The 72089-nt window shown below is 36.2% G+C and overlaps 1 protein-coding gene and 1 pseudogene across 2 annotated transcripts in view; one reads left to right on the top strand and one right to left on the bottom strand.

Moving 5' to 3' along the window:
- Positions 1-27615, bottom strand: part of VDAC1 (voltage dependent anion channel 1) — a 31747-nt gene extending 4132 nt beyond the window's left edge. The window contains exons 1-7 of one of the 2 annotated variants that reach the window (XM_003756463.3): positions 27510-27615; positions 12157-12226; positions 11084-11133; positions 7655-7807; positions 7505-7557; positions 5111-5338; positions 404-554 (exon numbers count right to left, since the gene is read on the bottom strand). In XM_003756463.3, the coding sequence (XP_003756511.1) occupies positions 404-554; positions 5111-5338; positions 7505-7557; positions 7655-7807; positions 11084-11133; positions 12157-12223 (702 nt within the window). In that variant the 5' untranslated portion in view covers positions 12224-12226; positions 27510-27615. Of the gene's footprint in view, positions 1-403; positions 555-5110; positions 5339-7504; positions 7558-7654; positions 7808-11083; positions 11134-12156; positions 12227-19726; positions 19750-27509 lie in introns of those variants that run through there. The other variant, XM_031953060.1, reaches the window with a different exon arrangement.
- A 19456-nt stretch (positions 27616-47071) lies between these two features.
- On the top strand, positions 47072-55855 carry LOC100930396 (annotated as a pseudogene).
- The last annotated feature ends 16234 nt before the right edge of the window (positions 55856-72089 follow it).

Below are 72089 nucleotides of genomic sequence, written 5' to 3'. Positions count from 1 at the left end.
TAATGGTATCATGAGACATTTCACTAATAGTGATAAATGGGCAACTAACTATAAGGCTATCCACCAGAGGGAGAGAGCTTTTTAAATATTTAATGAGGGCTGTCCACTTTATTGGCTGATTTTGCTTAATTCTTTTCTTTTGTTACTCGAGAAGGTTCATAGGAAATAGAGAAGGTAAATCAAAGAATGTGATCCAAAAATAATTAATGAAACTTCTTATTTTAAAAATAAAAGTGTATACATATAAAACCCAATGCATGCTGCAAGCTCATTAAGAGATAAATAAAGGACAAATTATTGAAACCAAAGCTTCCTGGAGTTCCTGAAGCCCACAATAACTAAATTTAAAAACAGCAAAAAGTTCTACATTTCCTTTCAAGTTTATGAAGACACATGTACTCACAGAGAAAGAGGCATCAGGGTCAATCTGATATTTGGCTGCTATTCCAAAACGAGTGTTGCTATTTCCAGCTGTCCAGGCTAGGTTGACAGCAGTTTCCAACTTCTTGTTCACCTTCTGATAAATAGAGCCCCCAAATTCTGTGCCATCATTTCTATAATTGAACACAGAAAACAAATAGTAAAATGGCACTGGAAGACAAATTTACAAAATGGAGAAGGCACTTTATAAAAATACATATGGAATTGTACTGAATTTAATTTACCAAAAAAACTTTTAAATAACACAGTCTTTATCATACTTTACTAAGAAGGTATGAAATGATATCCTGCCAAAAACTGGACAGAAAAGTGAGTCAGGGATGATCAGAGGTAAGAGAAATATTTCAGCCACTTGAAGACTGCTACATGATAGCTGAAATTTCTATAAGAAGCCAAATAGCCAAATAAACCAAAGCTACAGTCTAAAATGGTAAATATTATGGGAGATAATGCAGAGACACAAGAATCCTGTCTTGGCTATAGTTGACATTCTGAGGTATTACCTTCAGCTGTAGAGATTTCTGAATAGTTTTTAATGTTAGCTACATATCATGACCTCCAAAATGGACAGCTGCAATATGCTCTGAAGGATGGCAATGAAATTTATCCAAGGCTGCCACTGAAGCAGTAGCAGTGTCGGAAGAATCTAATTCTTACTCTAAGCTACTCAACACTTAAGCACATTGAAAACTAAAAGATGTGAATATCCAAACAGGACTTTCCATTTAAATAAGCTCCCAGTTTTGAGACTCCTGTATTTCAGGAATTTTTTGAACTATACTATTCTTTTGCTGTTTCTGGGTAAAACCCAAATGAAACTGGCTGCTGTTTTTAAAAGCCCTCTATAGCCTGGTTCAACCTATTATCACCTACTGCTTTCAGAACATCCCTCAAACTTCTTTCCTCATTTTGTCACACATTTTCCACATTTTTGTCACATTCATTTTGTTCTTTTTATTCACATTGCTAAAAATTCACATACAAAACCGCCTCACCCCCTCCTTCACTCAACTAATTTATAAGCATTGTTCTATAAATTTACAAAATTTCAAGAAGCTCATATTTTAAACCCCTACTGCATTTCTAATTTGTTCTATGACTCATTGCTATTGCCCTTCCTACAAAACATAGCCTCTACAGCTGTATGCCCACTGACAGGTCACCTAACATTTACATTTTAAAGAAGAGAAAACTAAGATGTTAAGTGACTGGCCAAAATCACACAACAGGTTGTAAAGTGTGCCACAGAGATCAAACCTAGATCCCCTGACTCCAAATCATTCTTTTCATTGCTGCCAACTGGGGATTGCAGGAGCCAGTTACTTGCCTGGTAAATTATCTAGCATTAGGCTTGTCCACATCTCACAGCCTGAAAAACCTGCTTTGAAAACCAAAGTGATTATTTCATTTCTCTTTCTAAGACACCCAAGAGATAAGAAAAAACGGGGGGGGGGGACCCTTCAAAGATAAAAAGAAAATACCCCCACATCCAAACCCCATAATGAATTTCTCAATGTGGGTCTTCTCTTTATTTTTCTATTCTTAGTGTCAAGGACCAAGCCAGTCCTTAATAGGTACCTGTGAGCTCCAATAGCTTCATCAAGGTACTTTTCATTGACAGTGTAGTCCATTCTGGAAGGTAAAGTATCATTGAGGATACTGTCAAAGGTCTGAGCTGGAGGGGCTCAAAATCCATTTAGTCTGGTTGGACTTGACCTCATTTTGTAAAAATGGAAATTGAAGCACAGTTAATGCTCAATAAATGCTTATTGATTGATTTATTTCTCTCTTTCAACTGTTGGGCAGCTAAGTGGCACAGTAGATAGAGCACCAGTCCTGAAGTCAGGAGGACCTAAATTCAAATATAACTCTGGACACTTAACACTTCCTATCTGTGTGACCTTGGGCATAATTACCTCAACAAAAAAATAAATAAATAAAAAGAACTATTCCCCCAAACTGGCTGTTAAATACTTCCATAAATTTAATTAGAAATAAACATCCCACTGTTCCAATTCATCAGTCTGACATTCTTTAAAAAAGATTAGATCTAGCTCCAAGTTTAGGCTGACCTGCTGTTTAAGCCATACTTGTCATCAGGAAGATCCGGGTTCAATCCTACTTCTAAAACTATGTGACTCTAACCAACCCACAACCTCTATGAATTTCAGTTTCCTCAGTTATACTATGATGTTAATAAAATCTGCAGTAACTACTTTAGGAAATTGTGATATCAAGAAGACAAATTAGAGAGCTTTGCAAACATTAAAATGCTATGCAAACATCAACTATTAAAAATTTATACCTTTACTACAAAATCCTAGCTGCCATCTCAAAAATTAAAAGCCCTCTATCAGTAAATGTCAAATCATCAATATGGCTGAAAGAAATTACATTTAGAATTCTAGTCTATGAAATTTGGTAAAACTGATATTTTGTCAGAGACAAAAACTGGATTTAATGAACTAGAAGCTAATTTATATCTTCCAAGCATTTACATGTTCCCAGGAACTTTTTTTTAATTTGAAAACTACAGACAAATCCAGAGCTACTATATTTAGAGAAAATTGGGTTGGAGAAATAGCAAGAGAAACTACCAATTGATGCACCTTTTTGAGGTCAAATGGGAAATGAGATTTTCTATAGCACAACTGGGAGAGTCTTGTCATATGTCACTGGAGAGTTTAAAATATTTCTCAAAGTCTGTTTCCAAATTTGTATTTTTGGTTTTTAAAAATCTCAGAAAGAATTGGAAAAACTCTCCCAACTAAATTTGAAGAGAGGTACCTATGGGTCTGAAACACATAAGCAAATAGATAGTCTCCAACTATAATAAAAAGCCTAACTTCTCAGAAATTAGCCATGGACCCACACTTAACACCGTATACCAAGATAAGATCAAAATGGGTCCATGATTTAGACATAAAGAGCTAGATTATAAACAAATTGGAGGAACATAGGATAGTTTATCTTTCAGACTTGTGGAGGAGGAAGAAATTTGTGACTAAAGACGAACTAGAGACCATTATTGATCACAAAACAAAAAATTTTGATTACATCAAATTAAAAAGCTTCTGTACAAACAAAACTAATGTAAACAAGATTAGAAGGAAAGCAACAAACTGGGAAAACATCTTCACAATTAAAGGTTCTGATAAAGGCCTCATTTCCAAAATATATAGAGAATTGACTCTAATTTATAAGAAACCAAGCCATTCTCCAATTGATAAATGGTCAAAGGATATGAACAGACAATTTTCAGGCAGTAGAATTGAAATTATTACCACTCATATGAAAGAGTGTTCCAAATCATTATTAATCAGAGAAATGCAAATTAAGACAACTCTGAGATACCACTACACACCTGTCAGATTGGCTAAGATGACAGGAAAAAATAATGATGATTGTTAGAGGGGATGCAGGAAAACTGGGACACTGATACATTGTTGGTGGAGCTGTGAACGAATCCAACCATTCTGGAGAGTAAGTAATCTGGAATTATGCCCAAAAAGTTATCAAAACTGTAACCCTTTATCCAGGTTGTGCAGGGCATACCCCAAGGAGATACTAAAGAAGGAAAAGGACCAATATGTGCCAAAATGTTTTAGCCCTTTTTATGTTTAAAAACTGGGCTGGGATCCCACAATTGAAATGGTTGGGTAAATTTGGTATAAGAATTTATGGAAATTATTGTTCTGTAAAAATACCACAGGATGAATACAGAGAAGCGGGAATTACATGAACTGATGCTAAGTAAATGAAGAGAACCAAGAGATCATTATATACATCCCGATACTGTATGAAGAAATCTGATGGAAGGGTTTCTTTGAAAAAAGACCTAATTCAGTTTCAATTGATCAATGATGGAAAAGCACACCCAAAGAAAAAACTGGAAATGAATGTAAATGTTTGATTTTGTTTTCTTCCTGGTTATTTTACCTTCTAATAATTCTCCCTTAACAAAAAAACTGTTTGGATCTGCCCGCATAATTGTATTAGGATATACTAGGACATATTCAAATATATGGGGACTGCTTGCCATCTGGGGGAAGGGGTGGAGGGTGGGAGGGAAAAAGCGGAAAAAGTGAGTGAAGGGATAATGTTTAAAAATTCGGAATGGATTCTTAATAAAAAAGTTACTTAAAATTTAAAAAAAAAAAAAAAAAGAATGCTTATCTGCCTCAAAAAAAAAAAAAGCCTAACTTCTGGTGACTTCTACTGGAAAAGAAAGAACAGTTTGTGCTTACCTCATGTTATCTTATCACCATGATTACCTTTGGTCAATTGAACTTCTGTAATAAGTTTCTCGGACACTTCATTCTTCCCTACATCAACTTCTTTCAAGGATAACTTCTATAATTTAGGTCCACTTTCTAATTTAAAATCTGTCTGGTGCTTTTGCAACCAATCTGTATTTACAAAGTGATATATTTGTTGTTCTTAGTTCATAAAAAAAGTGCCCCCTAGAAATTTTATTTATTTACTTACTTACACACACACACGGACTAATACAAATTAGAGACAAAATACAAATCTTTTGCCAATGTTAAATGAATCCTTCATTCTTCATTATTTCCAACACTCAGGTACCTTCTCTGCCACAAGTACTAGTGATGGGAAAGAAAGAGAGAAAGGACAGGACCAAAACTTCTTGTCTTTTCTGACTTACACATTGGTGTGCAGCTGGAATTCATCGGTCTTGTAGCCAACAGCAAAGTTGCTCTGAGTCACCCGAGATTTAGAAGTTTCAAAATTCATCTGATACCCTGCCAACCAGCCTTCATAGCCAAGTACCACAGCTCCTCGTATTGACGGTCCAGAAATATCAAAATCCATGTCACAGCCAAGATTGATATGTTCCCGCTTATATCCTGACTTAATCTTAGCACTTTTTTTCCTGAAGAGAAAGAAAATATGGTCATCATCTTCACTATCATCAGTTACACCAAATATACAGATTTTAGTGGATATAGTACTATATGAAATCCAGTAATAACTAAGCTTTAGCATTAGAGGAAAAAGTAACAGTGGAGAATAATGGACCCAGAAAAACATGGGTTCCAATCCAACCTCCACTACTCTACTATTATTAATAACTACTCAGGATTATTAGAAGGATAGTTAGTCACAGAAGTAGCTGGATAGCTCAGTGAATAGAAAGCTGAACCTGAGGTCAAGTATATTTGACTTCAAATGCAGCCTCAGAAAGCAGCTGTGCAACCCTAAGTAGGTAACTATTTAACTTGATCCCCAGGAGAAGGAAATGGCAAATTACTCTAATATCTTTGCCAAATGAAAAAAATTAATTTGAATACTATACCATTTGATTATTAATAATAATTTGTAAATTCCCTTCTGTCAAAAAGCTAACTTAAAGAGAAGCTCCTCTCAGGAGAAAGAATGTCTCAAGCATTTCAGATCCTCTTACTGCCCCTGGACTGATCCTACCCAAGTGGGAATCTGATTTCTCTCTTCAGCATAAACAAGATCCAGTTTGAGTTAGCTCCTTCTCTAGTGGGAAAGAGCTTCTGTCCTTGTTCCCCTTCATTAATTTAGGGCAAGCCAATTCATGAAAGGGAAACCAAAATAGAGAGAACCTAACCAGGTGCCCAGGTAATACTGAAGGAGGCTCATACTTTATAACTAGGCTGACTTCTATAAAAAAATGATTAGAAGGGGCCGAGGGCTCTTAGCCCACTTCCTCATTAAATGATTGAGCTTCACTCATCAGGAGATTTCACTATCAGAAGGAACATACCTGATTTAAAGAGTTTCAGAGTCTCCCTTGGCATTTTTGATTACCAAATCACTGACCATTAACTTGTTGATCATTCAGGGTATTTAATAAATTTTCTTTTTATTACTTAGAACTTTTGTCTCCCAGAATTTTTACTTGCAACACAAAAACTCATAAATAGTACTGAATGTCACAGGGTCTGTCATAACAATTATAAGTCTTAATGTGTTACATAAATGACTTCAGTTTCTTTTCATCTCTAAAACAGGGTAGTTTGTAGTAACAACTTCATGGGACTGGGGTTGTGTCGCTTAAATGACACATGAAAAATGTGCCAAAACACAATAAAATTATCATATGTTATTCACAAAGAACATATGTCAAGATGGTCCTTAAGATAACATCAATTAAAATGTATATATTAAGCAGTCAGCAACCTTTAAGGTTGCTGAAATTTGCCAATGGCTCAATCCCACTGAGGAGGATCACTCTCCTAACTTATGAAAATGGATGCATCTTAGTGATGTAAATTGATCTGATAAGCAGAAGAAACTAACAGACAAAAATATTGATACAATAGCATAATAACAACACTGTCTCCAACAATAATGTAACACTTATTACAATTCCCTGCACTTTATAGGGATTTTCTAACATGTTCATACTATGTACTCAACCTACTATGTACCCTATTGCTAAATAGTAACTAACGTAGGCACTTTGCTCTTGTGTTTACTCTGCTTGATCTAATGTGGGTCTGGGAAACTATATTTGGAGACAATTTATCATTGTCTTCAACAATCTTGACAAAATATTCTCTTCCCAGACTGAATATTCCCAGTTCCTTCAGCTAAGGAAATGAAGGTTTACAGAGACATGAGTTGCCCTTGATAATGCAAGTATTATAATCAATTTATAAATTTATAAAGTCCTGTTGTTTTCTCTTGCAAAGTAATTGCTGAGCTGCTTAATTCTTTGGAATTAACAAAGTATACAGCATGTGTCTTCATTTAATATACAGACGTTTAGATGTCAAGTTCATACAGATTTAGCTTATAGAGATCAAACATTATTCGGTGGTAAAATTAGTAATTTTCACAGATTATACTCCACACACATGCATGTGTGCATAGAGCTATAACATTAAAACAATTTATTATACATACCATTTCTTATATTGCACAATAGTTGAATACAAAACTGATCAATACATTGAAAGCCATTCAGAACAGAATCCTATACCCACCTTCTCCACTAGTATCTGCTCTTCTTCAGATATTATCACAAAACAACCTTGTTACCCAATTCAATTAACTTAATTCTTACCCAGTGTTAGGTGAGAAGGACGAATCAAAGGTTAGCTTCAGTCCTCGTGCAAGCTAAACAGAAAAGAAATTGACAAGTTGCATTTGTAGTTGCAAGGAAGGCCATGATACACAAAATGATAAAATGATGCCTCTTCAGGGTTATAGTTACCTGATCCTCAACAGTAATTTCAGTACCCAATGTATTGTCTGTGTTCCATTTTTCTATGAATGTCAAGCCATATTCAGACCATTTGTATTTTGTTTCCAAACTGCCTGAAACTTTGCTGGTCTCAGTGTTTGCTGAACCTGAACTTGTAAATTCCTTTAGAAAAGAAAAGAAAAGAACAGAACATCAGTTGAGGTGGGGAAAGAAGTACAAAATGATAAGCAAATGATAAAATGGAGAATAATGACTATTTGTTACCAAAAATGTTCAATACCTGGTGTTATACATTAAGTATCTGAAAGACTTCATGATGTAGTTGAAAGAATACTAGATTCTAAGAGAATGAGGTCAAGTTTTTGATTGATCTAACACTGATTGTGTGACTTCGAGCAAGTTACTTGACTTCTCAACGTTCAGTTTTCTCCCCTGTAGAATAGATGTTTTAACTAATGTTCTCCACAAATCAAAACATAAGCAGCTACTGTTATTATTTGTAAAACTTGTTAGCTCTGTTCAAATGATATTTTCATAAAATGGATCTATATTAAGGAAACTCACAATTCTAAGTAACTTACACAGAGACTTAGTTTCCAAAGCAAAGAATCACCTCTCTCTAATTTATTTAGTTTTTAACTTCCAATTTTCATAAGGGAAAAGTGGAAACAAATATTTGTTAAGCACCCAGTATATACTGTGCTTACCTACTTAAACTGCCTCCTTATTTTAGTCAGACCTGGCATGAAGCAAGGTCCTGCTTTGTGTAACCTGCCTAAAACTGGCTTTGAGATGAAGGCTTCAACTGAAGCTTGTTCTCTCAGTACTACAGCTTGAAAAAGTTCTATTTCAGCTCTGCAAATTGCAAGAATCAGACTTAGATTAAAAGGGGACCATACAGGCCATCTAGACCAATTCCTTTTCATAGATGAAATAACTGATACCCAGAAAAGTTAAGTAGCTTCCTAAGAAAAGGCAGGATTCAAACCTGGGTCCTTACTTTACTATGCTAATTCCTACATAAAAAAGGTAGTGATTTCTATTAATAGATCCATTAAGATTCATACAATTTCAATTACCACACATTAATTTTTTTTTTTTTTAAATAAAGTTCCTTGTTAGAATGTGGATAACCTGTTATCTCATCAAGGACAGAGTTAACTCATCCATGCCCTCCCAATTTCAGAATTCTTTTCTATACCCTGCCATAAATCCTTCACAGAAAAGTCTATCATAACAGCAATCTTTCTCCTGCTCTCCAGGCCCTACATGGATACTAGTTTAATAAGCAGGATATGCACTGAATATCCCTTACATCTCTTGGGAAGAAATAAAAAGGAAATGTCTAGGCTTTTGCAAACTATAAACTAGACCTTTACAATCTCACAATTGACAAAAAGAGTTGTTAGGTTTTAGCTATATGTAAAAAAATGACAAAAGACTGCTTGAGGGACATGAAAGCAATTTAGGTTAATAACCTCCTGGTTTTCAAAAGAAGTCATATGTCTAACAAAGGAACTGTTATCATCAATCAATCAACAAACATTTATTATGCCCCTAATTTGTACCAGAGTGCTAAACACTGGGGATACAAAAAAATATATAGCAAAAATATTGTCTCTGCCACAGTATAGATCAAAGATGGGGCTCCATGTTAGAATATGTAAAAAAAAAAAAAAAAAAAAAAAAAAACCAACTCATTTTTAAAATTTAAAAAAGCAAAGAAAAAGAAGCTATCACTTTTCTGGCTAAATATTTATTAGCATCTAATGTAAAACATACTGATTAGTACAGACCACAGTTGACGTTTCTTTCATCACAAGAGACACATGATATACAGGAAATGAAGCAGCAGTTATGACAAAAATAATTTTTATTTGGTTTTGGAATATATGATATGGGATATTAAGTCTGGTTTTTTTGTTTGATTTTTTTTTTGGGGGGAAGGCAGTTTGTTTTAGTGTTTTTACATGGTTTAAAACCTCTAAATTGTAAACTAATTGCATCATTGTTTTTGCTTTTCTTTTGTAATATGGCTAATATGGTAATGCTTTGCATGACTTCACATATGTAATGTGTGTAATATGCTTGCTTTCTCAAAGATTGAGAGAAGAAAATTTGAAACTAATTTTTTTAAACAAATGTTAAAAAGAAATAAAAGTAGATGAGAATTGATTCTTTTAGTACCTGTCCTCTCTCCTCCCCACTATGTCATGCAAACTAATCAAGAATTTCCAAAATGTTATTTCTTCCAGCCTATAACAAAAGTGATGTTTGAAACAAAATTCCAAAAATGAAATCACCACATCTAGTTCCCTACCAGACAAACCCATGTCTCTAGGTCACTTTTAGCAAAGGAACAAAGAACAAAAGAGAAGCGTTAGCCAACTTTCTGCTAGAGAGCTAGACAATGTTCTTTCCTATGCCTGGGCTAGAGCCTCATGAGGAGTAACCTAGAAGGCTGTGAAAAGAATACTTAGAGCATCTGGGTTCAAAACCCCCATCCATTACTTGTTATCTTTATGAGTCTCTTTTATGGGTCTTAGTTGCCTCATCTATATATTAAGGGCAGATTTATTGGTCTCTTGAAATTAGATTGCCAAATCTAGATCAAAAATTCTATGTTCAGGGGCAGCTAGGTGGCACAGTGAATAGAGCACCAGCCCTGAAGTCAGGAGGACCTGAGTTCAAATCAGATCTCAGACACTTAACACTTCCTAGCTATGTTACCCTGGGTAAGTCACTTAACCCCAATTGCAAGGGGGGTGGGGAGGAGGAAGAAAAGATTCTATGTTCTATATTTTTACCATGTATAAAATATAGTGGATTACTTGCAATCTAGGGGGAAGGGTTTTGCAAGGGTTAATATTGAAAAAATATCCATGCATATCTTTTGAAAAATTAAAAAGTTTTAAATAAAATATATATAATAAATTCAACATATAATTTTCAAAGTTCAAAAAAATTCTATGTTCTTATGATTATTATGGAATTTGTTGTTTTACACATGGTTTTCAGAGAAAGAAGGCGCTGAGACCTAGACCCCAGAGTTAGGCCTCCCTAAAAGTTTATTATAGAGAATCTAAACACCAAATCTGCTAAAATGTCTATTATTTCTCCTTATCGAAGTTGTCTTATTCACATAGAAGGCAAAATTCCTCAGTGTTTGACATCTGATAATATCTCTCAGCTCTAATGAATAAATGAACCACAGTCAAAAAAGTCCTTCCCATCTTCTTTTTAGTTCTATATTGCTGCTGCCCCCACCTCAATAGCTGTTTAAAATGAATGATCTTGATATAGTAAATCTTCAGCTAATTCACTAAGCATTTGTGGCGACATGAAAGAGACAACAACTGAAATTGCCCATTAGAATTTCAGACCCTTTCCAAAGTGCCATTTTTGATAACTGACGGCAATAGAGACTGAAAGACTTACCAGCCCATTCTCAGATTTTGTTTTTAGATCCAGTTTTATTAAGCCAAATCCTAAAGGAAAAAGAATGATATTAATAGGGAAGAAATACCTAGAATAAACAATTATTTAAGTGGCATTTTAGAGGTTCCTTTTAAAATAAGAGCCAGAAAATCTGCGTTTTTCAATGCTCTAAGCACTAGGCTTCTATTGTATGATAATTATTCAGGCCATCTCAGCTAATGGTTTGTTAAGAGAGAGTAATAGCCTAGGGACGTTCCCTTGCCCCACCTCTGCTTTTCCAAGTAGGTACAAGAAGAGGCTGGCACTACTGTGCAGCTATCATTGAGCCTAGTATTCATAGGTTTAATGACTAGCTAAATTTAGAAAAAGGAAAAAAAGCCTCCCTCTGGCAATGTTCATATAATGTCTTCAAGGTAAAGACAGAGCTTATTTTTTTCCTCCAACTGAGTTCTGGTGACTTCAAAAGCTTCAAAAGCTTAGCCATAGATGAGGCAAAGCTATGTGAATTAAGAAACGGTGGATATGTCAGAAACTTCCTATTTAAACAATAGGAGGAATACTTCTCACAGGTAAATAGAACAACTTCATTTTATTATCATCCATCTAATTCAATTCTTATTTTAATATTTGATATTAATCATTACTAATATGCCCAATATTCAGGGTGTTTACACACATTATTTTCAAAACAAAATGGTACAGGAAATAGAGAAGACATGGAGAACTAGGAAAAAAAGGAGTCAAGTAGGAAGAATGAGAGATGAGCCTCTATTGAGGAATTATGGAAAGACATAGCCAAGAAATGCTTTAGGAAAACATGGAAGGATTGCAATTTATAGAAGAACAAGAAGCTGTTTCTCAATGAAAACATGTACCCAAAGAAGCAAATTATTTTGGGTAGAATTTAGAAGCTTTATAATTTTCACTCAAGAAAAAAAGTGGATTAGGATAATAATTCTTAACTCTTTGAGCAGGAGAATGTCTTATATGCTAAAATAAATGAAAATTTACATAATAGCTTAAGCCTCAGAAAGCCAATGACAGAAATGGCTGGGTTTCCAGAGAGAACTCACCATAACCCTTAGTAAACACATCCCTGGCAGATTTTCCAAGGTCAGCATAAGTAGGTGGCACAGCCATTTTCTGCAGGAACAAAAACAACCAAGAGATGAGAATGTAAATGTTTTCTAGTTGAAGAAATCTATTTGGTTAATGGAAAATATAACAAAAATTAATAAAATGTAGTGTTCTATTAAATGCTTCATACTTATCTTTTCTAGTCCCATCATTAGCTAACTACACCAGCAAATATTTTCTCTCTATACCATATAGGATGAGAATATTATAGATTTAGAGCTGGAAGAGATTTCAGGAGGCCACTGAGTCCAATTCCTGCATATAAACTTGTATATGTATATGATGTATACTTGCATAAACTTTTGCTTAAGAAGAGAAGAAAAAGGAAATCAATTAATAATGAATAAAAGAATTTTCTTGCTGCAGCGAGGGTCTCTTAGCTGAATGACATGAACTTTTATTTTTCCCCAGACAGATGGCTCTGTAACTTCCAACACCTCTTTCTTATTTAGTAGCAAAGAATAGGAGCAGGGGAGGCGGATGGTGGGAGTAATCCAGGGATAAGTGATGAAAGGATAAGGGGGCAAAGAATCTGAGAGTAATCAACAAGGCAGCAACATCCTTCACAAAACTGACATGGATATCTTCCCTCTTGCTATGGCCTGAAAAACATGCTCCTTGAAGTTGTGATAGCTAGTTACAATTAGATATTCCTAGGTATAACTTTTTCCTGCCCTTCAAAGAAGCAGTTGGTGATACATTGGACAAAGCACTGGCCTGGAGCCAGGAAATCCTGACACAAATCTGGCCTCAGATATTCACTAACTCTGTGAACTTGGGCAAGTGACTTAACCTGTTTACCTTAGTTTTCTTTATTCAAAAACTGAGGAAAATAATAACAACCATCTTGCAGAATTGTTGTGAGTCCTAAACTAGATATTTATAAAACACTTTGTAAGTGTCTGACATATAGCAAGCAGGCATTATAAATGCTTATTCCCTCCTAAGTCCCACATTTGTGATGTGAGCTCTGATCCTGAAGAAGGGACCCCAAAACTCTTTCTCTTTCTCTCTCTCTGACTTTGGGAATGAGCCATGAGCACTTAAAGCTCCTTGAAGGAGAAAATCTCCTTCAATTCTGCCTCAGTGAGAGACCCCCCAGGGAATCAGATAAAGTGGTTCATCTGGGTGGGGTTTGTTCAGTCCTAAACTAAAGAATTCCAACCCTATTCAATTGAAGATTTTCCATTCAATTCTAACTCCACCCACCAGCCTCATCAGGAGGGGGGGAGCAGGCCTGGCTTCTATTATAAATTATTTAAAAAGCCAACTTGGGGCTCAATCCTTGCAGAGGTCCTAACATGCCATGCCATGTCATGCCATGGCAGGGAAACCTCTGCCCACTTGAATAATATTATCTTCCAGTGCTACCCTCTCTTTATCCTCACCCTATTTCCTTAAAGAGACCTTATGCTTCTGTCAGGATTTCTCTACTAGAAACTTTACTTCCCAATGCCTCTAATAAATCTCTAGGTTTTAGGGTTTGTAAATTCCTTTACAGAGAATCTCTGCACTGTCAGAAGGGAGTTCCCCAAAACTCCCTATCCTTACCCTGAATCCCAAGGGGGTGTAGGGGAACCAAACCTCTCCATTTGGTTCCCTGAACCTGCCATTAGACCTTATCATTTAACTCCCTGACCACCAGGAACCCTAATCTAATTTTGGTTCCCTAAATCTAGACCTCATCATTTAGTTGCTGACAAAAGGGAACCTCAAAACCTAAACCTCATCAATCCTATTAATGTTAGGTGGGAAGGAGGAGTTGATGAATCACATTAATACCCTTTCTTTACTGCCCTTGCCTCGCCCTCAGTGCTCCCTTGGGTGTCTCCAGTTAAGCAATGTGAATTGGCCATCTCTTAAATGCTCTCATCTCATTGGCTTGGATTAGTCTATTTCTTTTCCAGAATCTCTTTAATGCTAACAACAGACCCAAAACATCTCTAAGAACGGAGCAAAGGACTTCTTCAATGATGACTTGACTTGCTTTCCTTACTAATGTACAAACATTTGCTAACATACATGAGAAAGAGAAAGGATATATCAAGCATAATCAACAGCGGGAAGGCATTAATTTAATATTAGAAGGGGGATACTATTATTATTTTATATAATATTAGGATAATAATATTAGGGGGATGAGGAAAGCCTTCTTTTAGCAGGTGGGATTTTAGATGGGAATTGAAACCCAGGATAGTGAAAAGCAGAGATGAAGAAAAGCCGGTAAAAGGATTCTTTACACCTGAAGAAACTGGAGTTCCTGGAGTAATTTGCCCAGACAGATGTCTAAGGGCTTCACTGCCAGAAGTTTGAGTGAAATTCTGTCTTCTATAGTTCTCTGCACTGTACCTTCTCTCCTCTCTTTCCCCATCAAATGCCCCCAAAATACCACTTGTCCTCCCCTAAAATTCAGGGCATATTAAGCCCAACTTCAGCAAAAAAAAAGCCATGGTTAAATTAATGCTTAAGGAGATGATTATCCAAATTTCCAGAAATAACAAAAAAAAAAAAAAAAAAGAGAGAGAGAGAGAGAGAGAGAGAGAGAGAGAGAGAGAGAGAGAGAGAGAGAGAGAGAAAGAAATAGATAATAAAGACCATGCCAGATCCTGGATCTTCCAGCCTTGGATCCCCTAGCTATTTAAATTTAATTTTTTTTTTCTAGGAAGTATTATTAATGAAATACAAGGATTTCAGACATTTCAGGAAATGAGGTTTCTTATTTCTTATCTAACTGCGGCCCTTTGGACTTCTCCATCATGTTCCCAGACTGAGTATCCTACCCTTTCCTTCTCCCCCTCCTTTTATGTATTGTTTTCTCTTATTAGATTGTAAATTCTAAAAGCAGACTATCTTTTTTTCTATTTGTTTCCCTAGTGCTTAGCACAATGCCTGACAAATAGTAGGCACGTGCAAAAATTTTAACCACTAAAATGATTTTTATTTAAGCCTCTGGAATGGAAATGTTTTCAAAATGTATATTATTCCCCTGAATTTTAAAGTCAAGTCTACAGAATATCCAAACACCTTGAAGACTCAGAATCAATGTTGATATCTCTATTTTGGTCTTGTATTGCAACTCTGGAGTATACTGAACAACTAAGCTATTGGGGAGTGAGGATCATGACCTTTCCACTAATTGTTGTGCTTTTATCATTTACTTTATGCTTTGGCATCTGCCTTTCATAACAATCACTTCTCTGTTGTCAATCAATGTATGGCCATGATATTCCTTTAACTCAAAAACATCCAGCAGCTTCTTGATGTCTATGGAATAGAATTCATATATCTTAGTCTGGTAAGACCAGTCACAAACTGGTTCCCTCATAGCTTTTTAAAAATCAATTTATTTTTACTAGCATTTATTATCTCTTCTTCTTATTGCCCTCTTCAATTAAAGAAGGAAAAAAGAAAAAGAAAATATCACAAAATACACATAATTCATTCACCAAACCAAATTCCTACATTGGCCACTTTCAAAAATGCTTATGATATTCTGCATTTTAAATCCATCACCTCGATGAAAGTAGAGGAGAAGCAGATTTTTATCTCTAGTCCTCTGAATTCATAGTTTATCATTGCAATGATACAAGTTTTAAATCTTTCAAAGCTAATTTTCTTTATAATGCTGTTATTTTATAAATTGTTCTATTTTTCTTCACTTCATATTGCACCAATTCATAGAGATTGATCTTCTAGTTTCCTGTAAAATTGTACACTTTATAATTCCTTATGGCAAAATAATATTCCATTACATTTATATGCCATAATTTGTTCAGCTATTCCCCAATGGGATGTTCCCTCCCTCTATAGCTTATTAATTTTGGCTACTAAGAGCTGCTATAAATATTTGTATACATTTTTGTACAATGTACAACTTTTTGCACATTTGTACATTTTCATCGATTTCTTTGAGCTGTACCTTGAAACAGTATGTATAAATGAAAGTTTAATAAATTGAGAGGCATGGTTCCAGATTGTCTACCTGAATAGCTACACTAATTCAAAGTTTCACCAACAGTGCACCTGTTTTCCCCATCCCACCATTTCTCATTTTCCATTTTTGTTAATTTTTTCCAATCTGACAAGTTTGCAATGGAAACAGCTGCTTTAATTTGTATTTCTCAAGTTAATAATGATTTAGAACATTTCTTTATAAGTATTTCTTCCTTTGACTAAATATTTTATTTTCCCCAGTTACATATAAAACAATTTTTTACATTTGTTTCTAAAACTTTGAATTCCAGATTTTCTCTCTCTTTCCCTCTCTCAGTATCCTTCCAACCACCCATTGACAAAGCACGTGTGAAATTATGCAAAACATGGATTTCTTACTTTGAAAACTACCTGTTTTCTAAGGGGGATGGACTTAGTCTTATAAATTTGAATCAATTTCATAACCATTTTGGTAATAAGGCTTTAATCAGAAAAACTTGCTATAAAGAGGTCCCAGTTATCTTTTTTCTTTTTTAATTTTAATCCCATTGACTGCAAGATGAAGAACAGATTCAAAAGAAAACCAATTAGGTGGCAAATGAAATTGTCCAATAAAGAAATAAAGGGCTAAACTAGAATAATGTAGGCAGAGGATGGGACACTATTGCAAAGATAGAAATCAGTAATACCTAGTAATATATTGGAGGGATGTTATAATGTGAAGAGAGAAGAGTTAAATCCTTCAAGGACTAAGTCACAGGTTACCCCTTTCATGAAGTTTCCTTGGATTCATACCCTTGCAATTGACAGTATTCTCTACTTTCCTTTTATAATATTCTACTTTGTATCATACTTATTTAGATAACTCATAATCCCCCTAAAAGATTATAACCTCCTTAAAGGCAGTAGTTCACCTTTCATTATTATACATTTAGTGCTGAACACAATGTTTTGACAAGTGGGATTTAACAAATGTTTGTTCATAAAAATCTTATAAAAGTGAATGTTGAAAACTATCTTTAAATGAATTTTTAAAATACTATTAAGTGGAAAAAATAGATGTTCCATATTGAAAACTTTGAGAAAAACTAATTAAAATCTTAATGTTTAAGGAAAAAAAGTTCAAATGAAAAACCTAGGTGTAGAGTTATAAGAGTATAGTTCCCCCCCCCCTTCACTTTGAGGGGGGAACCAAGGCCCAGAAGTTAGAAGCTCAAGTCCAAAAAATAAACAGAGGCAGTATTCATTCTCTCACTCTAAGTCAGTGGTTCTCAAAGTCTGGTCCAGAGCATCCTGAGGAATCTCTGAAATCCTTTCAGAGAGTCTACAAATTCATAATTGGTTTTTATTTTTAATGTGACCAATATCCATAACTATAACCCACATAAACAAAAACTCTTTGGACAGATCCTCAATCATTTTTAATAGGATAAAGATATTGAGAACAAAAGTTTGAGCACCACTGCTCTAAATCCTATTTGCTATCTATCACACTATGCCTCATCAATATGTAAATGTGTATTAAACCTGCAGACTCCTGGCATGTTAGAGCTTTATTAGGGAGACTGTAGATCATCTGATCCAACCATCTCATTTTACCCAGAAATAAACTGAGACTCAGAGAATGACAAGTCATATCCAAGTCTTTTGACTCCAACTGCAAGGCTCTTCCTATTGAATCACTAATCTGCTCTCCTTGAACATCTCCTATAATAGCACAAAAATACCTATACTCATGTTTAATCTATATGAAACTGCTTGCTGTTGTGGGGAAGAGGGAGTAGGGAAGAAAAATTTAGAATAAAAAGTTTTGCAAAGGTGAATGTTGAAAACCATCTTTGCATGTATTTTGAAAAATAAAATACTATTTTAAAAGAAGAATACTTGTATTAAGTATGCACTGTTCCCTTAGAGTTTTTTTTTTGGTTTTTTTTTAAAGTCTTTAGCAGTTTCAGGCATGTTCTGGTTAGAAAATACAGATCTTTTCTCTCTGCCTTCTTTGTGTGACTTATTAGTTTCCCAAGGAAAGGAATGGAGTTGGAGTAAACTTGCTGCAGAAAGACATTGGCATTATGAGTACAAAAGGAAGCAAGGATAGCATCAGTCAGTGGATAAGGCCTACATAATTATTTTCTGTTTGAAGGCATTACCTTCACAACAGCATGTCACTAGTGACCTGAAATAAGTCACGTAATCGCCATCTGCTGGCTCAAAAGTGGTATATAAAATGGCATCCCCACATTCCAATCTAAGCTTAAATAAAGGAGGGAGGCAGTGCAGCACTTGGCCTGTCTAAACTTATGTAACGTAACAATTAAATCATCCCTGCAAATCTTACTGTGATACAATATATCCTCCCACAAATGGGGAGCTCACAACCCCCTATGTAATATCCTTAACCTTCCTTGAATCCTTCACAGAATTCTAGATAAGTTCCTCAACTCAGAGGATCTATTCTAAAAATATTTGTGCAAGTCCTTCCTCCTTCTACCTCTGATGCCTCAATGAAATAATAAAATGACTTTACAAAAAAGAAATGTAGGTTCTTATATATAATCAGTTAGGCATATTAGTAATAACTTAAATATTTTCTTTCAGCTATTTTTCAGCCAGGATGACCCCATTTGAGGTTTTATCAGCAAAAATATTACAGTTTCAAACAGGACTAAGTGACATGCCCAGGGTCACATAGCTAGTGCCTAAGCCCAGATTTCAACTCAAGAAGATTCTTCTCGATTCCAGGTCTACTTAGATTCTATATCTAAGCAATGTGCAGAACTAAGTTAATTTAAATTTTTGCAAATTGAATCCATTATTAATTAAAGCTCATAATTTATAGGAACCCTGCAATGATGACATTTGTAAAGCAAATGATGATTTTTTATGAAGATAAATCTTTCCTCCTAATTGATAGACATCCTATATGCTCTACTAGTGCTCAAGTAACATCAAGAGGTTTGATACGAGAGGTGTCAAAACACACTGCTGCCAACATGTTTGATTTTAGAGTCAAGAAGAACTGAGTTCAACTCCTGCCTCAGACACTTGTTCTATGCATATCATTTGATTTTTCTGGATCAGAATTTGCTCATCTTAAAATGAAGATCGTGATAGCACTGACCCCATAGAGTTACCAACAGGTTCAAATGAGGTAATACATGTTAAGTGCTTTGCAAACCTTAAATGCTATATAAATGTCATCATCATAATCATTAGGAACTGAAAGTGACTATTTTATCTATAGATCTTTCTAAGGAAAATATTAAGGTGGTAAGAAGGAAGATCTTTAGAGATGAAAATGCTAAGTTTTTTCCTTGCATCAATATTTCAAAATGCCTGATTCCATAAATGTGCATCTTCCCTCTATCACAAATATAGCTAATGTTAGGGATTATGACAGTCACCCTGTAGGTGACTGTGCTCTCTGTCTTTTACTTATCTAAGAAGGAACATCATAGAGACCAAGAATCATCAAAGGTCAGCACCAGTTGGAAGGGCTCCAGCTTCTTCATTTTTACACAGGAAGGTAGGGACTATCCCCAAAAGGACTTTTTCAATTTTGGAAGACATTACCCTAGGTTCTCTTGAAGTAGTGTCTTCCACGATTTCAAGGGGCCTCAGCAAGGCATAAAAAAGAGCCAGCATTTCACTACACAGATGTTGAGGCAGTTGAGGTTTCCTGGAAAGAATACTAGATTCAGAATCAGAGGATATGAGCTTAAATCAAAGTTCAGAATCTTATTATAAATGTATGATCATAGTTCTCAATGGCCTCATCTAAAAAATGGAACTAACACTAGTACTATCCATTTAAAAGGCTTGTATAGAAATGCTTTGAATAACTTCAAATTTGTCTTCTTAACAGGGGAGGATGGGAGTAAGGATGGGGAGAAAGAGAATCTGAAACTCATAAATGTAAAATAGTTTTACATGTAACTGGGGAAAATACAAATATTAAATTAAAAAATAAAAAGGTAGTTGTAAGGTACATGAAACAATGAATGAAAAATGTTTTTTAAATCATCAAGTCACATAACAGTACAGAAAGAGCACTGCCTTTGGAGTCAGAGATCTTTGGGTCCCATCCATCTGGCTAGCTTCTTACATTCCAAGTGTTTCTGCCACTTACTATCTTAGTTACCATTGTCAAATAACCTCTTAAGAGTCTGTTACCTCATCTGTAAAATGAAGGGTTAGACTCAATGATTCCTAGTCCTATAGCTATGGTCTTATGACATATGCTATAATTAACACAGAACATGAATATAACCAAAACATGTGAGGAATAGTGCCAATGAGTTGACAAAAACATTATTCAAGGAAAATAGACTTAGAAGCTTCATTTCACTTCAACAAGCATTAAACTGTTTACTGTACACGGAGCATTATGTTGGGAGATTTAAGATTGATTCTTTTGAACTCCAGGAATTTAAATGAGAGGATTTCTGCCCTCACAGTGCTCCCAGTCCAGAAGAAACTTAAATTCAAATCCCTCTCATTTTAACAGCTAAGGAACAATTTAATGCCAATAGGGATGCTATGTTTTCCTTCGGCAGCCCTGAATCTTTAAGAGGATAGAACAATACTGTACTGCCTAGGTTTGCCCCAGATTACAAATATCTTTCTCTTTTAGAGACCAAGATTCTTTCCTTCTCTAACCCAGAGCAAAGTCTCTAGTCTCCATAAAGAGACCAAGTCCCCATTACAGGATAGGACAGCTGTCAATTGGTTATTTACTCCAGGATATAAAGCCCCAAATTCAAGTAAATGAAAACAAGTAAACTCATATCTAAGGGTTGAAGAAGTTTCCACACTAAAATATGTAGTCTGACCCTGAGGTAAGAAAATAAATTGCTCAAAGGACTTTTTTAGAAGAGGTACTTTTTTCCCTTTTTGATCTGATTTTTCTTGTGCAGTATAATTGTGCAAATATGTATGGAAGAATTGTACATGTTTAACATATACTGGATTCCTTGCCCTCTAGGGTAGGTGGTAGGGAGAAGGGAGAAAAAATTTGGAACACAAGATTTTGCAAGGGTAAATGTTGAAAATTATGTATATGTTTTGAAAATAAAAAGCTTTTTTATAAACAAATTTTTTAAATTACAAAAAAAAAGATAATACTAAAGTGTCCTAGATATCTAGCATGATGAAAATACTACTACCTTTAGAATCCAAGGAATTTGTTTTGAGCTAAAGGAACAAGATTTAATCTTTTAAATTGATTCTTCTATTTACTACCTGTGTGACTTCAGGCTAGTTAATTATCCTTGCTAGCCTGGTTTTCCCCTCTATAAAATGAGAGGTAACATTTAATGATTTCTCTTTTAAGGTGGCTTTTGCAGCCCTAAATGCTATAAATAATCCAATTTATTAAGCACCTGCCAGTACACACTAACTTGCTGTCTATACTTTTGACAAACCTTAAAATTAATTTGCTTTCTCTCTGAGTTATCATTCAGAACCTATGAACCTTGACTTCTGCTCATTTCTTTTGTGACAAAAGTACTTTTAGATTAGTCAAGGAACTCCTGGGCTTATAGGAGGAAGCCACGCCTAATGAATCATCTCCAACTGCAATGTGGGCTGTACTTCCAGAGCAAGGAGGAGATAGCTGTAATTATACATACATGTACATACACACATTTTCTCTCTCTCTCTCTCTCTCTCTCTCTCTCTCCTTTCTCATTTGTGAATACCCAAATGGATTAACATTACCAAACAACCTGGGCTGCTCAAATCTATGGGTGAGTGTGGGTGAGGGTGCCTCCCCTTCCAGAATCAACTTAAATTAAAATGAAGGCTGAGCAGGCTGGTTGGTAACCATTGGCATGTTCCAACAGAGGCAGCTGGGATGTGCCTCACCATAAAAGGCTTCCTCACATGCAGGCTGGGGATCATCCAGGCCTGCAGGGAACAGCATCTTCCCATTGCAGACTTCTACACGAGCCACTGAAGAAACCCAATCTGGCAGCGTAGGTCTCCATTTAGTAAGTTCAGCACAGCTAATACCACCTTTACAGACACTCTATGACCTAATCATTCAAGCAGGTCAAGCCTGGGAAAGTCAAGGGGGAAAGGGCAAGACATACTAATGGCTATAAATTTATACAGCCATGAGCCTATAATTGGTCTCATAGTTCTAGAAGGACTATATGATACCGCCCAGAGCCACCAAAAGACCATTCCTTCCACATGAACAATGAATAATTTTGGATAAGATGCTTCTACCTTAAAAACAACTTAGGAGCCAAGAACTAGTAAATACATTTCTGAAAGTTCAATTTATACCATCTGGATAGTTGTCCATAAGGCTGTATGGAGATTTAGACTGAAAGGCTGGAAAGGACTTCACCTTAGTTAAATATCCAAGCCAAGCAAGTTAAATATCTACCATACCAGATAGCTGTACAAATCTTAACCCTTCTAGTGTCTTAGTCCAAAGGAAAAAAAAAAAGCAACCTGCTTAATCATTCCACCTTTCATCTATAAAGATATACTTCAAAGTTAAAATACACCACCTCAGTCTGACATCTTAAGCCCTCTACAATATAGCTCACTCTTAACTTTGTAGTCTAACATAATACTCCCTTTCATCCACTGTCTTCTTGTCAAATTGGTCTGTTAGCTAAATGTTTCCTGCAAATGATATTCCATGGCTAGCTCCATCTCCTTTGCATAGGAGTTTTCCTCACCAAGTCAACTTTCCTCAAGGAATCCCTAACTTCTTTCAAAACATAGTTCATGTACCCTCTACTGTAATGGCCCTTTCCTGAATAGTTTTCTCTCTCCTAAAGTTACTTATGTGTGTATATCTATATGCAAATATAGCTCTATCTGCATACATTGTGATTTCCCTGTAGAATGTAAACTTTGAGAACAAAGATTTTTGTTTGCCTTTAATTCTATAGGACCTGGAATATAGTATGCAGGAGGCACTCTATTTCTTGAACAATGTTCATCTGTCCATGAGGATAATACTTGGAAGGCAAAAACAAAAAAAAGTGAAAAGTACTAGTAATAATAAGCCATTATTTAAAATCATTATTATCCTATCTGATCCTCATAGAAACTTTGTGAGGGAGGCAGCAAAGAGAATATTTTCCCAGTGGAGGAAAGGAAAATAATTTATAATCAATTCAATTATGAACTATCTGATAGTAGGAACTGTCTTATTTCTTTCTTTGACCTCTCTAGTACTTCACTTAGACATTTAAGGTTGATTTGAATACTTGTCAACATCACAGTTTGTATCATTCCTGTGAAACAAGCCAGGGTTTCCCCAATTTCTGATCTCTATTTCTTCATTGTTTGCCAGCAAATATGTCATTCATGCTACCACTGAAACCCTTTTCTGAATAGAGCACATTTTCATGAAAGCTGAATGAAATCAAGAAACAGTCTGAGGACTAAAGTAAAACTGCCTAACTAAGTTGTGGGTCTTTTCTCATAGGCTCATAGATTATTATGTCTATGCAAGAGTCTAGGCCAGGAGTCCTCAAACTACAACTCAAGAGCCAAATACACCTGCAGAATGAACAGAAAGCTAAAAAAAAAAAAAAAAAAAAGGTTTTTTACATTTTTACGTACAATAAAACTTTACAATGTGAAAACTATTCTTAGCCCACAGCTATACATACACAGGCATGAGCCATAGTCTGCAGACTACGGCACCAATCTAAGCTGGGATATACTTTTTTAAAGTTTTAAGGCACTTGGATAACTATTTCAATAATTAGTTTCTTTTGTAATATATGTATTTTATTTCATGCATTCGTTTAAAAACATTATTTTAAAAAGAGACTCCTAGATTTTACCAAATTGCGTGGGGATCCATGACACAAAAAAGTTAAGAAACCATGGTCTCCAGTCCAACTCCAATACAAAGTAAGCTCAGAGATAGAAATGATTTAGGCAGACTCAAACTGTGAGTTATTGACAATTTTGTGAATATGAAGTTCTAATTAACTCCAGCTTTACTTCTTCACCTATAGGGACGACTGGACAAAAATGTGAATCAAGTCACTGTTAAACTCACATTTTCAATAAAATTATATAAGTCAGGCTCACCAATCACTCTGATTTTCAAGTTAATATCATTCTTTTTTTTTTTTTACTCACAGGTTTATAAGACCACATGGAAGAAACTCATGAAAATATGCCTTTCCTGCCTACAAGCCAAATTGTCTGCAAAGAGATGGTCTAGAGGAATTGCAAATATCTAATAATTCACTGGTTTGATATTCTACATTCTAATTTGTCCCTGGATGTGGAACTGCTAGAAGAACACAGAGGGTGAGGCTGACTGATGATGAAGCATCTTCCCCAGGGGTCTCCAAAGAATAAAATGAGACTTCGCACAGGTTTTGCAAGAAATTCTATTAAGATTACAAAACTAAAACATTTAAGTTCAGTTCTGATCAGATTCTGAGAACATTATCATAAAAGATTCAAGCTACTAACAGAGTAAAGCAAAAAATACATTAAACTAGCACTCAGGAGACCTGGATCCTAGTCCCTACTCTGTTGCAAATTTACTGCAAGAAGTTGAGCAAATCACTTACCTTCTGTGTGTAGAAATAATAATACTATGCTATATGATCAGATTAAGAAAAGAACAAGTTGGGGGAAAGGAAATATAGGCAAAGGAACTTTAAAACTTGAATGCTTGGTTTTAAGATGATTCAACTGAAAGATGCCAGGCCATCTAGGGTGGTTGAAAGATTTGCAAGTATACAAGAAATTTGGGAGAATAAAAAACCCAAACTCACTAGCCTCTTCCAAGTATAAGTTCCCCCACTTTGGCTGGGGTCTAGGAAAGCCAAGGGAATTGGTGTTTCACTTTATTCAGAGATAATGTCAGGCTGGGGGGAAAATGTCACCTATTTGTGAACAAAATTTGAATTCTTGGCATCATATTCAAAAGTATACATTTAATCTTTGTTGGCTATTCTCAGAACTAAGGAAAACTCCTTCACCCCTCTAAGTCAGGACTGATAACCAAAGACTCGTGGTGAATCATGGATCTTGCCATGGATCTTCAAAAACTCTGAAGAGGGTTATGTATCACTAGATCACTAACACTACAATTTGAGGAAGTATTCATAGAATCATGGAGTGTAAGAGTAGAAAGGGATCTTAAAGGTAACAAAATCCAATGCCCTGGCTGAGGTCCAGAGAGGGCACTTGTTCAAGGTCATAAAATGGGCCAGTGTTAAGTCCAGACTAATTTAAAGAAGGTAGATTTTCTTTCAATATTTCTTACCACAACCACAAATATGTAAATTAATTTGACCAAACAATTCATTTTAAATTTTCTATTGAAAAGATATTTGGAATAGAGGCCAGAAGTATTTTTTTAAGTGCACCAGGCATTCATCTACACACCCTTCTTTTTTGCACTTATTTTTTTCTTTCTTACATTAGTTATTTGTGTAAAACTCTTTTTCTCCTTAGATTGTTAACATTATTGACAATAACCTCGTTTTATATTGGTCTTTGTATCCCCAGTGCCAAGCAGAGGATCTTGAGGGGGAGATACATACATACACACACAAGGAAGCACTGAGAGCCACCAAGGTTAAAATTCCTCTAGGAGACACCAAAAGAGTTTTTATTTTTAAATGCCTTTCAAAGTACTTTTTGGGGCTTTTAGCAATTCTAACAGCTGCAGCCCAAAGGCCAGAGCTACTCCTCCCAACAACCCAGCAGATATCAATCTAATAGGTTATCTTCATTAAACAGGGGTGGGAGAAGGGAAGGGATGGGGGAGAAGGGAAGGATGAGGGAGGGGAGAAGAAGGGATGGGGAGGGGGAGAAGGGAAGGGATGGGGAGGGGGAGAAGGGAAGGGATGGGGAGGGGGAGAAGGGAAGGGATGGGGAGGGGGGAGAAGGGAAGGGATGGGGGGGGGGAGAAGGGAAGGGATGGGGAGGGGGGGGAGAAGGGAAGGGATGGGGAGGGGGGAGAAGGGAAGGGATGGGGGAGAAGGGAAGGGATGGGGAGGGGGGGGGAGAAGGGAAGGGGAGAATGTGGCTTTGAGTAGTTATTTCCCCTAGAACATTTCTCCCTCCTCCAGTTATATGCTTGAGTGAACCAGTAGAAGTGCTAGTAACTATGTAACTACTTCATAAAGCTAGAAAATGCTAGAATATTTAGATGAGTAAATCTTCTCTGGTAATTCTAGGAACTTGTTTGAAATTTTTAAAAAATCACATTAGGCCCAAGAAGGACAAGATTTTGATAAAGCAAATAGCCCTGCATAGCGAGCCAGGCTGGAAGATTTAGTCCTACTCAGAACAGACAGTGTGACCTTGGGCCAATTTTCTTTTTCCTTCTTGGGCCTCAGTTTCATCATCTGGGACCAAAGTGGGAGTTAAAACCGATTATCTCTAGGAACCTTTTTCTCTCTAACACAGTATACAGTATTCCAATTTCCGGAGGTGGAATTGCACCCGGTCTCGCTGAAGGCCATGTGGCCTGCTGTCTGTGAGGCTGTAGTGATTGGGCCCCTGTCATGTGCCGCTGCTACTCAGGAACAGCCTAAGAGAAACCCAGGCCAACCTAACACTAATTAATTCTAAAGCATATTTCAATCCAAGGAGAGCCGAACAGTGGGGGATAGTGTGCAAACAATATAGGGAAACGAGGGGTCTCTTCCACCAGGTGCTCTGAGTAACGGAATATTACTAGCAACAGAGGCCAAGTGCAGGTCGATCTGGGGTACCCGCGGCTGGGGATGTGCAAGAAAGGGGAAGCAACACGGTGAGAGCGCGGTGATCCAGGGAAGGCCTGGCTGGCAGCAAGGTCCGCACACGAGGCCCCGCAGCTCCCCGGCGGGAAGGTCACGTCCCCAGCAGCGCGGCGTAGCGCCGCGCCTGGGCCTGCCACCTTTCTTCCTCTCCACTGCGGACCCCTACTCCGACAGTCCCATTGGGGGTCACTCGGACCACACGGGCAAGACTGAGTGAGTCAAAAAACGGGGCGCCCGCATGGGCTCCTCCCTAACCCACCCCCAGCCTAGGCGGCGGTTCCCAAGAGGGTACAGCACGGTCAGTCTGGTTCAGGCACTGCACCCCCATTCGTTCCCCACAACCCCAGTAGCCCAGTCGGGTGGAGCTAGATTGTGCCTGGCTAGGCTGGGCTGAGCTGAGCTGAGATATGCCTGCAGCTCGCGCCTCAGATTGAGACTCTAGGCCAGCTATAGGGTCAGGGGCCCAAGTAGCCACAGCAAAAGCTCCGCACAAAACCAAGCAGCCTCCCCGGGTCAGTACCCCAGCACTCACGCCTCCGGGCCACGAGAGAAAGATACTTAATGGGAATAGAAGAAAATGGGGGAAAGGGGGGGGGGTCCCCTACCTTCTCCCAGCGGACACAGCAGGACCAGCAGCAGGCGACCGACACAGAGGCAAAGGGGCGGCAGCTGCTGCGGGGGATTGGGGCGGGGCGCGGACCACGGCGGCGGCGCGGACCCGCCCCCGGGTGCAGGCTCCTCTGGGCTCCGACTCAGTCTCCTCCCCCTCTTCCATTTTTTCTTTCCCGCCTCCCTTCCCTCCTCCCATCCCCACCCTTTGCTTCCCTTCCCCCTTCTCCCTTTCCTTTCCCCATCTGTCCCCTGACTCCTGTGGCCTATTAGAATGGCTTCTTTTCGATGTGTATGCATTTATGTACCTGCCCTTGTCCGTATGTGTCTTTCTACTCTGCTCCCATTTCCACAGCATTATGCAATTCACAGAGGACTTTCTTCACTCACAATCCCCTGTAGAGGATTGGCAAGGATTATTATCCTCCAATTTATAGATTAAGTTCAGAGAAATTGAATGTCTTCCCCCAAGGTTTCAAAGCTGGTGAGTGGCAGTCTTTTTTCTCCAATCCAATTCTCGGATCAAATATTCTGTAGTCCAAATAATGCTTTTTTTTTTTTAACCACACCAAACTGCCTCTGTTATTCAGCAATGTACTAAAGTTATCCTAGACCCACAAACTTAGATCCAAAATAAATCAGTCTCTGAATGAACAGAGAAAAAGCAATAGGTTGAAAGTCACTATTCAATTCTGAATTCTGTTATTTGCTTGCCTTATATGACATTGGACAAATCACTAAACCTCACTAGGCCCTAGTTTCAACTTGAGTAAAAGTGGAGATTTGGCCTAGATGATCCCTAAGGTTCTTTCTAGCTTTAAATCTGAAAGAAAGGAATATGGTTTTTCCAGGAGGCTTTCAAGATTCTGAGTCTTGATCTGTGTGTTTTGTTCTTTGACAATTTAATGTGCTCCTGCTCCCTTTGGAAACCAAATTAAGTTGTGCTGCTCTTGGTGCATCTGAGGACAAATAAAATAATCATAAATGTGATCAATCATTATTATGTCCTCCTGCAGCATATGCTTTTCTTATTTCTCTGTGCTTCACCAAATTCTGACTTCATATACCCTGTGATTAAGGAGACACTTGAGTTCCTTATCCTATAGAGCGTTGAAGAACTAGATTTTTCATAACATAAAATTGGTTAGGGCCATTGAATCATCATGGACATTGAGCCAGAAACCATTGTTCTGCCTTTGGGCTCTAATTTGAGAAATGGTCAATAAATCCTTCTTTGTCTAGTGAGGCTTTTTTTAGGTCCTTCAGGTTCTGAAGAATAATCATGTCCCAGGATTTAAGATATGAATGTAGAGAGTATAGGGGATAACAACAATAATAACTTGTATTTTATATTTCCTTATAGTAACTAATAATGGGGGGGGGGGGGTGAGAGGGAAGAAACCCAAAACTCAGTATCAAAATATAATAAGCAGGTTCCCTAAACAAAGATAAAATAAAAGACAGTCCATGCCACATGGAATCACAATCATAGATATATCTAAAGTACATCATTTTGTCCTTTTAGGCAGAAAATATCTTTACAATGTATCTTCCATCTAATGCAAGAAGTAGAAATAGTATCTCTTCTTTGTTCTGACAGATATAACGTTTCTAGTTTCTATCCTAGCTCCTTATTACTCAATCACAGATTTCCAGGGAAGAAGAGGCATTAGAGATTTCTTAGTTCACCCTTCTCATTTGATGATTGTGAAGCTAAAACACTGAGGGGACTAACACTCAAAAACAGAGTTAGTTGGGACTAGAACTCAGGTCTCTTGCTTCTTGGTCACTTTGTTTTTCTTGTAAATAGTATTTTTTTTCAATTATATGTAAGATTTTAAATTCAAATTTTTCTTTCCCCCTATCTTCCTTCCTCCCTCTCCAAAATGACAAGTAATCTGATATAGGTTATATATATGCAATCATAAATAAACATTTCCACATTAGTTACATTGTAAAAGAAGAAACAGAACAAAGGGACAAAAACCACTTCCCAAAAAGTGAAAATAAGTGTGCTTCAATCTACTTTCAGACTCCTTAGTTTTTTCTTTGGATATGGATAGCATTTTACCAGGAGTCTTTTGAAATTGTCTTAAATCATTGTAATTGCTGAGAAGAGCTAATTCTATCAAAGTTAATGTTAATCTATACAATGTTGCTATTACTGTATACAATGTTCTCCTTGTTCTACTCATTTCCCTCAGCATCAATTCATGTGAGTCTTTCCATGTTTTTCTGAAATCCACCTACTCATCATTTCTTAGAGCACAATAATATTCCATTAATAGAACCTCAACTTGGACAGCCATCTCCCAATGGATGGGCATCCTCACAATTTCCATTTCTTTGTCCCCTTAAAGATCAACAGGAAATAAAGAAAAAAGTCTTTTCTGTGGCAATCTTAATTCTTTGGCCTCTAGGCACTGCTTAAAGCTGAAATAAAATTTCTATATCTTAAAGTGTTGTGTGAAATATAGCATGGTGTAGTGGAAATAGCAGTGTCCTTGGTATGATAAAACCTGGGTTTGAAGCTTACTAGCTTATTAGCCTGGGCTTCAGGTTTTTTCTCTGTAAAATAGTGATAATTAAATTTGCAATGCCTGCCTCATGCCTTCCAAGAGTATTAGAAAAATACTTTATAAATGTTAATGTACCTATAACAGAAGTGGACTGGCTTAATCACTTCCAAAAAACACCATGGACAAGGAGAACTTTTTTTTTTAATATCATGGATTTCTAGTCCATGACTTCTTTCATTACCCAGACTGACTCTAGCTCAAATCAGCTATGGGCAAGACCCTTCCTTTCTGGGGAATCTTTATTGTTTTAGGATCTGAGCGATTAAACTGAGCTAATACATGTACATCAATTGGTTGGTTTAGATACTCAATTATAGTGCAGGACTTCCTGATTTGGAACCAGACGACTAATCCTTGACTTAATACTTTCAAGTATTCTCTCAAAATAGTTTCCTCCATCATCTATAAAAGAATTAGAACAGATTGTCTTTATCATCATTTCCTTCTCCGCATCTTATAAGCAATAAAATAAAATAAAGCATAAAATAAAATCATAGTATAGTTACAAAAATAGTTTTTAACCTCATAGCCTTCTTGAAAGGATATTAGAGACTACCTGGAATTCTCAGAATACACTTTAAAAAGTACTGTCTCACATTATACTGCCTCTTTGAAAAAGTGACTTAAATTTGAGTTTAAATGAACATAGACTTTCAAAAATAAAAATTATGAATGTTTATGGACTAATTGTATACATATAAAACTCAGATCAGTTTTTTGAAAATTGGAAATTAGGCATCTGACTACACCTAACATCATATACTAAGATAAGGTCAAAATGGATTCATGATTTAGACATAAAGAGTGATATTATAAGCAAATTAGAAGAACAAAGGATAGTCTACCTCTCAGATCTGTGGAAAAGAGAGGAATTTGTGGCCAAAGAAGAACTGGAGATCATTATTGAATACAAAATAACCGTTTTAAATTGCTCTAATGCTTAGGAATTTAGTGATTTTGTCACTGCTTTAATTCAACCAAATATACTCAACATACTCAAATGAATCTGTGATATCATGAAAATTTGTGAGTTGTCTTGCATGATACAACTAGAAATCCATCTATGCCTGAGAGTCTCATCCATTGGTATACATAACCTTTGGCTTACTTGATCAATGGATTGAGAAGGCTGATAAAGACAACTCCAGACTAAAATTTAAGGACATCTGTAAAATCTCAAAAAATATGATGGAATTTTATAGCCTATATCATCTCATAAACCAAGCAGAAGAAAATTTTAAGTAAACTTTTAAATAATAGGAGGTAATGATTTTTTAATAAAAGGCTAATTCTTGATCTTATTCATAGGTTGAAGTATTTGTGTTTGTTGCTATTTGTTCAATTCATAATTTTTAAAAAAACAACATTATTTTGTGATTTCTACCTGTTGTTCCTAGTTCTGCCCGGCCAAGCAGAGCAAGTCTAATGCCTCTTCCTCAAGATAATTCTTCAAATGCTTGAAGAGAATAGTTTGTTTTTCCCTTAAGTTTTCTCTTCTGCACACTAAATATTCCTAATTTCTTTTGATTGATTCTTGTATGCCATTGTGTTAAGACACTCAAACTTAATTTCTATAATCCTATTAATTATATCACTTTCTTCAGGAATTAATTCTACTCAGAGAATAATGACCTCTGTCTCATACCTCACACAAAGACTTTGCTTTATAACTCTAATGTGCTTATTATACAGTATTATGGGTTAAAGCCATCTGTATTGATAGCTAATCATCCTCCTAAACTGTAAATTCCATTTAGTACTAAGATCATGCCTTGTCAAAAACCTTATCCCAGTGCTACATAAATAGTATATAGGAATGAATAAGAACCTAAAAGGTCTTTGAAGTGCTAAGCAAATATAAGAGATTAAAATACTTGATCAGAAAATTTCTAGATAATCTGAAAAGACCTGCATAGGATCTAGATATTCCAAAAATATATGTTCAAAGATAAATAGCTGGAATAGGGAAGAAAGGACCACTATGGCTAACCCTGGAAGATTCTTTTTAACTTGGGGGCGGGAGGAGCAATGTTTAGATATCAAGAAGTTAAAAGACACCATGGGCTCCTTTAGGAAATTGACTTTCAACAAGTGTGTTCAGAGTAAAAATTTAATTCAAAGATATTCAAATGTCTTTGAATACTGATCTGCTATCTGAACATGTCAGAGATTATATGCCACTATACTCCCATCCAAAGAATTTGTAGGGGAGATCACCTCCACATGTCATCCATGTAAGATATATTTTGCTTGCATTTGCCAGTGACCATGTCTTTGTGAATATAAGTGTAAATTAAAAGTAATTTAATTACTATGAGGGCAGGAACTTTTTTTTTCTTTCTATCCTCAGAAGCAGAATTGCTGCCACTCTCCCCAACCCCTTTCCACAATGAATCATCCATTTATTAATGTATCAAAATCTTTTTTAAATATCATCTTAATATTCTCCTGCTTTAGAATGAGAACATTGTCCCACTACTTTACTCTATCCCCATTTCTGCTCAGATAAATTGTTTTTATCAAACTTATTTTACAAGTAGGAGATATTGAAGCTTATAGAGTGAAACCAGTGTCACATGTGTACTTAGCAGAAGAGCTAGCCATAGTAGACAAATCTCCAGGCTCTCAAGTCATGATATTAAACATTGAATTATCATAGTATAGTTACAAAAATAGTTTTTAACCTCATAGCCTTCTTGAAAGGATATTAGAGACTACCTGGAATTCTCAGAATACACTTTAAAAAGTACTGTCTCACATTATACTGCCTCTTAGAAAAAGTGACTTAAATTTGAGTTTAAATGAACATAGACTTTCAAAAATAAAAATTATGAATGTTTATGGACTAATTGTATACATATAAAACTCAGATCAGTTTTTTAGTGCCTCTTCAACCAGCTACCTTCCTGAGCCAAGACCCAGTAACAGTAGAGTAGAATAAATGGTTCTCCTCAGTGTTCCAATTTAGTAGCTAGCTAGTCAGATTGAAATAGAACCAGCCCCAGGACAATTATATACTCAGTCCTAAGAGATAGAGTAGTCAATCACTGGAATAGGTTAGGTTCACAGTGCAAAATAATCAATAACTATAGTAATCTAGTTTTTTTGACAAATCCAAAGACCCCAGTTTTGGGGATAAGAACTCACTATTAGACAAAAACTGCTGAGAAAATTGGAAATTAGGCATCTGACTACACCTAACATCATATACTAAGATAAGGTCAAAATGGTTTCATGATTTAAACATAGAGTGATATTATAAGCAAGTTAGAAGAACAAAGAATATTCTACCTCTCAGATCTGTGGAAAAGATAGGAATTTGTGGCCAAAAAAGAGCTAGAGTACATTATGGAATACAAAATGGATCATTTTGATCATATTAAGTTAAAAAGTTTTTATACAAACAAAATCAGTGCAGGAAGACAAGATTAGAAGGGAAACAATAAACTGGGGGAAAAAAATTTTACCTTCAAGGGTTCTGACAAAGGCCTCATTTCTAGAACATATAGAGAAATTGACTCAAACTTATAAGAATTCAAACCATTCTCCAGTTGATAAGTGGTCAAAGAATATGAATGGACAATTTTAAGACGAAGAAATTAAAACCATTTCTACTCTTATGAAAAAGTGCTCTAAATCACCATTGATCAGCAAATTAAGACAACTCTGAGGTACCACTACACACCTCTCAGAGTGGCTAAGATGACAGGAAAAGATAATGATGAATTTTGGAGGCAATGTGGGAAGACTAAGACACTAATATATTGTTGTTGGAGTTATGAAGTGATTCAATCATTATGGAGAACAATTTGAAACTATGCCCAAAAGGATATCAAACTGCACATACCCTTTGATCCAACAGCTTCTCTATTAGGCTTGCATCCCAAAGAGATCATAAAGGAAGGAAAGGGACTCAAATGTGCAAAAATGTTTGTAGCAGCCCTTTTTGTAGTGGTAAGAAACTGTAAACTGAGCGATGCCCATCAGTTGGAGAATGGCTGAATAAGTTATGGTATATGAATGTTTTTTTTTAATTTCTATTTTTTTTTTATTATAGTAACTTTTTATTGACAGAATCCATGCCAGAGTAATTTTTTTTACAACATTATCCCTTGCACTCACTTCTGTTCCGATTTTTCCCTCCCACCCTCCACTCCCTCCCCTAGATGGCAAGCAGTCCTATATATGTTGAATATGTCCTAGTATATCCTAGATACAACGTATGTGTGCAGATCCAAACAGTTTTCTTGTTGCACGGGGAGAATTGGATTCAGAAGGTAGAAGTAACCCGGGAAGAAAAACAAAAATGCAAACAGTTTACATTCATTTCCCAGTGTTTTTATTTCCTTTGGGTGTAGCTGCTTCTGTCCATCATTGATCAATTGAAACTGAATTAGGTCTCTTTGTCAAAGAAATCCGCTTCCATCACATTACATCTTCATACAGTATCATTGTTGATGTATATAATGATCTCTTGGTTCTGCTCATTTCATTTAGCATCAGTTCATGTAATTCTCTCCAAGCTTCTCTGTATTCATCTTGCTGGTCATTTCTTACAGAACGATAATATTCCATAACATTCATATACCACAATTTACCCAACCATTCCCCAATTGATGGGCAGCCACTCAGTTTCCAGCTTCTAGCCACTACAAACAGGGCTGCCACAAACATTTTGGCACATACAGGTTCCTTTCCCTTCTTTAGTATCTCCTTGGGGTATAAGCCCAGTAGAAACACTGCTGGATCAAAGGGTATGCACAATTTGATAACTTTTTGGGCATAATTCCAGATTGCTCTCCAGAATGGTTGGATTCGTTCACAGCTCCACCAACAATGTATCAGTGTCTCAGTTTTCCCACATCCCCTCCAACACTCATCATTATTTTTTCCTGTCATCTTAACCAATCTGACAGGTGTGTAGTAGTATCTCAGAGTTGTCTTAATTTGCATTTCTCTGATTAATAATGATTTGGAACACTCTTTCATATGAGTGGTAATGATTTTAATTTCATCATCTGAAAATTGTCTGTTCATATCCTTTGACCATTTATCAATTGAGAATGGCTTGGTTTCTATAAATTAGAGTCAGCTTCTATATATTTTGGAAATGAGGCCGTTATCAGAACCTTTAACTGTGAAGATAGCTCCCAGTTTGTTGCTTCCTTCTAATCTTGTTTACATTAGTTTTGTTTGTACAGACGCTTTTTAATTTGATGTAATCAAAATTTTCTATTTTGTGATCAATAATGGTCTCTAGTTCGTCTTTAGTCACAAATTTCTTCCTCTTCCACAAGTCTGAGAGATAATGGTATATGAATGTTATGGAATATTATTCTTCTATAAGAAACAATCAGCAGAATGATTGCAGAAATGCCTGGAGAGACTTACATGAACTGATGCTAAGTGAAATAAGCAGAACCAGGAGAACATCGTACACGGCAACAACAAGATTATACAAAGATCAATTCTGATGGATGTGTCTCTTTTCAACAATGAGATGATTGAGGCTAATTCCAATGATCTTGTGATGAAGAGAGTCATCTACACCCAAAGAGAGGACTATGGGAACTGAGTGTGGATCACAACATAGCATTTTCACTCTTTTTGTTGTTGTTGTTTGCTTGCATTTTGTTTTCTTTCTCATTTTTTTTCCTTTTTGATCTTATTTTTCTTGTGCAGCACGATAATTGTATTAATATGTATAGAAGAATTGCACAGAATATATTTGATTATTTGCTTTCTGGGGAGGGGATGGAGGGAAAAGGGTGGGGGGGAGATTTGAAACACAAGGTTTTGCAAGAGTCAGTGTTGAAAAATTATCCATCGGGGGCGGAGCCAAGATGGCGGAGAAGACACACGCGACTTTCTAAGCTCTTCTCTTACCCTCTTTATCAATATTATATCGAGCCTCAAAAATAGTCTTGACTGCTACAATTTGTAAAGATAAGAAGTAGAACAACCACCGTCAAGAAAATCTGCAGTCTCGCCAAAAAAGGTTGGTTCCGGGGCCAGGGGGGAGATCGGCTCAGACAGGGAGAGAAATTAGGTTCCGAGGAGAGTCTCAAACCGAGGGTGAAAGCACAGATCTCAGCACAAGCGCGCAGCCCCAACCCGCAGTAAGGGCTTTTCCTTGGGGCAGTTGTGATCCTGCACGGCAGGAGGACGAGCTCGGTTAGCCTCCAATCTGCACAGTGGGAGCTCGCTTAGCCATAGAGCTTTTCCAGGGCCGATTTGGTATTGGGCAGAGACACTGGGGCAGAGTTCCGGGCGGTCTGCGGTCGCGCCAGCTGCTAACACTCACAGTCCCACAAGAGGTCCTGCCTGGGCAGTGACACTTCACCACTTAGTCTCCAGCCTAGGGCAATCGATAATCCACCAGCCCTACTAAGCCATTTGATAGCTCGCCAGTGCTGGAATCCACTCCTGTTGGGGAAGGGAAAACTCACCGAGCACTCCCATACCTCGGAGCCGGAAATCTTAAATCTTTCCTGCTCTGCAGAGGAAGCTGTAACCCCTTGCTCTAGGAGACCACCCTAAAGGCTTTAAACATGAATAAAAAGATGAAAAGAACGATCGACAGCTTCTATGCAGAAAAGAGCAGGTCAGCAAACCTGAAGAGACCTCAAACAGCAAAATGCATCAGACTGTCCTCTTTTACATATCGCTCTCATAGAAGAGACCATTAAAAGTCTCAAAGAGAGTTAGAAGATAAATGGGAAAGGAAAGAGAAGCCTTAAAGAGAGCAACAACTTCCTGAAATACGAATTGAAAAGTTAAAAATTCCAGGAAGTGCAAATTGGTGAATTGGAAAAATAAAAAATCACAGGAAAGTAAGAATTGTGAATTGAAAAATAAAGAATTCACTAGAAAGTAGGATCTGTGAATTGGAAAAAATAATTCACTAAAAAAAAATTAGTGAAATGGAAAAAATTCCACAGACCAAAACAATACATTCAAAACTCAATTGGACATATACAGAAAGAAGTAAAAAGCTAATGAAGAAAAATAATTTTTAAAAATTAGAACTGAACAAATTGAAACTAATGATGCATTGAGACAGCAAGAATCAGTCAAGCAAAACCAAAAATGACAAACTGGAAAACCATGAATTATCTACTTGTAAATGACAGACTTGGAAAATAGATCTAGAGAGATAATCTGAGGATTATTGACTTCCGAAAACTATGATGAAAAAAAAGAGCCTAGATACTATTTTACAAGAAATCATCAAAGAGAACTGCCCAGATGTATAGAATCAGAAGGTAAAATAGGCATTGAAAGAATTCATCGAACACCTTCTGAAAGAAACCCTAAAATAAAACCCCATGGAATATTGTGGCAAAATTTCAGAACTATCAGATTAAGGAAAAATTTTACAAGCAGCCAAAACCATTTAAATACTCGAGGTGCCACAATAAGGATCACCCAAGATCTGGCTGCCTCTACATTAAAGGAAAGAAGGCCTGGAATATGATATTCGAAAGGCACAAGAACGTGGATGCAGCCAAGAATAAACTACCCAGCTAGTTGAGCATTTTCTTCCAGGGAAGAAGATGGACATTTAATGAAATAAATGAATTCCATTTGTTTCTGAAGAAAACCAGAACTAAACAAAAATTTGATCTCCAAGAAAGAACTCAAGAGATGCAGAAAAGGTAAAATAACTCTTGAGAATTGTATTTCTGTTGTGATATACAAAAAAATACATGTAAAATTTGATAGTACTGATATAACATAAAAAAAAAGGGAAGTAGATATGGAAAAGGGATGATGGCAGAATAAGGTGGGAAGGAGGGATAAAAGAGGGAAACCACATCCCACAAAGAGGCTAAGGAAACTTATCATTCTGAGGGAATTTAGAGAGGGGAGGAACATTGTGTGAATCTTACTCTCATCAGAGTTGGCTCAAAGGAAAAATAATTGACATTTGTTTTAGAGAAAATTCTCTCTCGCTCATTAAAACGGGGAGAGGAAAAGGGAAAGAAAAGAGTAATAAGGGAAGAAAGGGGAAAGACTCAAAGGGGGAGGGAGGGATTATAAAGAGGATAAGTATCGTGAACAAGAGGGGTACATAAGTTTGGGGAAAGAGGGCTGGGGGAGGCAAGAATAAGTAAAGCACAATCTGGGGGTTATTAGATCAGGAATACAGATTTAGTAATTTAACCGTAAATGTGAATGGGATGAACTCCCAAAAGAGGAGGCAGATAGCAGACTGGATCAAAAGTCGAACCCTCATATATGTTGTTTAAGAGAAACATTTAAAGCAGGGGATACATATGAGTAAAGGTAAAAGGCTGAGCAAAATCTATTATGCTCAGGTGAAGTCAAAAGAGGGTAGCCTATCCTATCTCAGATCACAAAAGTAAAATTGGATCTAATTAAAAGAGATAAGGAAGGAAACTACATCCTTAAAGGGTAGCATAAACAACGAAGCAATATCAATATTAAACATATATGCACCAAGTGGTATGGCACCTAGCTTCCTAAAGGAGAAGTTAAGAGAGTTGCAAGAAGAAATAGACAACAAAACTGTAATAGTAGGAGATCTCAACCTGCACCTCAGAATTAGACAAATCAAACCACAAAACAAATAAGAAAGAAATTAAAGAAGTAAACAGAATATTAGAAAATTAGGTATATTGATCTTGGAGAAAATTGAATGGAGATAGAAGGAATATACTTTCTTCTCAGCAGTTCATGGAACCTATTCAAAAATTGACCATATATTAGGACATAAAGACTCAAATTAAATGCAAGAAAGCAGAAATAGTAAATGCTTTCTTTCAGATCATGATGCAATAAAACTACATTCAACAAAAAATTAGGGGAAATAGACCAAAAAGTAATTGGAAACTAAACAATCTCATCTTAAAGAATGATTAGTGAAGCAGCAAATTATAGATACAATTAATTTCACTAAGATAATGACAATGATGAGACATCATACCAAAATTTGTGGGATGCAGCAAAGCGGTAATAAGAGGGAATTTTATATCCTTAGAGGCTTACTTGAATAAAACAGAGAAAGAAAAGATTAATGAATTGGGCTTGCAACTAAAAAAACTAAAAAAGGACCAAATTAAAAACCCCCAATCAAATACTAAATTGAAATTTAAAATTAAAAGGAGAAATTAAAAATATTGAAAGTAAAAATCTATTGAACTAATTAATAAAACTAAGAGTTGGTTCTATGAAAAGCCAATAAAATAGATAAGCCTTTGTAAATCTGATTAAAAAAAGGAGGGAGGAAATGAAATTAGTAGTCTTAAAATGAAAAGGAGAACTTTCCACCAAGGAAGAGGAAATTAGAGAAATAATAAGGAGTTATTTTGCTCAACTTTATGCCAATAAATTTGATAACCTAAGTGAAATGGATGACTACCTCCAAAAAATATAGACTTCCCAGATTAACAGAGGAGGAAGTAATTGTTGAATAGTCCCATTTCAGAAAAAGAAATAGAACAGGCAATTAAACAACTCCCTAAGAAAACTCTAGGACCAGATGGATTTAATGAATTTTACCAAACATTTAAAGAACAACTGGCCTAATGCTATATAAATTATTTGATAAAATAGGGAATGAAGGAGTCCTACCAAATTCCTTCTATGACTACAGACATGGTACTGATACCCAAACCAGGTAGGCTGAAAACAGAGAAAGAAAATTATAGACCAATCTCCTAATGAATATTGATGCTAAAATCTAAATAAGATATTAGCAAAAGACTAGAAAATCATCTCCAAGATAATACACTATGATCAAGTAGGATTTATACCAGGAATGCAGGTGGTTCAATATTAGGAAAACTATCAATATAATTGGCCATGTTAATAACCAAATTAACAAAACCATATGATCATCTCAATAGATGCAGAAAAAGCATTTGATAAAATCCAACATCCATTCCTATTAAAAACACTTGAGAGATAGGAATAAATGGACTTTTCCTTAAAATAATCAGCAGCATCTATTTAAAACCATCAGTAAGCATCATATGTAATGGAGACAAACTGCAACCATTCCCAATAAGATCTGGAGTGAAACAAGGTTGCCACTATCACCATTACTATTTAATATTGTATTAGAAACGCTAGCTATAGATAAGAGCTGAGAAAGAGATTAAAGGAATAAGAATAGGCAATGAGGAAGCCAAATTATCACTCTTGCTCGATGACATGATGGTATACTTGAGAACCCCAGAGATTCTAGCAAAAGTTATTAGAAATAATCCACAACTTTAGCAAAGTTGTGGTTATAAAATAAACCCACATAAGTCATCAGCATTCTTATATATCACTAACAAAATCCAACAGTCAGAGTTACAAAGAGAAATTCCATTTAAAGTAACTACTGATAATATAAAATATTTAGGAATCTATCTGCCAAGGAAAATCAGAAACTTTATGAGCAAAATTACAGACCACTTTTCACACAAATTAAGTCTGATCTAACCAATTGAAAAATATTAAATGCTCTTGGATAGGGCGAGCAAATATAATAAAGATGACAATATTACCTAAACTAATCTATTTATTTAGCGCCATACCAATCAGACTCCCAAAAACTATTTTAATGACCTAGAAAAATAACAACAAAGTTCATATGGAAAACAAAAGGTCAAGAATTTCAAGGGAATTAATGAAAAAAATCAAATGATGGTGGCTTAGCTGTACCAGATCTAAAATTATATTATAGAGCAGCAGTTACCAAAACTATTTGGTATTGGCTAAGGAATAGATTAGTTGATCAGTGGAATAGATTGGGTTCAAGGGACAAAACAGTCAACAATATAGCAACCTAGTCTTGACAAACCCAAAGATCCCAGCTTTTGGGATAAGAACTTACTGTTTGATAAAAATTGTGGAAAATTGGAAACTAATATGGCAGAAACTAGGCATTGATCCATACTTAACGCTGTACACCAAGATAAGGTCAAAATGGGTTCATGACCTAGCATAAAGAATGAAATTATTAATAAATTAGAGAACACAGGATAGTTTACCTCTCAGACCTGTGGAAGGGGAAGGTCTTTATGACCAAAGAGAACTAGAGATCATTACTGATCACAAAAGAAAATTGATTATACCAAACTGAAAAGTTTTTGTACAAACAAAACTAATGCAGACAAGATTAGAAGGGAAGCATAAACTGGGAAAATATTTTTACAGTCAAAGGTTCTGATAAAGGCCCTCATTTCCAAAATATATAGAGAATTAACTCTAATTTATAAAAATCAAGCCATTCTCCAATTGAAAATGGTCAGGATATGAACAGACAATTTCAGATGAAGAAATTGAAACTATTTTAGTCATAGAAAGATGCTCCAAGTCATTATTAATCAGAGAAATGCAAATTAAGACAACTCTAAGACACTACTACACACCTGTCAGATTGGCTAAGATGACAGGAAAAAATAATGATGATTGTTGGAGGGGATGCGGAAAAACTGGGACATTGATGCATTGTTGGTGGAGTTGTGAACGAGTCCAACCATTTTGAGAGTAGTTTGAACTATGCTCAAAAAGTTATCAAACTGTGCATACCCTTTGATCCAGCAGTGTTACTACTGGGATTATATCCCAAAGAGATTATAAAGAAGGGAAAGGGACCTGTATGTGCACGAATGTTTGTGGCAGCCCTTTTGTAGTGGCTAGAAACTGGAAACTGAATGGATGTCCATCAGTTGGAGAATGGCTGAATAAATTGTGGTATATGAAAATTATGGAATATTACTGTTCTGTAAGAAATGACCAACAGGATGATTTCAGAAAGGCCTGGAGAGACTTACACGAACTGATGCTGAGGAAATGAGCAGACCAGGAGATCATTATATACTTCAACAACAATACTAGATGATGACCAGTTCTGATGGATCAGCCACCTCAGCAACGAGATCAACCAAATCATTTCTAATGGAGCAGTAATGAACTGAGCTAGCTATGCCCAGAAAAATAACCTGGGAGATGACTAAAACCATACATTAAATTCAATCCTATATTTATGCACACATGCATTTTTGATTTCTTCACAAGCTAATTGTACAATAATTCAGAGTCTGATTCTTTTGTACAGCAAAACAATGTTTTGGTCATGTATACTTATTGTGTATCTAAGTTATATTTTAATATATTTAACATCTACTGGTCATCCTGCCATCTTAGGGAGGGGGGTAAGAGGTGAAAAATTGGAACAAGAGGTTTGGCAATTGTTAATGCTGTAAAGTTACCCATGTATAAATCCTGTAAATAAAAGGCTATTAAATAAAAAAAAATAAAAAAAAAATAAAAATTATCCATGCATATGTTTTGAAAATAAAGTTTTAATCAAAAAAAATTATATACTCAGCCCTAACTAGATCATGATTGTCTGTCAAATCTGCTGTTGGGCAAACAAAGAAAATTAAACCCACCATAATGGGAGTTGAGGATGAGGGAATAAGGAAAAGACAGACAAAACTGGTAATCATTATAGTCATTGTAATGGCATTTTAAAAGGCAGTTCCAGGGAGAAGCCTGTAGTATAGATTCAAAGCTAGAAGAGTCCTTTTGGGGCATCTAGTGTGGGACATGAAACAAAACTTACTACCAATAAGATAAAATCAATTCAGCCAAATGTATTTCAAATTGCTCTATATAGAAATCATTAATTTTATTACCTTTGGCATTTTATATTAATCACATCTAAAATCCACATTGGAATTATCAAGTATGGAGTAATTATATTCAATTAAAGAAATAATAATTATAATAGTCAACATCTACATAGTGCCTGCCATATGCCAATCACTGTGTAAAACACTTCACAGTCACTATATCATTTTGATGCTCATAATAGCCGTGGATATCATTATTATTTTTCTCTAAAGATCAAATTGACTAGAAAACTGAAGCAAATAGATAAGCTAATTTACTTAAGATTACACAGGTAATAAATTTCTACAACAGTGGAGTGTAACATGTTTCCCTGCATATTTCCAGCATCTTTTTCCCAGAACTTTTCTTTGAAAATCTGATCTGAGATGAGATAGCATTAGAGAGTGAGGGTTTTCTGAGTTGGGGGTGTCACAGAAGATCTCTCAACTGGGGTGAGTGATAGTATAACATATTTAGGAATCTATCTGCCAAGGGAAAATCAGAAACTTTATGAGAAAAACTACAAAACACTTTCCACACAAATTAAGTCTGATCTAACTAACTGGAAAAATATTAAATGCTCAACTGGGGTGAGTGAGACTCAGGAGGTTTCTAATTTTAAATTTATTTTCTCTTTTTATAGTCAGAGGTGGCTATGAAATGCAAATCATATGCCTATTTATTTTTCATCATTCTGGAACTACTTTCAAGATAATTGTCTCCCTTTATAACATTAAAATAATAGGTCTATAAATATACAGAGAAAACAATACCTAACTGCTATTTATCCCTAAAATTTTTACAAAATTTTATTCTTATGTTTTCGCTAAATCAAATTCTATAGAGTAGTACCCCAAAACTCACTAAGAAATTTCAACATATGATGCTAGGTGAAAATGATTAAGCTTCATACTCCTTAATCTCCAACATTTACTCAAATGAATTTAGCAGTTCTGTGAGTTTTTATTATATGACTTTATTTCTGTAATTCCAACATGGCAAAGGCTAAATTGATAGGAAGAAGAATTGTATCTTGCTGAGGTTTTTTCTTCTTTTCTTATAATCCAATGTCCTACTGAAAGCCTAAAGAGGAAATTAGTTCTGCTTCAAGATATAAACAAGAGATAACTGCTTCAAGTATAAAGCTTCATTAATCTTTCCCAGCATTCAAAACTCTTTGACTATAGATTTTTCCTTTTTTTTTTCCTGGCTGGTTGCATTTTACCTTTGAAAATCTTACATTTTACAAAAGCACAGAGAAAACTATAAGATATAGAAATAAAACTTTTTCATTATTCTATTCATTATATTTTTTCAATGATGATAAGAACTGAATGAGCTAAAAACAAATTATCATTTGAATTTGCTACAGATTAATGTCAGATGTCACATATCTTAATTCCTTACCATTTATTCATTTCTGTAATTATTGGGAATATCCCTTAGTCCCATGCTATCAAAACTCTATCCAAGAAAGAACCTGCAGGCATCTTAATATTATTGAAACCCATCTTCTGCCATGACTTCTGAAAAATCCAAAACTTAACTGTAGACCACCTCATTGCATGGAATGAACCAAGCTGAAACTTAAACTTCTCCAATCCCTAGGACAATTCCAAATTTTCCCAGTCTCAGAAGCAAACCTAATTTAACCCTAAACTTCTCCAAACTCTGGGGCAAACCTAAAACTTCCCCCAGGGGAATAAAACAATCTTAAATTCCCCTCTTTGGGAGGAACTCCTATCCTAGGGAGAAAGGAGCCTAAAAAATCCAAATCTAAATTCCCCCAATCCCTGGGGCAATTATCAATCCTTAAATTAAAAAATCAAAACAATACCCTGAACCTTATCCAAGCTCAGAAGAAAATGAATTCAACTTCAGAAAGAGATCCCACAAAGAAAACCCCAAGGAACATTGTTGCAAACCTTCAGAACTACAATCTCAAGGAAAAAATATTGCAAGTTTCCAGACACAAACAATTCAAATATCAAGGAAAAACACTCAGGATTACCAAGGAGCTGACAGATTCTACAATAAAGAAACAGAGGGTCTGGAATACCATACTCTGGAAGGCATCTTTCAGGGGAGGTGGTGAATCTTCAATGAAATAAGAGACTTTCAATAATTTCTACTGAAAAAAAAAAAAAAACAGAAATAAACTGAAAATGAATTGAAAGCAGGAGTCACTTCTGGAAACAGCCTTCTGGAGGGGGGTGGGGGAAGAGGGGGGAAGGAAAAAGGTCCCTCAGTGAGAAATTAACCAGAGCTCTCTAGGGAAATTTTTCGTCTGGGATCCAAACCCTGAATCAACTTAGCATTGAAAAAAACTCATTTAGAATTAATAATTAAGAGATCATTAATAAATTGGTGAAAGCAGTTTCAGTTGAATGATGAGAATGGAAACCATACTACAAAGAGTTAAAAAGAGTAAAAAGAGAAAAGAAAGTGGCTGCAACAGTTGTATATGACCACAAGAAAACCACACAAAAGAGGCAAGATATAATGATCATTCAAGTAAGAAAGATTATACACTATAACCAGGTTGGATTTGTACCAGGAATGGAGGGTTGATTCAGCATAAGGAATACTAAAAATATAATAGACGTGTTAAGAAAATAAAAAAAATATGACATTATCAATAGATTGAAAACACTTTTGAAAAAATCCAGGGAGGATTCCGGTCAGATCATGGAATAAGGCACAAAATTACCTGGTTCTCCTAAATTCCCCCACAACAATGTAAAATAATGCCTTAAAATAAACTTTGAGCCTCAGAAATAATTACAAGTCAGGGTAAAGCATATCACCACCTAAGACAAATTGGAAATTAGGAAAGACTGGAAGAAGAGAAGTTAGAGAAGGTTTGATTCAATTGAAGTACAAATAGCTCTGGGCAGTTACCAACAAATCAACAAAAAACAAGCCAGAAGGGCAATTATGTCAGGTGGTAGCCTCAGCTTCAGGAACTTTCACCACATACAGAGATAATTCAGGGGTTAGTAAATCAAAAGGAAAATTGCACCGCTGGCCTTAAGTATGCTGATCTGACAGAGAGAGTCCCAGGTTCTGGATAAAGAAGAATAAGCACATGTTGGTGAGTGCAGTCACAGAGGGTAGGGACTATACTGGCTGAGGACACTCAGGGAGTCCCTGGTTTTGGTTTCAGGATAGAGAGGTGAACTATAGCTTGAAGATGTGGGAGGGGTCAGTGTTACAAGAGGCCCTATTATGCCTCAGAAATGAAGAGGGATGCCTGATTTCAGCCCCTAGGTAGAGCTCAGAAAACCATAGTACAAACAACCTGAAGCTTGAGATATTATTCTCCACACTTCAGAAATAGAATCTGACTTTAACACAAATTTAACCCAAGAAATAAGCCACTTTTAAAATCTGAATAAGCAAAAGAGAAAAGACTCAAACATAGATAAATACTATAGTGACAGAGAAAATATAGGTTCAAACTCAGAAGAAGAAAATAAAGTTAAAACACCTACTAATATCTCAAAGAAAAAACCAAAATAGTCACAAAACCAAAAAAGGGTTTTTGAAAGTTTAAAAAGAACTTTAAAAATCAAATGAGAGAGGTTGAAAAAAATTAGGGGGGATAATAAGAGAAAAATAACAAGAGAAAATTGTGAAAACTGTGAAAAAAAAGTTAATCAAAAAAGAGATCCAAAAACTTACAGAAGAAAATAACTCCTTAAAAAAATAAAATTGGGCAAGTGGAACTTAATGACATCTTAAGACCTCAAAAAATAATAAAATGAAATAAAAAGAAGAGAATAAGAAACATCTCATTAGAGAAATAACTGATCTGGAAAACAGATTGAGGAAAAACAATATAAGAATCATTGTATTATTTTAAAGTTATAATCAAAAAAGATTCTACATACTATATACTTCAAGAGATTATTATGGAAAATTGCCCTGGAGTTTTAAAAATGAGGGAAATATAGAAATAGAAAAGAAAATCCATTTATTACCACCTGAAAGAGATCCCAAGATGAAAACTCATAGGAACAGCATAACAAAGTTTCAAAGCTCCCAGTTCAAAGAGATAATATTACAAGCAACTAGGAAAAAAAATTTAAACACTGTGGATCCTTAGTTGTTGGCATAACATAGGATTCAGTAGCTTCAATGTTAAAAGACTGAAGGTAATGAAACAATAAATTTCCAAGAGCAAAGGAACTGGGCTTGCAACCAAAAATAACTTCTTCAGTGAAGTTGCATGTTATCCTGAATAGAGGGGGAAATAAATATTTAATGAGCTAAAAAAAACTTTTAGTTTTTGTGAAGAAAAGATGAAAGTGAAAACTTGACCTATTAGACTCCAGCGAAACATGTGCAGGTAATTTTTTTTAATTATACCTTTTTATTTACAAAAGATATACATGGGTGATTTTTCAACATTGACCTTTGCAAAATCTTCTGTTCCAACTTTTCCCCTCCTTTCCCCCATTCCCTCCTCTAGATGGTAGATAGTCCAATACATGTTAAATATGTTAAAGTATATGTTAAATCTCATATATGCATACATTTTTATAGTTATCTTGTTGAACAAGAAAAATAGGATCTAGAAAGAAAAAAAACTTGAGGAAGAAAACAAAAATGCAAGCAAACAACAACAGAAAGAGTGGAAATACTATGTTGTGGTTCACACTCATTTCCCAATGTTTTTTTTTTTTTTCTGAGTGTAGCTGATTCTCTTCATTACTGAACAATTGGAAGTGATTTAAATCATCTCATTGTTGAAGAAAGTCATGTCCCCACCTCTCTGAAATCATCTTGCTAGTCATTTCTTACATAATAATAATATTCCATAACATTCATATACCACAGTTTATTCAGCCATTCTCTAATTGATGGACATCCATTCAATTTCCAGTTTCTAGCCTACAAAAAGGGCTGCCACAAACATTTTTGCACATGTGGGACCCTTTCTGGGAAGGTAAATATTATAGATCAATTTTAAGGAACTTAATAAGGTTAAAAAACATTAATTCTTATGTGAAAAACTGTTATGTCACTCATATATGTTATCATTGCTTGGGTATTTTGAAAAAGTATACATAGAAGGCTTGGGGTTAAGTTGAATATAATCTGATGATTCTAAAAAAATAAAATTGGATAGGGAAAGGTAAAATAAAGCTTTTATCTCATACAAATGAGACATGAATAGAAGAACCATTACTAGGAATACAGGAAGAAGTGAATGACTAATAGCATTAGAACTTCATTCTCATTAGAACTGGGTTAAAGAAAGAATCACACATACCTCTAGAAGAGTATAAAAGTCTTCTAAACTTAAAGAGAAATAGGAGGATAAGAAGATAGAATTATACAGAGATGCTTAGAAGGATGTGCAGATCAAGAAATAGGAAGGAATTCTTAGAAGGGATAAGGATTAGGGAAGCAGTGATTAGAAGTTAAATGTTTAGGTAGGAATAGGGTAAAAAAATGGAGAAGATAAACAGTGATGAAAATAGGATGGAGGAAAGGATAAACAGTGATGAAAATAAGATGGAAGGAAATGTACAATCAGTAATTATAATTTTGAATGGGACAAACTCACTCATAAAATGGAAATGGATAGCAGAATGGATTAAAAAACAGAATCCGATGATATGTTGTTTATGAGAAACACATTTAAAAATGAGATACACATAAAGTAAACATAAAGGGCATACATAATTATGTTTCAGCCAATGCAAAAAAAAAAAAAAAAAAAGCAAGTATAACATTACAATCTCAAGCAAAGTTAAAACTAAAATACATTTAATTAAACAAATAAACAAGAAAACTACATTATGATAAAAAGGTACCATAGAGAATGATGTAATATCAATATTAAATCTATTTACACCAAATGCTATAACATCCAAATTTTTAAGGAAAAGCAAAATAAATGGAAATAGATAATAAAACCATGATAGTGGGCAACTTCCCCTAGATAAGCTAGGTATGATATATATTTGGAGAGAAGTAAATAGAAATAGAAAGAAATACATTTTTTCTCATTTTTTTATATTGCTGCCATTATAAAAATTCATCATCTGTTAGGGGATAAAAACTTTATAGTTAAATGTGGAAATTTTAAATGCATCCTTTTCAGAACATGATACAATAAAATTTATATTTAATAAAGATTAATTGAAGGCTAAATAACAATCTTAAGGAATGAAGAGGTTAAAGAATGTCATAGAAAGAAGAAATAATTTAATTAAAGAGAATGTAAGTAATGAAACAATATATCAAAATCTATGGAATAGGAGAAGGGGGCAGAGCCAAGATGTTGGAGAAAAATCAGGGACTTCTCTTAGCTTTCCCCCAACTCTCCCACTCCCTAAACAATTTTAAATAATGCCTTGAAACAAATTCTGAAGTGGCAGAACCTACAAAACGACAAGGTGAAACAATTATCCAGCCCAGAACAACTGAGAAGGTCAGCAGAAAAGGTCTGTTGCACTAGGATGAGAGTAGAGCACAGATCTGGGCAGGTCATGCCAACATAGATTGGGTCCCTGAAAACAAGCAGCAGGCCTTGGGATCACTGACTCAGCAAAATAGTGACTGTTTTCAGAGTTCTCAATCCACATATGGTAAAGGGATTGGATAATTGTTCAGAAGGAGATGCCAGGGGTCTCTTTGTTGACACAGGGGGAGTGGGAGGCAGGGGGGAAGGCCAGGATTCTGTTGCTTTGCCCATACTTGGATCCACAGCACAGCCCTGGGTGGCAGTCCCAAAATGAAGAGTAGGACTAGCACATCAGAGCTTGTGGCTATAGTTGAGTAGAGATCCTCCTTAAGATTCCAAGACCAAAAAAAAAAAAAAAAAGTGTCTTTGGGATTACTCACAGACCAGAGCACAGGCCAAGAGACTAGTAATAAATACTTCCACTTAAAACCACCTTGGAAGAACTGAAAACTTGAAGGTCTCTAGAAGAATCTCTGAAAGCAAATGCACAAAACCCCTAAAGCTTTTTAAAATGAAGGTTATTTTGTTTACATTTAACTGGGGAAAAATAAAATACTAAAGAAATACATCCACAAAAAAACCTATGGGGTGCAACAAAAGTGATAATCAGAGGAAAATTTATATCTCTAAATACTTACATCAACAAAATAGAGAAAGAGCAGACTAATAAATTAGGTAAGCAATTTAAAAATGAAAAAAAGAATAAGTTAAAAATCCCCAATTAAACACCAAATTTGAAATCCTAAAATTTAAAGGTGAAATCAATAAAACTGAATGAAAGAAGGAAAGAAGGAAGGAGGCCTATTTCCAACAAATCATTAAAATGATTGTCCACTGGTTGAAAAACAGAGATCAATTGGTAGAATAAATTAAGTATACAATATACAGAAGCAACTGAGCACAGTTACATAATGTTTTATAAAACTCCAAATTCTAGTTAATTAAGGAAAGTCTCACTAAATGACAATTGTACATATATGGTACATAGTAGTAAGGAGAACATTGTACATAGTAACAAGACTATATGATGGTCAACTATTATGGACTCAGCTCTTCTCAACAATGCAGTGATTCAAGACAATTTCAATAGATGGGATGGAAAATACCATCTATATCTGGAAAGAGAACTCTGAAAAGTGAATGTGGATCAAAGCAGAGTATTTTGACCTTCTTTTTGTTTGTTTTTTTCTTTCTTGTGGTTTTTTTTTCCCCTCTTTTGGTATGATTTTTCTTATACAACATGACAAATATGGAAATATGTTTAAAAGGACTGCAGATATTTAATGTATATCAGAGTATTTGCTGTCTTGAAGAGGGAGGAGGCCAGGGAGGGATTGAACCCAAAATTTTACAAAAATGAATATTGAAAAATATCTTTACATGTATTTGGAAAAATAAATACTATTGAGAGAAAAAAAATATATGCTGCTTATCTAATTGTACATGATGAAATTGCACATAATTGGCAAAACTGGGCAACCAAGGCTATAGCTTCTTCATATCCTCAGCCTACACAATTGTTACTTTCACTTTTCCCTTATCAGCCTCAACTAACCAGTGTAGAAGAACAGTTCCTTTTTATTACATCAGGCCACAGAAATGGAAAGAAGAGTGTCAAAATGTCTTTTACACCCAGATAAAATGTAGCCCTATGCAGACCACTGCTTGGTTGTGCCTGGTGAGAGAAATTATTATTTTATTACTATATTAATAACCAAATATTAAAATGGAATCCAGGCTTTTCTCCTCAATTTTCCCATTAAGGCAAACTCCTAGCCAGTTTCTGAAGGACATGACTGATTAAGGCAATTATCCTAACCCTCAAGGAACCTGCTCTTCAATCTTGGGTGGGACCCTATCCAATCAGAATACTTAATTTCTGTTTAGAGTGTAAATAGAATCCAGTCTGGGTGAGTTCTTATCTTGGGGAAAGGAGCCCGGATCCTTGTATCCCTCCATTAGACTTTAAGGTAGCCCAGCTCAAGAAAGAGAAAACCAACCAGAGTGGTGTGTATGGAGATGGATTTCCTTGTCCAGGTTGCTAGAGAAGCTCAGTTTTATTATGATCAAGCCACATTCTCAGCAGAAGGTGAATACTTCTTGTCTCCTCACTAAATGTCCACCAATCAGGATTAATTTTCATTTGTCAGGGCCAATCTCTTTTTTAAAAGGGGGAGGGGAAGCTAGGTGGTGCAGTGGATAGAGAACCAGCCCTGAATTCAGGAGGACCCGAGTTCAAATGTGATCTCAGACACTTTAATATTTCTATCTGTGTGAACCTCAATTGCCTCAGCAAAAAAGAAAAAACAAAAAACTATGTAACCTAAATTCAAATGAGGTACATTATGAGAATCCCAGTATGCCCACCACTTATATCTTCTTACACAAATCTCCATTTCACTGTCAAATTATTGTCCAATATTGATAAAGTCTATGAAAGCCTTCCACTCATATTACCAACAGGCCTTGATGAACTACATCAATTCCTGCACCTGATAATTTGGGGCATGTCAAAATGAAGAAAGAAGAAACCATAATGGAAATAACTCCATGAATCACACCAAGATTTCAGGGGCAGCCACCTAGCTGAACTCTCTCAACATTCCAAAGAATTTTAAAATAAAGCCTCAGATCAGTCTATTAAAAAAAAAAAAAAATCAATGTGAGATATTTTTGCAGTCTAAAAACCCTAAAAGATAGGCAGAAGTCTGTAACATGTGAAAGGAGATCTAATGGAGTTCTGTCTACAATCCAAACATGCAGCAGTGGCTAGCAGCAACTTTGAGAGTTCTCTCCTCAGAGTAAAGGGGTCAAAAAGTTGATCAGAAAAAGATTGCAGGGGACCCTTCACTGACACTGGGTATGGCTAGTGCTGATTAACAACTTTATTGCCCATTTGCAGTACTAGTTCAGAGCTGAAAGACAGGAAAAAGGGTTCTGGGCACATTATCAAAGAGGAGAAAATTGCTAATACATGCAGTTGCAGGGGACCAGGGGCCCTTTCTTGGTAAAAATAAGAGTGCAGACCAGACCAGTGATCATATTTTTCCCAGGACATATTGGAACTACCAAAAACTTGCATATTTCCAGAACTAACTGTGAAAACAGCAGAAAAAAAAAAAAAAAAAAAAAAACAAAAACCTGAAGTTTGGCAAAGTGCCTCACACCCAGGAGAGTAAAGCCTAACTTTAACATAAAATTCAAGGTTAAAAAATAGTGTGCAAAATGAGCAAACAACCAGAAAAAGAATTTGACCATAAAAAGCTAGTACAACGTCAGGAAAGGCCAAAAGATAAAGTCAGAAGAAAACAACAATGTGAAAAGTGAAATGAGAAGATCATTGTGCATAGTAACAGCAATGTAGTGATGATAATTAATTGTGAGTCTTGGATACTCAGATCAATACAATGATCAAGGATAATTCCAAAGGACTCATGATGAAAATGGCACAGTAGTTTCATTGTAGTCACGTACTAAGATATTTTAAATTTTATTTTATTATTTGAAAAATAATAAGAACTTGTTTTCGTTCTTCCCAACCCAACCCACAGCTAAACAAAAGAAAAAGAAAAATCCTTATATATTTACAAATAAAGAGTCAGATTCTAATAGACTTGAAGTGGAAAATAGAATGGAATATCCAGAGAGAGAACTATGGAGACTGATTGTGGATCGAAGCATTTTATTTTCACCTTTTTGTATTTATTTGCTTTTTCTTTGTAATGGTTTTTCCTCTTTTGTTCTGATTTTACATGTACAACATGACAAATATGGAAATATATTTAAAAGGATTGTATATGTTTAACCTGTGTCAGATTGTTTGCTGTCTTGGGGATCTGGAAAGGAGAAAATTTTGGAACACAAAAATGAAACTATATGCATTTTTGGGAAAATAAAATTCTTTTGACAAATATATATGTTGGTTTCGTGTTGGTCAGGTTCAAAAGTTTATTTCTCATTTTTTATTTTGAATGTATTACTTTTCTACTGATAGCTGAATAACATGTTTCATCTTCATTCCTCTGGAATTGATTTTTGTTTTTAAATTTCATTGATTAGAGATTGAGTCTCAAATTTGTTTTTCCTTATAATATCATTGTGTAAATCGCTGTCCTGGTTTTGCTCAGTACACTCTGCATCAGTTTATATTCCCAAGTTTCTTTTTCACTTCTTATGGTGAAAAATCCCATAATTTTTCCTCCACCAAGTGAGCCGCATGCCATGAAGACAGGATTCAGATTCTGAGGCGGGGTTGGGGGGGAAGGGTCGGGTCAGAGAGCAAGGAAGAGGTTGTGACTAATGCTGCTCCCGGGCTAAGGCAGCTTTGGAGGCTGTGGATGTGGTTTAGGAGATCAAGGGAGCTAAGGAGTATTCCATTCACCTAGTGGTCTGGGGAGAGGCACCCTTCCCCGAGGCAGAAGCTGGATATAGAAAAGGCTTCCAAGGAGAAAATAAAGTGACTGTGGAGCCTCATCAACATGAAAGAGTGTTTATTTGTTGAGGAAAGGAAGATACCCTGGTCCCAAAGAACGTGGTGCCGGGGAAGGCAGAGGCTTCCATTGGGTCTCAGAATGTAGACAGAAGGTTGTATGCAGCTGGGACAACTGAGATACCTCCTGGAAAGGTGAAATCTGTTCCTCTCCAGCCTATGGATCCCTTGCCTCCAGGCACAGTAGGCTTGACCATTTCACCTCCTTTTTGTACTTACAAAACAGTGTCCATCCACACACTGATGTGGGACTCTAGGAAATGTGTAGATAATACCCCAGTCACTAATACAAGTAGACTATGTGTGACATCACCCAGGAGAAGTAGTAGCATCAGGTTTATTCATACAGAATCCTAATAAGCAACCTGGTGATAGTCACCCAAATTCTGACTCCAGACCACAAAATCCAGGAATATACTGGGCAGCTATAACAGCTGACCGACCTATGCTCACGATCTATATAAATGGCCTACCATTAGAAGGATTGGCAGACACAGGTGCAGATCGTACAGTCATTAGAGGTGCCAACTGGCCCAGTCACTGGCCAAAGATTAAGGCAGACACCTACATGTCTGGTGTAGGAGGATCAATAGCAGCTGAAGTTAGTGCTACCCCTAAGAGATGGACTTTTGAAGGCAAAACAGGAGTTTTTACTCCTGTTTTGGGGGGATTTGGGAAGAGACGTTTTACAGCAATTAGGGTTAAAAATGAGTACTTCAGTTTTTTAAGCAGGGCTGCTGTTGAAGGCCTGCCAACACTTTCACCTGTTCCTATCCAATGGAAAACTGATACACCAGTGTGGATAGAACAGTGGCCCTTAGGTAGTGATAAAATTCAGGCCTTATTAGATATAGTACAGGAGCAGCTTGACCCAGGACACTTACAACCTTCTCTAACTCCTTGGAATTCCCCAGTGTTTGTTGTAAAAAAGAAATCTGGAAAATGGAGGATGTTAACAGATTTAAGAAAGGTGAATGAACAGATGGAAACTATGGGAACTCTTCAGCCTGGACTTCCATCTCCTACTCAATTGCCTAGAGAATGGCCTCTTTGGGTCATAGATATTAAGGATTGTTTCTATTCTATCCCTCTGGATAAGGAGGATATGAAAAGATTTGCCTTTTCAGTGCCCAGAGCCTTATCAAAGATATGAATGGACAGTTTTGCCACAGGGAATGAAAAACAGCCCCACATTGGGCACCAAATGTGATGACCACGTATTTTAAAATCAGCCGGAGTCAGGAATTCAGGTTAAGGGAAAATCTTCAATCTTTATTCTCAGTAGAGGTGAAGAAGGATTGTAGGTGAAGGGGGGATCGCGATAGCAATGTATGCAGCTGAGTCAAGAAGTCAGCCAGTCCTCTCTCTTTCCTCTTTTCTCTCTGCCTCTCTGCCTCCACCCACCAAAATTGTCATTTCCTATACAACACATCAGGACTTGCACAAAGAGTGGGCAGGGGCCATTCTTTCTCCAAGGATATATATTAATAGAGTATGGTCCAATTATTATTTAGCCTCACGTGCTTGGGACCTCAGTGCATCTACTCGAGCTTCAGCCCATTACAAGGCAGTCTATGGGCAGAAGAGAGTCACTATGGAGAATGTGAGGTGAAGATGGGGGAACAGAGCTTGGAACCCCTTCTGATCAAAACTGGTCACTGCCATCCTGGGGGAGATGGATCAGATCTATATCCCACTTGGGGTCAAAGCAGCATCGGGCACTATGGTCTAGCTTGTCTCAGACATTGTAGGCTCTGAAGGTCTGGTCTAGGCTGTCGAGTTTTCTCATAAATCAGGCTGGGATCTCATCAACTTGGCCAAGAAGAAGACAAACATCATTCCCGCCATTGAGGATGTATGATGACCTCTACAATGCTCCTTGGGATGCTGAATGTGATTTTTGCTAATGTGGCTCAGCCAGACCAGTCCTGAGTTGTGGCTCTCCATGCTCACAATTTCCTGTGCAATGGTGGATACTTTATGATCTCCATGAAGGTCAACTGCATAGATTCTACAGTCTCCCCTGAAGCTGTGTTCTCCTCAGAAGTCAAGAAAATGTAGCAGGAAAACATGAAGCCATAACAACAGTTCACCTTGGAGCCTTATGAGCAATATCTGTCAGTGGTGGTAGGCATGTACACATTTCTCCTCAAGCATTAAGAAGTAGCTGCCAAGTAACTGTCCTCCTCTTCTCTCAGCCATGTCCCCCTCTTTTTCTATTCTAGCTGTTTTGCGTCAGATCTTTGTATTTTCTATTAAAAGGTGTGACCCCCCCAAAAAAATGTCTAGACCAACTCACAATTTCAACAATAGTACATTAATGTGCCTATTTTCATTCAGCCCTTTCTACATTTATCACTTTCTGTTTTTGTCATCTTTGTCAATATGACAGATATGAGGTAGAATTTCCAAGTTACTTTAATTTTCATTTCTCAAATTATTAGTGATTTAGAGAATTTTTATATGATTATTAAGTGTTGATTTCTTCCTTTGAAATTGTCTTCTCATATCTTATGACTATTTGTCTATTTAAAGTTAATGTTATTCTCATAAATTTGGATCAGTTCTTCATATATTTTGCATAAACTTCTGTAAATCTAGACAGCCAATCCAAGAAAAAAAAAAAAGTGGGGAGAATTGGTACCATAAATCACAAAATACTTACTGAGTACCTTCTGTGTATAATCTACTATATTAGATTGTAAAGGTTAGCGATTAACTAAACCATGGTCCCCCTATTTATGAAGCTCATAGACTCTCATTCCTGCAAGTATGTCCTCTAACAATCCAGATTCGTCTTGTATTTTCTCAACCTTTTTGGTTGTCCATTAGTACCCATATATTCTTTCCTTTTTTTTTTCCACCTGAGGCAATGGGGGCTAAGTGACTTGCCCAGGGTCACACAGCTAAGAAGTATTAAGTGTCTGAGGCTAGATTTGAGTCAATGCAGTCAAGAGAAGAAAGGAAGCCGGAAGATGAGGGAGGAAATTTTACAGCTAGTGTTTCTGATAAAGGCCTCATTTCAAAAATATAGAGAGAATTGGCTCAAATTTATAAGAATATAAGCCATTCTCCAATTGATAAAAGAAAGGTCTAAGGATATGAACAAATATTTTTCAAATGAAGAATTTAAAGCCATAAAGAAAAAAATGCTCTAAATCACTATTGATTAGAGAAATGCAAATTAAGACAACTCTGAGATACCACTTCATACCTCTCAGATTGGCTAAAATGACAGGAAAAAATAATTATAAGTGTTGGGGGAAATGTGGGAAAATAGGGACACTAATATATTGTTGGTGGAGCTATGAATTGATTCAACTATTCTGAAGAGCGATTTGGAACTATGGTCAAAGTTCTGACATAGGCAAAGTTTTTAACTGCCACATCAAAAACAAAACAAAACAAAACAAAAAAAAAAAACAACTGACATTTCTGTGGACCTAGAACTGGTCAATTTAGGTCTGCAGAAATAGTTAAAATTACAGAACTGCTAAAACATTTTAATAGATTCTAGAGTTTATGAGACTAAGTTTTAAGTTGCTTGGCTCTATCCCTCAGTCAGCTAACTTGAATTATTCTATTGTATTTTTAAGTGACCTAATTTACATGACTAAAAGCCTTCTGAGGGCCTAAATCAAAGGCTTATAGGGAAAAAAACCTGCAAAAAGGGGGAAAAAAATGCCCTCTCTGAGATTTTTCATCATGCTTTTCTTCCTTACAGAGGCCTGTGAAATCTGTCCTGATTAGGGTGGTGTCCCTCATTGGCCTGAATTCTTCTGGGGTTTGCACTGGTGCCCCAACATCTTTGACATGCCCTCCTCTCCCCCCAGGGAATTTCTGGCTAATCACTGGGCCACCAACCTGCAGTTGGACACTTAGGTCCAAATTTTGACTTGAAAAGGAAGTTTTCTGCCACCTTAAATTTAGGGGCTATGTGTATTTAAATTGGTATTCTGATTCTGAAATTGTATGAGATAATTACTATTAACTAGTATGTGCTAAAATTGTAAACTTGTTTATTCTGGTGTAAGATTTTAGCAATATGTTTGCATTAATAATAAGTATTACTATTAGAAATTTAAATCTGTATTTGATTTGATTCCAAGTTAAAAATTTTTATTTCTCTGGTAACTTACCTAAAGAGGTCATATGTTTGTATCTCCTAATTAGAACATGCTGCTTTCTAAATTGTATATTGGATAATTTGTAAAAATGGCATGAGCTATGCTTTAACATTTGTTAGCCCTGCTGGATATGTGTTATAAATTTTGTGAAATTTGGTCCAAAGTTATTTAGATATTACCTATATTCTGAATCTTAAGGTTTATCTTGCTTTCTCCCTTTAAAGAAGTAACATTAAGAAAATTTGGTATATAACAGATACGTATAATTGCAGAACAAAATGTAACTGAAAAATACGTAATATGTCTAAATATAAATAAGAAGGTATTGTGGAGGCGTCCTGTAATGTTCTTTGTTTCGGTTTTCTTGGGGATCTCTGGGGGCAGCCTTCTTTTCAGTTCAGTAATTACCATAAGAATAGCCAGGTGTTAAAGTCCATATTCTTTATTACCTTCTTCCTGATGCTGAGCAGCTGTCTGGAGAGCCTTTCAGACCAGTCTTGGTCTCAGTGGAGAAATGCAGGAGGAGAGCCTGCCACCAGGAGCCTGACCAAAGGTGGAAATGAATTTCTGTCTCCTTGACTCCAAGAGCTAAGGCTACTGCCTCAAGTCCTTTGTCTTCTCTGCCTCTCCATTCCTGGCTGAGTTTGTCCGAGCTTATATACTCTCTTATCATAGGTGTGAATCTTGTAGAACTATATTAAGTACTAAGTACATGTACTGAACTAGAGAACTATTAATCACCATGCTAAACTAGATAACTATTGTCTCATCAATTCCACTAATTTAGCACCTTGTAAGAATTCTTCTTTCAAGTTCAGAATTCTGGCCCATAACACAGTCCCTCCAGCGGAAAGGAACCTTGTTCCAAAATATTCAAGTTAGGTTTTAATGAAATGATACTAGTGGGTAAATGATGTAGAGCAGATCATTCTATAGAATAGGTGGAAGCTTTCCCTGACCTTGATGCTTTAAGAGGGTTTAGTGGAATAACATTGGAACAAATTGTATCTAAGTATGGATTAGTAGAAACTATTGGTTCTGATAAAGGAACATATTTGACTTCTAAGGTTTTATAAGAAATAATGGGGAGAAATTGCAAATTGAGTATCAATTCCATATACTAAGGTATCTGTCCTCATTAGGGAAGTGGAAAGAATGAACCAGATTTTTAAGAAACCACTACTAAATTGATGTTAGAGGCTAAACTGCCTTGGACCAAAGTTTGCCTATTATTTTGTTAAAGAATTAAAATTGTTCCCAGAAGTGATCTGGAACTTTCCCCATATGTGATTGGTTTGTTTTATTTGTGAGGAGAAAAGGAAAGACCCTCTTTTGAAACAAATAATAAGTTTTTAAGGAATTATATACTGGCAGTGTCCTCATCTCCTGTAACCCTCAGGAAGCAAGAATTGCTGGCCCAGACAACACCTTGGAGTTTGCAGTTCTAGGAGAGTGGATGCTTACTAAGTCCCAAAAGAAGCAGAGTGGGAAGTACCTTACCAGACATTATAGATGACTGAGACTGTAGTCTAGAGGCTGAGAATATCAGGGTTAAAGAACTTGCAGAGGAATCTCAAGAATGGATTGTTAAGGACAATTTATAACTTCTAAAATTGATTTTTCACCAGGGCAATTAGGAATGTTTTGGTTGGAATTGGTTGTATTGAGTCATTTTTAAATTGTTCCCATTGTTTAGGAAGATTCTAAGAATTACAATCTATGTCTTTGTCCCTTTGAATGAATCTCTTAGCAGACCAGGTCACTCAGACTAGAGAATCATTACTCCAACATAGATTAGACTACTTGTGGGTTGGAGAAGGTAAAGTTTGTGGGAAATTAAGTTTTTGCTGTGTGAAAATTGATGATAATAGACAGGTTGTGAAGGAAATTGCCAAAGGCATCACAAAATTGACCCATGTCCCATTCAAGATTTAATCCTCACTGATATAATTTCTGGTGTGTGTTTGTTGCCAAATGATGCAAGTAACAAAAGTTGGGATTCAGTCATGTAAAGAATTCACAATGAGGGGCAGCCTAGGTGGCACAAGTGGATAGAGCACCACCCCTCAAGTCAGGAGGATCTGAGTTCAAATTTGACCTCATACTTAACAATTTCTAGCTGTGTGACCCTGGGCAAATCACTTAATCTCAATTGCCTCACCAAAAAAAAAAAAAAAAAGGAAAAGAATTCACAATGATTATTATCTTTGGTAAAATGTAGATTTATTTGAGGGAATAGATTACAGACAAAATGAAGCAATATGAAATAGTTTTGGGAGAGCATATGAAAGACAAGTTCCTCAGTGGAACTCACAATTTCCCATTTGAGAGTACCCAATGAGATTAGGGTATGCTCTTAGCTGGCAGGCTAAATCCTGAAAGGGACTTAGTCCCCTAAAAGAGTTAGTTGTAAGAAGAAATGGGGTTGGGAAACATAGAGGAGTTAGGAAAGATGCCACATGGCATGGAAGAAGGGAAAAGATACCAGAAGGCAGAATGCTGTGGTAGGCTGACCCAAAGGAAAATATCAGCCATGGGATAGCCCACAAGTAGATTTTATAGAGAAAATTAACCTCAGAGACATGACTGGCATTTCCACAGAGGATGGGTGAGTCTCAGAAGCTTGACATAACTTGGATAGTAAAAATTGAACAACTTGGAGGGGGAGATCCACTTAGACTTGAATTTTTGGAGGGTGGGACCAAGGAATCAAACTTGTCTTTGTTTCCTAATGAGGATGGATCCCAGAAGAGAAAAAGGACAAACCAGACCCAGACAGTTTGGAAACTGAAAATAAGATGGTTAAGGTTTGTATCAAGAATGCTATGAGAAAGTCCAACTCTTTTTATACAGCAAAATAACTGTTTGGACATGTATACATATATTGTATTTAACTTATTCTTTAACATATTTAACATGTATTGATCAACCTGCCATCTGGGGCAAGGGATGGGGAGAAGGAAGGAAAACATTGGAACAAAAGAATTTTCAACCGTCAATGTTGAAAAATTACCTACGCATATATCTTGTAAATAAAAAGCTATAATAATAAAAAAAAAGAAATTAAAAAAAAAGAATGCTATGAGAGGTCTTCAAAGGTTAATAAATAAAGGAGGGACTGAATGGGATAAACTAAGTGAAGCCCTCTCATTAGAATTAAGCCTTGATCTATGCTCTGAATTGTGACTTGAGACTTTACAATAACAAATTGAGCTATAGCTAAAAGCTACAGGTGTTTGAACATTTCCCTCCTGTTCCCCCCACCTCTTAATTAGCATTTAAGTACTTAATAGGTAAAGAGTTTGTTATTTACTGTATTCTTTTGTTTCTGGAACAGATTTCCAAGTTTAGGGTATAAGCCTGGACTCAGAGAAAAGTTTGGGGCGGGGGGAGGGATGGGGACTTCTGTGTTAGGGTCTATATAATCTTGTGTTTTGCAGTTTGTGCTTTGCATTCCTTTACTGACACCTTGTCTGTTGGGAGTTGCCTTTTTCCATGAGATCAGAATAAATCCTTTTTTTGCTTTTTACCTTGAGAGTCTATAGAGGGCCAGGAGGTAAGAATCCATTCCAGATCTTGAATCTTACGGTAATTGGCTCACCAAAACTCCCTTATTGAAACAGTAGAGACTGCTTGTCAATATAATAAATTAATCTAGCGACTGAAGCAAAATGCAAACACTACTTTTTGGATTAAAGGCAAACCTTTGTATTTAGGACGGAAAAAGAGCCCACAATAGAGACTAAAGGCATTTGGAAGAAAAATACTTGAGACAATGGTATGATAAACTTTACCCTAATGTGAATCTCAACTATTTGCATCTCTATCTAATTAACCAAGATCCAGGGCTTAATCATTTATATCTCAGTAGATCTTGTTTCTTAGAGAAAACTATAGGAGCTTCAAAGAGTGTACTTTGTATCAAGTCTATGAGCATTTGAGGTATATATATTCATGGTCCTGATCAATAAACTTCGAAGAGTCCATAGTCTGGACTTCTTTGCCTGACCCCAGTATGTTTCCACACACTTCATCTCACTACAGGAGCTGGGCTCCAGCAAGAGTCTCTGATTTTAATTTTGGGTAAAGGTCATTTTCCCACACAAGATAAACTATGAGTTCCACTAAGGAACTTGTATTTCATGTGCTCTCCCACTCTATTTTATACTTACCATATCCCTTCATTTTGTCTGTAACCTCTTTACTAAATAAATCTACCTTTTGCCAAAGATAATGGTCATTGTGAATTCTTTGCATGACTGAACCCCAGCTTTTGATACCTACCATAATCTGGTGTCTACATCACCCACATACATCATTTTGATCCTCGAACCACATTTTATTTCATTTAATTTAAATAAATTTAAACCTGCTATGCTATGAGCATAGCATTTATACTCATTTAAACCTGGAAGTTCTTCATACAGACGAAATCAGAGAATCAATTCCTATTCCTTCCTGTAATTAGAATAGTTCAGTGTAGATGTTCCTTAGTCCAAAACACAAACAATACCTTATTTACAAGCTCTGAAAAAGGCCTCACAGTTTAGATAAATGTTTAAAGTTGAATACTTTGCCATGTCCTAGGTAAAGGAAGCAGTGATTGGGCTATGAAGTGATGGTTGATAACATTTAGCCATCACTGCACTAAAACAGACAAATAAAAGTTAATAAGTGATCTTGAATGTGGATTTTGTTTGAAAATAAAGGTATTCTTAGGTTGGCCAAGATGACAGGAAAAGATAATGACAAATGTTGGAGGGGATGTGGGAAAACTGGGACAGTGATACATTTTTGGTGGAATTGTGAACATATCCAAGCATTCTGGAGAGTAATTTGGAATTATGCTCAAAAAGTTATCAAACTGTGCATATTGATCCAGCAGTGTTTCTACTGGGATTATATCCCAAAGAGATCTTAAAGGAGGGAAAGGAACTCACATGTACAAAAATGTCTTTGGCAGCCCTTTTTATAGTAATAAAAAACTGGAAACTGAGTGGATGCTCATCAATTGGAGAATGGCTGAATAAATTGTGGTGTAGGAATGTCATGAAATATTATTGTTTTGTAAGAAACAACCAGCAAGATGATTTCAGAGAGATTTGGAGAGACCTCCACGAATTAATGCTAAGTGAAATGAGCAGAACTAGGAGATTGTTATACATAGCAAGAAGACTATACAAAAATCAATTCTGATAGACATGGCTCTCTTCAACAATGAGATGATTCAAACTAGCTCCATTTGTCCAGTGATGAAGAGCCATCTACATCCAGAGAGAGAACTGTGGGAACAGTGTGGACCATAACATAGCATTTTCACTCTCTCTCTTGTTATTTGCTTGCATTTTGTTTTCTTTTTCAGTTTTTTCTTCCTTTTTGATCTGATTTTTCTTGTCCAGCAAGATAACTGTATAAATATGTATACACATATTGGATTTAATATGTATTTTAACATATTTAACATCTATTGGACTGCCTGCCAGTTAGGGGAGGGGGTGAGGGGAAGGAAGGGGAAATTTGGAACAAAAGGTTTTACAAGGGTCAATGTTGAAAAAAATTACCCATGCATATGTTTTGTAAATAAAAGGCTTTAATTTTAAAAAGGGGGAAAAAAAGAAAAGAAAAAGAAAAGAAAGGTATCCTTGTTTACATTTTAATTCCCAAGTACTTTCCTTACAGCTTTTGTCCCTATTCAATTTCTTCATGTAAAATGAATCAGTCTTTTAAGTTAAGATCCAAGAAAATGGTTAGTTTTAATATTTCCCCAGCCAAATTATTCCACTTATCTTCTGGTAAAGACTTAAAGAGAGTCTGTTTCCATAAATGTGTGATCAAGAGCTTCTTTCTCTACTTAGTTAAGAATTATCTAAGATCTTCTTGTATCATCTTGTATGATCTGTTATTTGTTGGCTTGCCATGTGCTCACAAAAAGCTTTAAATCAGATGCTGAGCCATAACTGAGTTTGTGTAGAGCCCTGAACCCAAAATCCTGGGAGAAAACAGTATCCTCTAAACCATTAGATATGCTTCCATGTAGCCACCACTAAGGGGAGAAATTGTTGTTGAGTAGGGCCTCATTTTCTTTAACATTATCAACATTTATTTTCCAGTTGACACCAACAGGCAGAGGCACCTTCCCTGAACCATCAGTTTTGCTTCCAGCCCAGCCCGCACAGCTATCATTCAGGAAGGCAGCTCCCGTGGAGAAGAGCCTAGACATCCCTGCCAACTGTTAACCAGCTGACATACATGGGACAGGCAAGGTATCCTAGATGGAAGCAAGGCATTTTGATGGAAAGACTAGCTATTTACCTAGTCAAGTCAACCACCAATATCACTCTGATTACTATGTCCCCTTAATGAAGTCCTGGGTCACTAAGTGCATTTAGCTGTGAATGCCTGAGATACTGATATAATTACTACCTGAGACAAGTAGGAAAGGGCATTGATGGAAATCAGCTCAACCTTATAGTCCCACCCCCTATGAAGGTCTTAAGTGACCCCCCTACCTTACTATATACAGAGAACCAAGTTATGTCAAACCCCTGAGGTTAAATTTCTCCTATAAATCTGTCCATGGTTCATGTCATCTTTGCTGAATCCTTTTGGGTTAGCTCCCCATGGCATTCTGCCTCATTATGACTTTCTTCCCAATCTCTTCCCCATGTCTCACTGATAGTGTTTTTCTTCTTATCCCATCCTCTCCCCGAACCCAGTATCTAACTCATAGTATCTAACTATATGCTCTCCCAAATCTATTTCACATTTACGATTCCTGGTGTCAAGTATATCTTTTCATTTTATCTTTAATATCCTCTCATAAATAAACCTACTTTCTGCCAAAGAGAAAGGCCATTGTGAATTCTTCACATGACTAATTCCCAACATTTGGTACCAATTGCTCTTTTCAATCTCATTATTTGTTTCCTACATTAATCTCAACATTTGGTAGTGAACCTCAGACCCTGAAGGAGACAGCCCAAGGCCACAAACCAAGACCCTTTGGAATAGCAATGTTTCCAGCCAAGTACCTGCAGCCCTTCATTCTGTGAAGCAACACAACAGATGTGTTCTAGTAACAGCTATTGCATGTGCTTCAGCCCCATTTTTTGAAAACCCAAAAATAAAGTCCTTGACTGTCAAATAGTCCAGGATAAAAAACTGATATGACTTTTAATTTCTCCTGGTCACTATGTGTCTATGAAGATGTGGTACCACTGTTTTTTCAGTCTCTTGTGTTAATTCTTTCCTGATGTTAAATGAACAAGAATTGAAAATGGCATAAAAATGGGTAACCACTTTGCAAGTTTCCAAACATCAGAAGAGGTCTCTGTAATAATGGGAGTTGGTAGCAATCATAGCCAATTCTAATGAGGATCCTACCTAGGAAGCAAGCTTCCAGCCCAAACTAGTTATAGTCAATGACTTGACCAGAACACTATTGCCCTTACTTATTAGGCTAATTGAATATTAAACAACACACCCTGTAGGGGGAGTTTTCTGTCATTTTTGAACATGGGATATATGATGAGGGAGAGGGAACATGTTTACATATATTTAGGGGAAATATGTATTGAGCATCTTTCTTCAGAAAGATTGTAACCCAGAAGAGAACGAACCAATCTAATCTCTGAAGGGAAGGATTGTGCAGCACTAGCAAGTATAAAGCTTCTCTTACTTCTCTGCTCATCACTCCCTCTTTCCAAAGAGAAGTAGAATCTGCTTCTGTCTAAAAAACATTAAGACAATTTCTTAAGATTCTTCTTTAATAAATTTCTCTCAATAGCTAATTTTCAGTGCCAAGAATGTATTTCTAACACACTGTAAAATATGTTTTATACATTTCTGAGTTTCTGAACCTTATTTGTGTTATCTGCAGCTTCTGAAAAACTTCCCAAAATTTCCCTTTAATTTTCCCACTGAACTACGATATAGCAAAACCTTGATGGGGAAAATCAAGTTTTGAAAGGGTTAACTTGTAGCACTTAGATTCTATAGATGCCTGGGGTGGTGGTAAGGAGTCCCTCTCATTTTCACATGGAAACCTATTTGATCAGTAGGGACACATGATTGTACTCAATGTCTTCAAAATCTACCAAGGGTCCAGACAATGATCCTGTGAGATTTTAAGCTTTTGAGAGATCAGAAAGCCACTTTCTAGACCTCTAGAAAGTTATGTTCAAGGAGGAAGAGTTGAGTCTTGTCCTACCCCCAGACCCATCAAGTACTTTGTATTTTTTCTTAATCCACATTGAGGGGGAAGGGTAAAATCCTAATATTGTTCCTGGAGGCAATGGTTATTTGCATAATTTCTTATCTAAAGGCCTGGAAGATTTCAATTCTCCACTTTTCAATCCCTAGGTTTCTTTTGTTCTCCTATAAACGTGAGTAGGCAGAGGAGAGGCAAAGTCAGGTCATGGCCTACTTTGCCAGCTCAACTGATAGTCTGAAGATCTTATGTGAAGATGAAGTCCAAGAAGGACCAAAAAGGGCTTTGGTGCATACTCTTACACATGAATAATAGCAATACCTGATTAATGAGAAAGAGAGGTGCAAGCCTGAGGCCATAGGCTTCTAATTGGTCTTTCTACCCTTCTCATCAGGCCACCTTCCAGTCATTAGCCAAAGTGATGTTTGTAAAAGCACAGGCCTGACCTTGTCATCCTTCTATTCAGTCAACTTTAGCGGTTCCTTATTACCTCCAGGATAAAATATAAAAATTCTTTGTTTGACTTTTAAAGCTTTTTATAATCTTCAGACCTTTCCACTCTCCCCTTCCCATAATTTGACCTAATGACATTAGCTTTCTTTCTGATTTTGGCACCAGATATGTTATCTTCAGAGATCATATCTACTCCATTCCAATACCATAATATTCATTTTAGTGATGGTCCTCTATTCCTAAAATATTATCCCTCCTCATCTTTTCTTTGGCTTCTCTGGATTCTTCCACACTTCCACCTTCTGGAAAAGGTCTTTCCCAATTCCCTCTAAATTCAATTAATTGTAAATGATTAATAAGTGTACATCTTTTTACCTATGTGAGATCTGAAGGGACTCCCTACTATCATGGTCATTGACATTTAGATCATTCGACATCTTAAAATCAATATCCCAAATAAAACTTAAACTTTTTTTCTAAAAATTCATTTCCCTAAATCCATGTTTCTATTTAGGGCACCATCATCCTAATCAGCCCTTACAATCTGGGAATTATTTTCAATCTTTCACTCTTCCTCACCCCCAAATCCAATTTAAAGTTGCTAATTCTTGTTTCTACTTCCACAACATCTTTTGCTCTGCTTTTTCTCTTTACTCACATGGTTATCATTCTAGTTCAAGTTCTCATGACCTCTTGCCACTACAATATACCTTGCCTTCCAATTAATCTCCCTGCCTCACATTTTCCTTTTCTAATTCCATTGAGGAATTCAGCCACTGCTAAAGTAACAAAGTAATACAGTCTAACCATGTGATTTTTCTGCTGGAAAACCCTCAAGTGCTCCTTGGTACTGATGAGCTTGATGAACTTTGTATTCCATAATTTTAGTTCTCTTGAGATGTCAATCTAAAAGCTCAGCAGGGAGGATAACTGATAGGATTATAAGTGGACCTGTTGACTTTTATTTTGTTTAAATGAACTTTATTATAGCCCTACCCCACATGGAGGTCTCCAGTAGAATTCTTAACGTTGACAAAACTATCATAACTCCACAGTTACTATATCCAATCAGAAAACCAATTTATGATGTCAAATCTCTTTGTTATATTTCCCCTATTAAAGATCCACTCTATTATAATTCCCTTGCTAACTTTTAAAGATGATAAATCCCTTTCAGGCTTAGCTTGTCAGTCAGTATCATAATCCCACCTCATGGCATCTTTCCCCTTAATGGTGTCTTCTTCCTGGTCACTTCTAGGAAACTTGTCTTCTCCCTTGTTAATTGCTAAAATTCCTTTCCTTGCTAAAAACCCTTATGGATTTAGCCCACATTTATCAACTTAATAAAATTTTTGCCTCTTGATTTGGAGGATGTCTTAGCCTGCAAATTCTTTTGAGACACCCATGATACCAGCCCATAACTCCAATAAACTTTCGGAGTTTTATCCCATAGCCCATCATTTTGGTGAGTCACCTCATTATTTTGATGGCTGCATCTATGGGGAGAGTCAAGCTGTACTTATAACCTCAACAATGATTGTAAGACAATACAGAGCCTTTCATTGCCAATTAAAGTTCTTCACAAATTAGCTTCATAAATTATTTTCCCTCATGTACTTATATTCTAGGCAAATTGGCCTGTTTCTTGTTGCTTATATAGCGCATTACATCTACTGTTTCTATGCTTTTGTATAGTCTTTCTTTCCCTCAGAACTGGAATGCTTTCTGCCTTCATTTTTGCTTCTTAGACACTCTTCTTACAAGGTAACTTTTCTGATGTCCTAATGTTGAAGTTACAGAGAACACTCAGACTCTCCCTGTACAAGCCACCAAAATGATGAGGTTAAGGGATGTTGATTCTGAAATGTATATTGGAGTTATGGGCTAGTGTCACCAGGTGTCTCAAAAGGATTTGTAGGCCTAAGCCTACACTTGGATCTTTTCCAAGTGAAGATGCAAAGATTTATTAGTTACTAACAGCAGGCTAAATCTATAAGGCTTTTTTTTTTTAGCAAAAGAAAAGGGATTTTAGCAATTAACACCGAGTCTAAGATACCATTGGGGAGAAGATCCCCATAAAGGTGTGTGTGGCAAGTGGATTATTATGCCATTAATTGGCAAGATAACTATAAATTAGCATGCTAAAAAGAGTTAGCCAGGGAATTACAGTAGAATATGTCTTTTATAAGGGAAATATAATCTTGGAGTTTTGACATCATTACTTGGCTTTCTGATTGGATGCAGTAACTATAGAGTTATGATGGTTTTGTCAGTGCAAAGAATGCAGCTAAAAATTCTACCAGAAACTATGCTCAAAAAGTTATCAAACTGTGCATACCCTTTTTTTTTTTTTTTTTTTTTAATTTAATAGCCTTTTATTTACAGGATATATACATGGGTAACTTTACAGCATTAACAATTGCCAAACCTCTTGTTCCAATTTTTCACCTCTTACCCCCCCCCGACCCCCTCCCCTAGATGGCAGGATGACAAGTAGATGTTAAATATATTAAAATATAACTTAGATACACAATAAGTATACATGACCAAAACATTATTTTGCTGTACAAAAAGAATCAGGCTCTGAATTATTGTACAATTAGCTTGTGAAGGAAATCAAAAATGCATGTGTGCATAAATATAGGGATTGGAATTTAATGTAATGGTTTTAGTCATCTCCCAGAGTTATTTTTCTGGGCATAGCTAGTTCAGTTCATTACTGCTCCATTAGAAATGATTTGGTTGATCTCGTTGCTGAGGATGGCCTGATCCATCAGAACTGGTCATCATCTAGTATTGTTGTTGAAGTATATAATGATCTCCTGGTCCTGCTCATTTCACTCAGCATCAGTTCGTGTAAGTCTCTCAGGCCTTTCTGAAATCATCCTGTTGGTCATTTCTTTTTTTTTTTTTTTAATTTGAGGTGATTTTTTTTTTTTTTTTAATAGCCTTTTATTTACAGGATATATACATGGGTAACTTTACAGCATTAACAATTGCCAAACCTCTTGTTCCAATTTTTCACCTCTTACCCCCACCCTCCCTAAATGGCAGGATGACCAGTAGATGTTAAATATATTAAAATATAACTTAGATACACATTAAGTATACATGACCAAAACATTATTTTGCTGTACAAAAAGAATCAGACTCTGAATTATTGTACAATTAGCTTGTGAAGGAAATCAAAGATGCAGGTGTGCATAAATATAGGGATTGGGAATTCAATGTAATGGTTTTAGTCATCTCCCAGAGTTCTTTTCTGGGTATAGCTAGTTCAGTTCATTACTGCTCCATTAGAAATGATTTGGTTGATCTCATTGCTGAGGATGGCCTGATCCATCAGAACTGGTCATCATCTAGTATTGTTGTTGAAGTATATAATGATCTCCTGGTCCTGCTCATTTCACTCAGCATCAGTTCGTGTAAGTCTCTCCAGGCCTTTCTGAAATCATCCTGTTGGTCATTTCTTACAGAACAGTAATATTCCATAATTTTCATATACCACAATTTATTCAGCCATTCTCCAACTGATGGACATCCATTCAGTTTCCAGTTTCTAGCCACTACAAAAAGGGCTGCCACAAACATTTGTTGTGCATACCCTTTGATCCAGCAGTATTACTACTGGGCTTATATCCCAAAGAGATATTAAAAAAGGGAAAGGGACCTGTATGTGCAAGAATGTTTGTAGCAGCTCTCTTTGTAGTGGCCAGAAACTGGAAACTGAGTGGATGCCCATCAATTGGAGAATGGCTGAATAAATGTGTATAATATTATGGAATATTTGCTAGAAATGACCAACAGGATGATTTCAGAAAGCTTGAACTATGAACTGATGCTCAGAATGGCAGGACCAGAAGATCATTTCTTCACAACAATACTATGATGATCAATTCTGATGGACCTGGCCATCTTCAGCAATGAGATGAACCAAATCAGTTCCAATGGAGCAATAATGAACTGAACCAGCTACACTCAGTGAAAGAACTCGGGGAGGTGACTAAGAACCATTACATAGAATTCCCAATCCCTATTTTGCCATAGCCTGCATTTTATTTCCTTACAGCAATATGTACAATATTCAGAGCCCAATTCTTTGTTCAGCAAAATACAGTTGGACAGGTAAACTTATTTTGTATTTAATTTATACTTTAATATATTTAATATGTATTGTCATCCTGCCATCTAAGGGGATGAAGAAAAGGAAAACTGGAACAAAAGGTTTGGCAATTGTCAATGCTGTAAAATTACCCATGCATAACTTGTAAATAAAAAGCTATTAAAAATTTAAAAAATAAAAATTCTACCAGAAATCTCAACCTGGAAGCTGTAATAGAGGTCTACTTGAACAAAAGGCTTAATCATAATCAAAAAGTTTACTTATAATCCTATAGGTACTCCTCTCAGCTTGTCTCTGGGAGTAGTGAGGCTTCCATATTGCATACCGTATGCAATATGGGGTCCTCAAACTATGGTCTGTAGGCCAGCTGCGGCAGCTGAGGATGATTATCCCCCTCACCCAGGGCTATGAAGTTTCTTTATTTAAAGGCCCACAAAACAAAGTTTTTGTTTTTATTATAGTCCAACCCTCCAACAGTCTGAGGGACAGTGAACTGGCCCCCTATTTAAAAAGTTTGAGTAACTCAGGCTCTCTCTGTCAATGTCCATCTAGCTACCCAGGACCTAATCACTAATTGTTTGTGCTCCTTACTTATTTTGCCTTTACTTTATAAATATCTGCTTTTTCCTCAGTATTTATTTCCTCCTGGAAGGCTATAAAGTCCTTGAAGATGAAGAATTATTTTGTTATTGCATTTTTAGCTTTAGCATCTAGTATAGTGACCGGCATATAATAGGCACTTAATATATGCTTGTTGAATGGAATTTTTTTTTAATTACTAACTGGGGGACATCAAGAAAAGTTATTGGAAGGTATAGCATTTAAATTATTCTTTAAACTATAATGCTGGAGAAACTGAGGCAGGATAGAGATTAGAGCGTTTTTAATATTTTATTTGGATTTCTAAGAGGAAGAGATCGTCCTGGGGGCATGCTGTCCCCAGAGCTGCTGATGTCCAAAGCATCCAGCAGTGAATGTGAGTTCTCAGACATATTTATACACAGTAACTAAACAAAAGCAGGAGGGTGAAGTCCAAACTCTGGTGAATAAGAATTTCCAGGCAGGAACCATCAATACAGTTCTGACAGGTTGGAGGTTATACCATAAATTTTAACAAACTGGGAGTTAAGGAGGTGTCCAGCTTAGAGCCAGGAAGTCTGAAGTCCCCCTTATCTTGACTTTACACATTGACATTTTATAACCTTAGAGTTCGTAGCCCTGAGTTATATCAGTCTTAATGAACGGGAGTGGGGGAGTGGGGCAGAACAATTAGGGAAACTGAGGCAGAACAATTTAGAGAAACTGAGCCAGAACAATTTAGGGCAACTAAGGCAGAACAATTTAGGGAAACCAAGGCAGGACAATAAAGGGGAACTGTGGCACAACAAACTATGAATAGGGATTCAAAAGTTAAAAAGGAATGGTGAGGACATTTCATGGATAAAAGACCCTATAGACAGAAGCAGGGAAGCAGAAGGGAAG

Source organism: Sarcophilus harrisii, chromosome 2 (genome assembly GCF_902635505.1).
Source record: "Sarcophilus harrisii chromosome 2, mSarHar1.11, whole genome shotgun sequence".
NCBI classification, from domain to species: domain Eukaryota; kingdom Metazoa; phylum Chordata; class Mammalia; order Dasyuromorphia; family Dasyuridae; genus Sarcophilus; species Sarcophilus harrisii.
Note: the sequence above shows the minus strand (reverse complement) of the source record. Positions and strands in the feature narration are given on the sequence as shown.